Source organism: Camellia sinensis, chromosome 5 (assembly GCF_055761805.1).
Source record: "Camellia sinensis isolate YWXY chromosome 5, ASM5576180v1, whole genome shotgun sequence".
Taxonomy (NCBI): Eukaryota; Viridiplantae; Streptophyta; class Magnoliopsida; order Ericales; family Theaceae; genus Camellia; species Camellia sinensis.
Window position 1 is genome coordinate 193,704,073 of NC_138965.1, and position 72,089 is coordinate 193,776,161.

General features: G+C 38.6%; 2 protein-coding genes and 2 long non-coding RNA genes across 4 annotated transcripts in view; 3 read left to right on the plus strand and 1 right to left on the minus strand.

Moving 5' to 3' along the window:
• The window catches only part of LOC114302707 (phosphoenolpyruvate carboxylase 4), an 18,129-nt gene extending 16,227 nt beyond the window's left edge, over positions 1–1,902 (plus strand). The window contains exon 20 of the mRNA XM_028247776.2: positions 802–1,902. Within this exon, the coding sequence (XP_028103577.2) occupies positions 802–1,626 (825 nt within the window). The 3' untranslated portion in view covers positions 1,627–1,902. The remainder of the gene's footprint in view (positions 1–801) is intronic.
• A 31,870-nt stretch (positions 1,903–33,772) lies between these two features.
• On the plus strand, positions 33,773–34,647 carry LOC114302695 (uncharacterized). Its single transcript, XR_003643496.2, has 2 exons — positions 33,773–34,208; positions 34,521–34,647. It is a non-coding gene; the product is annotated as an uncharacterized LOC114302695 (long non-coding RNA).
• Positions 34,648–57,073: 22,426 nt separating this feature from the next.
• Positions 57,074–58,895, plus strand: LOC114302694 (uncharacterized). Its single transcript, XR_003643495.2, has 2 exons — positions 57,074–57,919; positions 58,675–58,895. It is a non-coding gene; the product is annotated as an uncharacterized LOC114302694 (long non-coding RNA).
• A 9,434-nt stretch (positions 58,896–68,329) lies between these two features.
• LOC145790315 (uncharacterized) lies at positions 68,330–69,633 on the minus strand. The gene is made up of 2 exons (XM_082868066.1): positions 69,265–69,633; positions 68,330–69,094 (listed from the first exon to the last, which is right to left on the minus strand). Exons 1-2 carry the CDS (start codon positions 69,559–69,561, stop codon positions 68,405–68,407), a joined length of 987 nt encoding a protein of 328 aa, XP_082724192.1. The 5' UTR covers positions 69,562–69,633; the 3' UTR covers positions 68,330–68,404.
• Between the last annotated feature and the right edge of the window lie 2,456 nt (positions 69,634–72,089).

Here is a 72,089-nt window from a genome sequence, read left to right on the forward strand (position 1 = left end):
GGACACGACACACCTCAGATACGTATATATTTAAAATAAAAAAAATTATATGTCATATATATGAATAATTTATACAAATTAATGAAAATATGTCACAGAACACTGATTACATTAAAAAATTATATATTTCATAACTTAAATATCAAGATATCATTCATTTTATAGTTACATTCTAAAGAAAGGAAAGCGATTATAGAACATTATAACACACATGATGTATCAATCTTATAAATGTTTGAAGACATTTAGAATTCATAAATTGTGTTATGAAGTATGCATACCAATGTTATTATGAAGGGATTCATCACATAGGATGTGCTCGGAGGATTAAGAAGTGTCGGCAAAGTATCCGATATTTTGAATTTGATTTGTTAATTATAACACTTTGAAAAAGTATCAGACACGTTTTTAGGAGCGTCCGAAGAGTGTCGGTGTTGGACACAGGTGTTGGACAATACTTGCTTCCTCTAGAAGTATCGGGGTTTCTTAGACTTTGTCTATCTTTTTTTAAGTTTAAAGTTGCAGACTTCTAACATGAATAATAAGTAAAAATGTTCCATACAACTTGAATTGATTCTTTGGTGCTGAAGTTATCTTAAAACTTCCATGTGGTTTCAGGGGTAAGTACCAGTCCACAGTAACACAGGTTTGATTAACACTAGAGTTTTTTTTTGTTTTTTGTTTTGCATCCAATACTTAAAACCAAGATATGAAGTGATTGACATTTGTACCAGATTTATATTCACAATGAACTTTGGCCTATGATTTAATATTGGCATTGGTTTTTTGTTTGAATTATAGGGTACGCTTCGCTCAACTGAACAAGGAGAAATGGTGCAAGCCAAGTTTGGGCTACCACAGACTGCTGTTCGACAACTAGAAATCTACACGACAGCTGTGCTTCTTGCCACCCTACGCCCTCCGCTCCCACCTAGAGAGGAAAAATGGCGTAATCTGATGGAAGAGATCTCCAAAATCAGTTGCCAATGTTATCGAAGCACAGTCTACGAAAACCCCGAATTCCTTGCTTACTTTCATGAAGCCACGCCACAAGCTGAGCTTGGTTTCCTCAACATAGGAAGCCGTCCCACGAGAAGAAAGAGCTCTGTAGGAATTGGACATCTTCGTGCAATCCCGTGGGTATTTGCTTGGACCCAAACAAGATTTGTCCTTCCTGCTTGGCTTGGAGTTGGAGCGGGCTTAAAAGGTGTGTGTGAAAAGGGACATACCGAAGACATAAAAGCAATGTACAAAGAATGGCCCTTTTTCCAATGTACCATAGATCTTATAGAGATGGTTTTGGGGAAAGCAGATATTAACATAGCCAAGCATTACGATGAAGTTCTTGTGTCTCAGAGTAGGCGTGAGCTCGGTGCTGACCTGAGGAGAGAGCTTCTGACGACAGAGAAGTATGTTTTGGTGGTTTCAGGGCATGAGAAACTATCAGAGAATAATAAGAGCTTGCAAAGATTGATTGAGAGCAGGCTTCCTTATCTCAACCCCATCAATATGTTGCAAGTGGAGATATTGAGGAGATTAAGACGTGACGATGATAATCATAAACTTAGAGATGCATTGCTTATTACTATTAATGGGATTGCTGCTGGGATGAGGAACACGGGCTGAACATCGCAAGCAATTACCTGAGGGATAAGTATATGACAGAAAGTTACAGTTAAATGAATATAATAGTAATAGTATATAATTGGGATTCTTTGGTTGTTGAGTTTATTTCTGCATTATAGGGTTATACTAAAAGCATTTAAGACAAGTCGAACTCGAAAAATTTTGGTCACTGAAATTGCAGTAGTTGTGTTAAGTCAAATTGGTCCAAAGTCTATATTTGAATTATTGTTTCTGAACAGAGTATTATTTGAACTATATAATGCAAGATTGGCTAATTCTTTGATTACTAAATGACTGTTGTTATAGTGCCTAAACAATTGGAAGTATCTATGAAATGTCCGAAAAATGTCAGTCATACATGCAACTCTGGCAAGTTCTGTTGTTGGGTTAATGATTTGTCCAGGTCTATACCTAAATTTTTCACTATGTAGGTTCAAATTTGACGATCAAATTTTCACAATTGAGCAAAAACGATGCACACAAAAAAGTTTTGGAAGCAAGTAAACAAATATGGGAGAAAAATTAGCTAACATATATTATAACGGAATTGGTATTTGTTGTGAAATTTGCTTCAACATTCTTTTCTTTATGTTTATGTAGACACTTCATTTGTGACCGACCTTAAGACTCAGACGTCACCAGTTGAGCACTCGGTGATATTGCATATTGTGCTCGTTCTGAGGTTTCAGAGTCTCGGCTGCGAGCCTTGCCTCCGGATTTCGGGGCTTTTTTGTGCTTTGTCTCGATTTGCGAATCAGGTCCTGTTTTCTCTGTTTTCTCTTTCCGAAGGGAGGGAGAGGCCCCGTAGACCATCTCCCAGTGGCCGTAGGCTACGTTTTGCGGTCGTAGGCCATTTTTTCCGTCTGGAGCCCTGTTTCCGGTGTTCGGAGCCGTCGGCCGTGTGCCTCGGTTTGGGACCGCTTAATTACTTCCGTTTGCTCCGGTTTTTGGCACACACCTTATTTCCTCTCTTTAGAGGGACACTGTGGCCCGGGAGACCGCCTTCGTGGTCATACGCCACTTCCGGTGCCTAGCAGCCTGTTTTCGGGGCCCCGGACCGCGCGTTTTGGCCCCCGAACCCTCGTTTTGCATCCATCTTGGTCCATTTTTGGTAGGGACCCTATTTTCATTGCTAGGGAGGTGGTAGGATGGTGGGAGGCCACCTTTTCCCCTGAAAAATCAGTTTTCTCTTTTTCTCTCTCCAAAAGTCGATTTTTCTGACAGAAAGCTGGTTTTTCTCACTTTTGAGCCACAATTTCTGGCTTTTCATACCACCATTGTGTTGTGCTCATTTGGAAGGCCACCAATATGGGTAGGCCGACCAGTAATTCATCTTGACCCTTTTGAACATTGCTAAAAAGTTGGTTTTTCTCTCTTTTGGGTCACATTTTCTGGTTTTTCACTATACAGCTGTGTTGCACTCATCTGGGAGGCCACCTTTTTGGGGTGGCCGGCCAAAAATTCTTCTTGAACCTTTTGACCCCTGGTCGGCCGACCAGGGGGAGTGGCCGGCCGGCCACTTGAACTGGCTGGCCTGCTTCTTGCTTTTTGGTCTCTTTGAGTGTAAGCCAGCTGTGCCAGCTGGAAGCCTCAGAAGTGATCCTCCATACACGTGTATGGAGGATCTTTGAGCTTGGTTTGAAGCTTCTTAGAGAAGCTTTGGCCTCTCTTCTCTATAAAGGGAGGCCTCCTCTTCCATTTGCAAGGATTAGAAGCTTTTGGCTGGAAATATACATACAACCCTCTATCTCTATACTTCAAGCCTCAAAACACTCATATTCTTAGCCATTTTTCCCTACACCTCTTAGCCTACCACCTCCATCATTCATTCCAGCACCTTGGAGGTCATTTACAGAGGTTGAAAGCTCACCAACTTGGTCCAGAAGCTGCTGGAGGTCGGCTCTACAAGGATAAGTCTTCATTTCCCCTTTTCTAGCCTTATTTTGCTTCATTACTTAGCCCCATTTGCAAGCATTTCTGGGCCTCGACCTAAACTGTAAAGTATCTTATTTTGAGCTCCTCTTCAACTTTGTTTAAGGGCACTTTGCTGTTTGAGGTCATCTACTTCCCCTTACCCTCTATCTCTCTTTTAGGGCTTTTTTTGCATCATATTTTAGCCTTACTTGTGAACATTTTCAAGATTTTTCATAAATTGAAAAAGATCTTGTTTTAATCTCCTCTTCAAGTTTGGTTAAGGTCTCTTTTCTGTTTGGGGTCATCTTCCCCCTATGCATGCTTCATCTCATCATGATTAGAGCTATGCATTAGAGCACTTGCATTGGCCATGGTTTGGCCTCTTAGCCACTAAAATCCAATGGATTTTCAGTGGCTTAGATGCATTTTTGAGAGCCAAAATCAGAGGGGAGTGACCCCCTCTCTCATTGTCTTGTTTAGTGGTCTTGTTGGCCTTCCAAAGGGACCCCTTTTTGCATGCTTTGAAGTCATGTTCCAGGCCTCATTTTGAGGGTTTTGAGGTCTGCCTTAGCTCTGTCCAAGGCCATTTTGGCCATATTTTATGTCCCTCATGCATGTGTGGAACAACCCTCCTCAAGGCCTTTCAAGAGGACCTTTCATTGTATGCTTTATTGATCAATTTCAGGCCCTTTTTGGTGAGTTTTAGGGCTGTCATATTTGATTTTCAGAGTTGGTTTTGCTATGCTAAGTGTCCATCATATATGTGTTGAGTAACCCCTTGCATGCCCTTTCAAAGGAGCTCATCATTTTCGAACATGTTGGCTGCATTTCAGTGGTTATTTGGGCATATTTTGTCATGTTTTATTTACTGTTTTTGGCTGGTTTGATGAGTTCTCATACGCTTCATATACATGCCATGTAAACCATGCTTGCTAGCCAAATTTGCATACTATTTTAGTCCATCATGTTAGCACTTTTTGGCCATGCTTTAAACTAGAAATGTGCATGTTTTGGGACTGCCTTGGCTCTGTCTTTGTACTTCATGGCCAAATAATGCTTGCTTTACATAGTTATAATTCAATACATGTGCCTAGCTTTGAGTTTTGGGGCTTATTTCATGCATCGGGTGCCATATTTCCATGTTTCAGGACCATTTAGCATCATGTTTCAGTGCTGGATCTTTCATCCCTTGCCATGCTTTGGTAGAGTGGCATTTTATGCCTTAGGTTCAGTCCTCGGTATGCGTGCACATGTGTACGCATTTCGGTTGTCTCTTTTCCATCTCATGGCCACTGATGTAAGTGTGGCTAAGGTCTACTCATGTTGGTGTAAGTTCATCGTGCATTGTGTATGCCATTTCGGTCCATAGCATTGTGTATGCTGAGTTGCATGTTAGAGCATTGTGTATGTCATGTTACATCGAGCATTGTGTATGCCATTTCATAGCATTGCGTATGCTAGGTTGTATGTTAGTCGCATTGTGTATGCCATCTCATTTGCATTGTGTTTGGGATAGGAGTTAGCCCAAGCACGGGAAACGAGGGACGTTTCGTACTCGGAGTGACGGAACGTGTCTCAATTCCCGGTCGCCGACACTCCGGATTACCCATGATGGAGTTTAGGTCTTGTTGTGTTTATATATGCATTCATCTCACATCGAGTCGTGCAATTCGACTCCTCGGCCATCATGCATCGAGATACGTGATTAGTGGCGCGAGGATCGAGGACTACACTCTCTGAAGAGTAGTCATGCATACATACGTGAAAATACTTTGCTGTGCCCCTTTCTTACTCTCTGTTGCAGCAAATCAGAAATCAACAGCCTTCCAGAGCCTGGCATAGCATTCCGGGATTAATTGCAAACAGAGGCGAATCGGGGCATCGCAATGGATTTATGCGCAAAGCAACTTGAGCATGCATCTTTCATCATTCGGAACAGAGCTGAGGCGGTCCATGGATTTGCATGCTAATTTACCTACTTTCCTAGTTAATTTGTTAATTAATTAGGGTTTTGTAATATTTAATTAGCTAGAGCAGTTAATTATTTATTCGGACCCTCCGAGCGAGGGCACAATTATAATAAGTGTGCGTATGTGTGATGTATGTCTTCCAACCCCACGTCTTTCTCCCTTTTATTTACCAGCTTATGATGGTTAGATTAGGACATGTTTGAATTAGCATACTTATGCTTGCATGTTTGCATCATTCATTTGTATTGCATGCACCAGGCTCTGCGCATCATACTAACTGCATTTGTATTTCAATTCCGAGTTGAATACTTGTTAACTGTAGCATTTCATATGCCATCCTTAGAATAGCCGAGCCTATTGTAGTTGTATTTTTGCATGTGTTGCATTAGGCATTTCTGTATAGTTAGGATCATGCATGGATTTCTAACATAGCTTCCGTTTTGGCTTGGAGTACTCGGTAAGTACTTACGCTTTAGCATCCTTGCATGCGTATGAGTGACTGCCATGATAGCATGCTTACCATGAAGCTAATTGATTATATGATATAACTGCCTGAATGCCTGTGGGTGAAGGTTGGGTTATTTGGATTGGGGCAATTTATCAATTGTGAGTTTTAAGCCCACTTGAGAGTGGCAAATCATCATGTGTTTCTAAGCCCACCTGAGGGTGGCAAATCCACGTCTTAGCCTACTTGCGGGTAGCACCATCAAACCATTTTCAAAATAAACAAACATGAGATGTGTTGTTCCAATTCAAGCGATCCAGTCTATACTTATATGCTGTGCGCATCACATAGTAAATCTAGGCTAATAACCGGAATAAGAATACATAATGTTTTCAAAACCCGATATCATGGTTAGTAGAGGCCGATCTTTGATCGGGCGAGCGGGGGTGCTCACGAAGTGACCTTCCCCAATCGTACCCAAGTTCTCGAGCCGAGGCAACTTTGGTGATGACGGACACGTGGCCTTAGGCAACGAGTCAGGGTTTCCTAAATTTTCCAAAATAAAATATTTAGGTGGCGATTCTGTATCTGGCAAAACAGTCCATGTTTGGTACTTCTTTCAAAAAAATCTGTTTTCAAAAACGATTTGCCAGATTTGGACTCTTTGATGATTCATCAGTCTTGCATTGCACTCTGTGAGATTAGATACAGGACCGTGACTTTGAGTCCTGAACTGTAGTGAGCCCAATGAACAAAACGGGAAATTTCCTCCCTGGACATTTGGGGACGTCTACAGTTTCTGGCGACTCTGTTGGGGATTTAGAGAACTTGACTCGAACTCATGATATCTGGTTTTGATTACATTTATGTGTTTCTTTACATTGCATTTGCATTGGTGCGCCTAGGACACCGTGTTTGCCGTATGCTATTCCTGAACGGTTTGTCGGAGGCTCGCTTCGAGAAGCGTGCCATAAGGCTAACCGGTTGCGAGCTTTGCCACGACGGGAACACAAACCCCGATTTTACTGGGGCACCCTTTTTGACCATTCGACCTAGTGCATATTCGGAATCCATAGTGACCATTCCAAACTAGGACAGGTTGCTTACCCGTTTATAGGTTGTTTGAAACCGCTGCGTGCGTAGTGAAACCCTAGCTCCTGACAAAATAGGATAGGGAAACCCTCCCCCAACATAGGGGTGTTTTGGCTCTCACTTGCTTGTTATGTGTTTTTAGAGTGCGTCTCTACAGGAATGCATGTATTAGTTTGCAAGTTTGGGCATCATGCCTGCGGGCACCAGTTCAGTATTTTGGGTATCAGGCCTACGGGCACCAGTTCATTATTTTCGGAATCAGTTATCTGCGGGTATCAGATTCAGCTTCGGGAACAGTGATTTGGGAATATTGATCAGTCTTTGAGAACAGTGTATCAACTGCGTGTTAATTATACCCGACTGTGTGTTGTGTTTATTTACGCCGTTATGCTGTCCGTTTGTCTGCTCGTTTATTTCCTTATTATTGCTTTATTTATCTTTTTACTAGGTAGTTTAGCACAATTGCTTCAAACCAAGCAGATATTCCCCAAGCACTCTGGACAAGAGGTCGCCGACTCCATCGATTTGAGGATCTGGTCGACGGACAACCAGTGTATCATTCCCTACCCCCGGTTATCAGACGGAGGTCGAAAAGACGCAGTGTATCCGAGCAGAGGTTGCCAGAACAGTGGATTACCCCATCAGTGGACAGTTGGACTGAGATCTCAATTGTTGCTATAGAAATAGACCTGCCAGTAGTTTAGACAGATCAGGGCAGTATGGCGGTACCAACAGGAGTTGAAGAAATGATGCGCTAGATGCAGGAGACCATGAGAGCCATGCAACAGGACGCTGTTCGTCGTGATGAGTTTGCCAAACAACAAGCCGAGATCATGGCCCAGCAAGTAGAGTTGACTGCCAGGTTGCAACAACAAACTGGGGCATCTGCTTCCCACCAAGTTCCTTCCCCACCAGGAGTTCCAGCACCGGCAAGGCACCAAATGTGCAGGTAGATACGGACATCCCAACGGGGCCAGCCCCACCCCCAATTCTACCTCAACTATCCAAGGCACCTACGCCTGTCAATCAACCGGATTCTCCCTTTGAGTTTGAGATAGACCAGACAGCGTTGAAATTGAGCAAGCTCGAGAAGTTGTTCAAGAAATCCCAAGGGGTGAAGTCCATCCTAGACATCGAGGACGGATATACCGATGTGGCTGTGATGCTGCCAGATAGGTTCAAAATGCCACAAATCGACCGCTTTGACGGATCCGGGGATCCCATGGTCCATCTTCGGTTGTTCTCAGATATACTGCGACCGATGGGCCTCACCAGACCACATAAGCTTTCACTATTCGGCTGGACCTTGTCAGGTCTGGCCGCTATCTGGTATGCAAAATTAGAAGATGATGTTAAGCGGAACTGGGACGAGATGGCCGAGGCTTTCATTGCGCCGTACTCCTATAACACTTAGATCGAGATTACAACCCGTGATCTTGAGACAACAAGGCAGAAGCCTAAGGAGAGCTTTTCGGATTTTGTGGCCCGTTGGAGGGCGAAAGCCTTAATGATGACCCTAAGGCCTACAGATAAAGATGAAATCCGGATGATTGTGCGCAATCTCCAACCAAAACTGATGCAGAAAATGATTGTGCTCCCCTTCCCTACCTTTTCAGATTTGCACGAGATGGGGGTAAAATAGAGGATGCTATGAATCAAGGTCTGATTGACCAAGATAGAGAGCAACCCCGAAGAACTTTCAACCGCAACAACAACACAGGCACCAACAATGCCACAAATGCTAGAGCTTCAGAAGTAAGCGTGGTCACCACCATCCCCCTCCCAGACCTATGGCAGCTACACCTTTCTCCGGCGCATCCGGAAGTAACACACAAACCACCCCATTCCAACCCAGAGGCCAAAGAACCTTCACCCCACTGTATATGCCCCTGTCCAAGGCTCTAGGGGTATTAATTAGGAAAGGGCACTTGAAGCCCCTGGAGCCGAGGCCATTGCCAAATCCACTTCCCCCCTCCCACAATCCAACCAAATATTGCGCATAGCACCAACAACACGGTCATGACACCGACCAATGTTATAGATTGCGTCACGAGATTCAGGATCTCGTTGACAAGTATGTAATTGTGCCTCCAAAAAAACCCAATGTCACAACAAACCCTCTCCAACCGCATAACCAAGCTCCACCTCCCAAAAGAATCAACTTTATCCAGACCGGGGTCGTGTCTTACGATCCCAGCATATATATTACCCCAACCCACCTACCCAAGCCGGAGGTGTTCCTTCCTGATTGCACTGACTTGTGCATGTTGGACATCTCCAAAGCCCAACCCAAACCATTGGTGATGGCTGTCGAAGACAAAACAGGGGAGATTCCAGGGGAGAATGGGATTGTCGAGCCAGGATCTAAGGAATCTGAGAGTTTTTTATACAGTCCGAGTGACTACATCCGATCAGTGGGCCAAGTTGGGCCGAACTTTGAATTGTCGGCGGGGGCAGAACTTTGCATGATACAAGGGGATGGATCTGGTCAGAGGATAGATGACCTGGCAGCTGTGGAAGAGGACTTTGCCAACCTCTATTTTTTCAATGAACAAGAGCTAGAGGGCATGGTAGTCAACTGGTCAGATTTTGAGGAGTCAGTAGAGGTCACCGGGTGGCTTGATGACCTGCTAGACGTTGTTGACGAAGCTCAGTTGGAACAGGGCCCGGCAGGGGCAAGAATATCAGTGGTGATCGGAAGGGTCGGAAATCAGAATGAGCCACCGGAGAGCGCCGGTGCTAAGAATTCCGCTCGAGACTTGGGCATTATGAATGCGGGAATTGTTGAACAGCCAGCTGTACTGACGCAGTTGGAACAAGAAAGGTTTGAGGATGCTGAGAGAATCCGGAAAGCCAAGGGCCCTGAGGGGACTGAAAGTGCTGTGTGCACGAAGATAAAGAATGCTACGAGCATGTGGACGGAGAGTACTACGGGTGCAATTGAACCGGAGCCAGACATGTGTCTGTTGGCTGTCGACGGAATGTGGTGGAAGGACAACGATTTATGTCTTGCCCACACGGATGAGGATTGGGGGAGCAATCAGCCAGATGATACTTGGTATATCGGCGAAGTCGATCATATGACCAGGAGCGGGCAGTATTTCAAGCCCCGCACCTAGATCAGCCAGAGGCATCTGGGAAAGATAAGGAGGTAGAGAAGCAGAAAGAAAAGCAACTCGAAGAAGAGGCCGTACTGATGCAGTTGAAAAAGATACAGGCAGACATCTCCATCTGGGGACTGCTTATGGCATCGCGAGTGTATCGACAAGCTGTCTTATCGGCCATGGACAAGGCCAAGCTCTCAATAGACACCATGCCCGAATAGCTGGTGGGCTTAGTTTTTCCGGGAGGAGCTACCCCGATGCTGACCTTTTCTGACAAAGAACTGCCACCTGAGGGTGCGAACCATAATAAGCCACTCTACATCTCCGTGGAGTGCAAGAACAAGTGGATACCCGTGGTACTTGTCGACACAGGGTCCGCCATCAATGTGTGTCCAGCAAGGACTGCTTATGTAATCAGTTTGAAGACCGCGGACTTTGTGCCAATAGCCCAGGTGATTCGGGCATACAACAACACAAGCAGAGAAGTCATGGGGACAGTGAAAATTCAGACCAAGGTTGGACCGGGGCAGCATGAAATTGACTTTCACGTCCTAGAGGTTCCCGCCACTTTCAATCTACTCTTAGGGCGGCCGTGGCTGCATCAAGTGAAGGCAGTTTCTTCTACCTTGCATCAAATGGTGAACTACCCCCATGGAAAAGGAGTAGCCATTGTTTTTGGGAATTCATCGATCCATCCACCGCCGGAAGTATCTACGCCAGTTTTGGAAATCGAGCACGATATGGAGGATGTGTTCTTATCCGGTTTTACCCTAGCTGAGGCCTGGGTCGTGCAGAACATCTTAGCTGTTAATGAGGGGGTGTATGTCAGTGTTCAATTAACATACCTCATGAACAAGCTTCAACACATCCCCGGGATGGGATTGGGAAAGAGTGGCCGCAAGGGCGTCGCAGCATTGGCCGAGGTGCCATACAACCCACATACTTTTGGCTTGGGTTATCTGCCCACCAAAGAGGATTGGATAAGGAAGGGTAAGGAGATGGCTGGGAGAGTCAGAGCGAAGAAGGCGGGGAAGCCTTTTGACTTAATGCACCGGCCCATTCAGGATACCCTAAACGGACGCTTCGTCTGGGAGGGGGAGGACTTTCCGTTTTGTGGCTTCCCAGAGCTGTGGCTGAACGCGGAGAGGAAGCGCGTGCCGGGATTTGAGATCTTCTTTGACCTGCAGTTACCCGGGGATAACGTTGCCGAAGAGCAGACATACCCGTTAGCTAAGGTTGAGCAGAGTAAGAAAGTGCAGTTTGAGGACGCTGAAAATGAAATGGGGGTAGCGCTGGCGTGTCTACTTTCAGATCCTCCGATCGAACAGAAGTGCTTGGGGGATAACTTCTCGGTATGCATGATCGGGAATGGAACGGCTGCGGGCCTACCAGCAAACATTTTGGATGCATCTATCGCACCCTCTCTCATCTGGCAGTATGAAGACGGATTTTTGTCAAGCAGCACCGGGTCAAGTAGTGAGCCGGAATCTGATTCCACCGAGTCTTGTGAGTCGGAATCAGGTTCCAGCTGACTGAGTCTGAGTCCGGTATTCCTGGGGGTGATAACCCGGATACCACAGTCCTGTCCAGGTCGTCTTTTTCTTTCTCTTTTGAGTCTGTTATAACCGAAGAATCGGACGATTTGGATGTGCTTAATGAGAATCAAGTAGCTGTGATTTCTGAGTACTTTTCTGTGCCTTTGATTTATTGCATTAACTCAGACTTTCAAAATTTTGATGAAAATGACGAGGAAGAAATTCCTCCGGTTTTGCAACGTTTAATTGAACAAGAGCAGGAAAGATTTGTTAAACCCTTAATGGATGAAATCACTACTGTGAATGTCGGTACTGAGGAAGACCCGTGGTTGGTCCAAATCGGGTCCACGTTGTCTTCGGAGGAATGCGAGCGCTTAGTCGCTTTATTAAAAGATTTCAAAGACGTTTTCGTGTGGTCCTACGAAAACATGCCTGGAATCGATCCTGAGATTGTACAGCACCAGATCCCTCTTGACCCTGAGGCCCGACCCGTTAAACAAAAACTCAGAAGGATCCGCCCGGACTAGGCCCTCAAGATTAATGAAGAAGTCACCAAGCAAATTGACGCAGGTTTCCTACTGGTATCCGAATACCCGACTTGGTTGGCCAACATTGTTCCAGTGCCGAAGAAGGATGGCAGGATCCGGGTATGCGTGGATTTTAGGGATTTAAATAAAGCTAGTCCGAAGGACGACTTCCCCTTGCCGCATATCGATGAGTTGGTGGACTTCACAGCGGGGCATGCTTTGCTTTCGTTCATGGATGGCTTCTCAGGCTATAACCAGATAGTGATGGCACCTGAAGATCGGGAAAAGACTACATTCACCACCCCGTGGGGGACCTACTGCTATAGAGTGATGCCATTTGGGCTAAAGAACGCTGGAGCTACATATCAACGGGCCGCGACCATAATATTGCACGACATGATCCACAAAGAGTTTGAGGTGTATGTGGATGACATGATTGTCAAGTCCAAGGAAAGAGAGGGCCACTACACCACCTTGCAAAAGTTCTTTCAAAGGATTAGAAAATTTCGGTTGCGGCTGAATCCTCAGAAGTGTACGTTCGGTGTCACAGCAGGGAAAATGTTGGGGTTTCTGATTACACAGAGAGGTATTGAAGTCGACTCTTCCAAAATCAAGGCCATCTTAGAAATTCCACCACCAAGGACTAAAAAGGAGGTGCGAGGCTTTCTGAGCAAAGTGCAATTCATAAGACAGTTTATCTCAAAATTAACCTTGACTTGTGAACCACTTTTTGGTCTCCTGAAAAAAGTAAAGAAATTCCAGTGGGACGGTCGGTGCCAAGCTGCTTTTGAAAAGATCAAGGAATATTTACAGAACCTGCCCGTGTTGTCACCACCAGAACCGGGGAGACCGTTGATATTGTACCTTTCAGTAACTGAGACCACAATGGGCTGCATGCTCGCGCAGGAATCAGAAGACAAAGTGGAAAGGGCCATCTACTATCTGAGCAAGAAGATGCTAGAGTATGAGACTCGCTACACACCATTGGAGAAGGCTTGCTTAGCCATGGTATGGGCTACTAAGAAGCTGCGACACTACCTGTTAGCTCACTCCGTAATGTTGGTTTCGCAGTTAGATCCCATCAAATATCTGTTCGAGAAACCGGCACTTACGGGTAGGCTAGCTCGATGGTTGTTGTTGCTTTTCGAATTCGATCTAAAATATGTGACGCGCAAGTCGGTCAAGGGAAGAGCAGTAGTAGAGTTCTTAGCTGATCATCCAGTGGAAGGGGGTGAAGCAGTTGAGTATTTATTCCCAGATGAGGCCATTTTGTATATCGACGACGAGTTTTGGACAATGTACTTTGACGGAGCGTCCAACCAGTACGGGTATGGGATAGGAGTGTTGCTGATAACACCCGACAATTCCCATATCTCTTTAACATTCAAGCTCCGATTCAAAGTCTCGAACAGCGAAGCAGAATATGAGGCATGTATTGCCGGTTTAGAAGCAGCCCTGGAACTAGGGGCAAAACGGTTGGACGTCATCGGGGACTCGAACCTTGTTGTATCTCAAGCAAAAGGAGATTGGAAAGTCAAAGAAGAAAAAATGATGATGTATCACCAGACCTTAGATTTGTTAATTCCTCGGTTTGAAAAGTTAAACTTTGCTCATCTGTTAAGAGAGAATAACAGGTTCGCAGATTCACTAGCAACTCTATCTTCCATGATAGACATCCCATTTGGAGTCCGGATGCGTCCAGTCATCATTGATCAGAAGTTTGCGCCAGCATATGAATCAATCGCTGCTATAGATGAGGTTCAAGATGAGAACCCCTGGTATTACGATATTTGGAATTTCTTGAAGAAAGAGGGATATCCACCAGGGGCAAATGCCAAGGACAAAAGGGCAATCAGAAGGATGGCTGTTCAGTTCATCATCTGTGGAGGTAAATTATATAAGAGAGGTCATCTGGGAATGCATAAGCTGTGCGTTGAAACTGAAGAATCAAAATGCCTGATGGAGGCCATCCATGGAGGGGAATACGGTGCGCATATGAACGGAGTAATGCTGGCACGAAAGATCCTCAGACAGGGTTACTACTGGCCCACCATGGAGGAGGATTGTATCGGCTTTGTTCGGCGATGCCACAAATGTCAGATCCATGCAAATCGCATGAACATCTCGCCGTCGAAGCTGTACAATATGACTTCGCCATGGCCATTTTCAGTTTGGGGAATCGATGTGATCGGGGCTGTCACTCCGAAGGGGTCTAACGGGCATGAGTTCATCCTGGTCACGATAGATTATTTCATAAAGTGGGTTGAGGCCCAATCCTATGCGGTGTTGAAAGCGTCACATGTTGCAAAATTCATCAGAAACAACATCATCTGTCGTTATGGGGTCCCAAACGAGGTCATTTCAGATAATGGTTCCCACTTCAAGAAAGAAGTGATTGACTTGTTGGAGAAATACAACGTGGCTTTTCATAAGTCGTCTACATATCGGCCGCAAACCAATGGAGCGGTCGAGGCCGCCAACAAGAATATCAAACACATATTGCAGAAGATGGTGGAAACCTATCGGGATTGGTCAGACAAGCTGCCGTTTGCTCTGTGGGGTTACCAGACTTCAATTAGAACTTCTATTGGGGCGACTTCGTATTCATTGGTTTATGGGATGGTGGCCGTTCTACCTATTGAAATTGAGGTTCCGTCTCTGCGAGTGCTGGCTGAGTGTCGATAGCCGAAGCAAATTGGCAACAAAGCAGATTTGAAGAACTCATGCTTTTTGATGAGCGCAGATTGAAAGCGCTGTACCATGTTCAAGGTTATCAGCGCAGAATTGCCAGGGCTTTTAACAAGAAAGTTAAGTCCACGAATCTAAAAGAAGGAGATTTGGTGCTCAAGGACAACCGAGCTCCCATCCACGACCCAAGGGGCAAGTTCAGACCCAATTGGAGTGGTTCCTACATCATTAAGTCTATCTGGTCAGGTGGAGCTGTGGTTCTAATAGACCTAGATGGCTTAGAGTTCTCACAACCGATCAACATGGACAAGTTGAAGAAATATTACCCCTGAGAGGCTCGCTAGGCTGAAAACCCGAAAGGGCGACCTAGGCAAAAGCCAGAGCACAAAAAATTTGAAATTATAAAAACTGAGCTCGCAAGGTTGAAAACCCGCAAAGGGCGGCCTTGGAAAAAGTTAGAGCGTAAAAGGAGAGTGAAAACACTCGAGTGAACCTAAGCCTGAACTACGTGAGGCTTGATTCCCATCTTTGGGATACGTAGGCAACTTCATCCTGAAGTTCAGCCATAAACTTTTCCCCGATCAACTTTGTCCATTTGATCATCTCGACTATCTTTGTCTATTCAGCATTCAAGAGTTCGGTTATGACCTCTGGTGCAGTGCTTTTCAGACTAGGGGCAACTTTCCGTTGCTGCACAGTGCTGCGGTACTATTCAGACTAGGGTCAACTTTCCAGTTGCTGGGATCCAGGGTTGTGCATCTTAGTAACAGAATTTAGGCATACCCAGTTCTGATCCATATCGAAAATGGTTTTGAAAGTTTTAATAAAAGTTGACTTTGTTTAAAATTAATCTTTTTACAACTTAGACCATTTGTGGACCAAAACGGAAAATTTTCAGTACCCACAACCTTCAATTTCATTGATTTCAATACAGAGTTCTCCTGCTTTTGCATACAAATTGAAGTTGCTTTTTATTACAATCATAAAGAAAACTTGAAAGTACGAATAAAGCAATAAATCCGGGTCATAGCTAAGTCAGGTGTTTCTGCGCCCCCTCCCAGAGCTGGTCGAAGCCTCTGATGCCAAAGTAGGCCCTTCCTGTGCTTTTTCATTGAGCCAATCCAAGCACTCATCAGACAAAGTGCAATTGAAAGTGGGAGCAGGGGCCAAGAGCTCTTTAGTCCTCCATGCTGTGGCATACCGGGTAAGTTGTGCGCCTCGAACCGATAATGCAGGAGGATACTCTATCCCTTCTGGCAGGCAAGTTTGATCATGTCCGAATTGGCACTGGAACCGGAACAAAAACTAGAAGACGCAGAGTGTCATTCCAATCAATTGAATCCCAGGTTGACGGGTCATTTTGTAACTCATCGCTGGCAGATTGAGCCAAGGGCAGCGTCAAACAATGCGGTTTGCAGACAAATTGCACATCCAGCTATACCACCACCCCTCATCAAGGGCGTCGACCAGGCGTTGTCAGAAAAAGTAGCCGCGAGCTGAGTATGCGAGGCAAGACTCGACAATCTGTAACTTGTCCATCAACCACACCTGGGGAGGGATTGGAAAATGAGAGAATAAAGAATAGAGAGATGTACGATGAGAGAAAAGAAAGAAAAGGGCTTTGCGAGAAAAACCGAGTCTGAGAGCCGAGTGACGTGAGCAGTACATGTGTGAGATTGAGTGGGAAACATTACCTGCAATAGTAGTGGGCTCCCCGTAAGCCTAGCCGTCTCCCGGCGGTGAAAAGCGTCTAAGCCCATCAATGTCTCAGCCAATGTCATAGCGATGCAGCTTTTTCCCTCCTTCAAACCTTGGGCAACCTCGATCAACCGGACACCGGATCCTCCGGAACCTGAGGCAAGTAAGAAATGAGATAGCAAGCATAGGCAAAGCGCGTGTTGCCGATATCCCTGCCAATGATGGTCACCGCTGTCACCAGCATCAGAAAACCGGCAAACCAAGCTCGAGATGTCCAACTCCCCGTCATGAATCAATGATCGAGCATCATGCAAAGTGAGGCCGCACATTTGTCCTAAGGCTTTGACGTGGCTGAATCGGAATTGAGGCAAGATTTCCTCGTTGCGCTCGGACTCCATCAAAACTTGAAAATCCTCAAAAGTAGGACACATCTCTTGCTCGCTAAAGCTAAAGACGTGTGTTACCGGATTCCAAAACCTTGCTGCGGCATAGAGGAAAGGAAGATGCTTCCTTTGTTACAACATTTTACAACAAGGGTACAAGTTTTACAAAAAATAAAACTGCCTAATAATGTGCAATGTGCTACAACTACTAGTAAAAGGCAAATAAAGCAGGAACATCTGTGCACTCAAGCACGAGAAAAAGAGGCCCTCTTCGTCCTCTTCTGCGGAAACGCCCCTGCGTCATCCCCATCAGCACCACTATCTGAATCAGAGCGGTTGTCCTCGGAACCCTCCTTGGCATCACCTCCGCCCTCGAAACCGGACTCAGAGTCATCCTCTCTGCCGGCGGATGTCTCTGACTGAGGATGCACAGACTCCTCCTCGTCCTCGTCCTCGCTGGACTCCTCCTCTATGACATGCGCTCTACGTCCACCTCGTCTGCGAGACGACTCCCCTCTCCCAGATCCTCGAGAAGGCCTAGATGGCTCGGCCTGTGGCTGAGCATATACCGGAGGCATCTGAAAATGAACAGTGCAATTTGAATACATCAGCTCAAATGTGTATATCAGATGCAGATACAAGAAAGCTACATGAAGTGGGTGCATGCAGATACAGTATGTAAATATGGTGTGTGTCAGATGTGCTCTACACAGGCAGCCATTCAATGTAGTGAAATGATCAAGTTCAGCATGTCATTAGAAGTATGATAAAATACAAGAAAACTAAAGAGTACTGAGACACCCATGATGGACAGCAGCACCTCTCTCCGCAAGACCATACCCTCGAGTGAGGCCTCCAATCCGAGCATCCCCTCCATGTACTCTCTGGGTGGCTGCAGATACAAGCTCAAATCATCAATGAATAAATGAGTGTCTAAGTATCTGAGTGATAAATGAAAAGCAGTGGAGCATACCGGTGGTGAGTTAGGATCACTGACATATCGATGGTCAGGCATAGGAGGCTCTATTGGAATCGGGTAGAAAGTCCCGTATCGCCAACCCGTCAACTCAGTCGGAATGTCTGGCCATCCAGCATGATGATAAGTCGAGGGAATCGGGGGGACCAATCTAGTACCACCCCTAGATGTACCAGCCCTACTGGTCGAAGGAATGTCTCTAGCTCGGGTGCGACTCAAGGATGGCATGCCAGTAGACCTCCTCGTGGGAGTACGGACACCTGCCAATGGAGGCATCCAATATGTATGACGATAGGTCGCGTACTCCCTGTCCTCCAAGTGTAGCAATACATCGGTGCCCAACCTGGCGTCAGTGACACCCTGGGGAGTGAGCCTATCAGCGGACCGCATGTCGACCGGAGGTGCTGCAGGGACACTCTGCTCGGGGTAGCCCATAGTCTGGCAAAGGAAGCGTTCCCCTAGGAACCAGGCCCTACCAACCGGCCCCTCAAACAAGATCCTGTACCGAGAGGTGGTCCATTATCCGGCAAGCTGAAATCGGAGGTCCCCACCCAAAGGCACCCAGGGCTGCCAGGTGATTTGCAGATAACCAATGCATAAGCCGATCTGAAATCGTAGATGTGCAAAATAAATCAAAGATGAAAACATGGAGGACGGAGAGTTCTGAATTACCTCTGTCGACCGTACTGTATCGAAGAACTGCCATAGGTAGGGGAGAGTCTCCCGGGCTCGCGGCCGGTACTAGCCCTCGAAAACGAGCGAGTAGGGGGTCATGAGGGGCGCCTCCACCTCGAGCTCTGGGGCTAGCGTCGGAAAGTACGCAAAAACCCATAACTGTGGAAAATAGGGCAAAAGCCATCAGAATACAGAATGCTGAGTGCAGAATCAGAATACAGAATACTGAGTGCAGAATCAGAATATAGAATGCTGAGTGTAGAATCAGAATACAGAATGCTGAGTGCAGAATCCGAATACAGAATGCTGAATGCAGAATGTGAGTGCATGATGTGAAGTGTGCCGTGCGTGCAATGTACAGATAATGAAAAGTAGAAATGTAAATCAAGAGGGCAGAAGGTACCTCCTAGGCTCTCCAGTAGCCGCCGACTATGTTCCCCCGTCCGCGAGAGGTCGTGCTCATATGGCAATAGAGGGTAGCCAAGCTGGCACCACCCCAGTCATACTGACTAACCTGCGAGAGGTCTACTAGAGCACTTAGCAGAAATAGCCCAATGGTGTTCCCCCTGTCGGCAAACAGAGTAGTCCCGAAGAGGAACATCAAAAACCCTCGGGCGTACTGTGCAATCTCCTCAGGAGTCTCAGGCTCAGTATGCCTGAACTGTGTAGAAAACTAGGTGTATCGGACCCGGCCTGAAGATCGGTCGACCGATGGGCGAGCTCCCAACAGATAAACCCAGGCAGCCTCCCACTCACCCATGTCCTCATCGTAGGGGATCGCCCAGCCTCCCACGTAGAGGCCTGTCAATACGGCAAAATCGAATGGGGTCATAGTCATATCCCCGGCAGATGAGAAATGAAAGGAGTTGGTGGTGTCCCACCACCTCTCCACCAGGGCGCCCATCAACGTCCTGCTAGCTGGATAGCGAGATATCCCGGTACAAAAGGGCCCGAACCCTGCTAGATCAACCCAATCGCGGACGGCCTCAGGGAGCTCCGCATACCAATCTCTCGCAACAATGGAGCCATATCCCCGTGTAACGCGGGAGGACATCTGCATTCATAATGAACACATGTATTCAATTTCAGAATGAAATGAATAAGCTGCGTGCAAATGAAAGATATGAGCTGTGTGCAAATCAAATCAAACTCAATCAAATATGAGCTGCGTGTTCAGAAATTTAAAGTTTGGGCTGCGTGTTCAATTTTTAACAAATGTGAGCTGCGTGTTCAGAAATTTAAAGTTTGGGCTACATGTTCAACTTTCAACAAATGTGGGCTGCGTGTTCACAATCAAATATGAGCTGCGTGTTCAGAAATTTAAAGTTTGGGTTGCGTGTTTAACTTTCAACAAATGTGGGCTGCGTGTTCACAATTAAATTTGGGCTGTGTGTTCAGATTTCAGAAATTTAAAGTTTGAGCTGCGTGTTCAACTTTCAACAAATGTGGGCTACGTGTTCACAATATGAGCTGTGTGCAAATTAAATCAAATTCAATCAAATATGAGCTGCGTGTTCAGAAATTTAAAGTTTGGGCTGCGTGTTCAACTTTCAACAAATGTGGGAAGCGTGTTCACAATTAAATTTGGGCTGTGTGTTCAGATTTCAGAAATTTAAAGTTTGGGCTGCGTGTTCAACTTTCAACAAATGTAGGCAGCGTGTTCACAATCAAATATGAGCTGCGTGTTCAGAAATTTAAAGTTTGAGCAGCGTGTTCAACTTTCAACAAATGTGGGTTGCATGTTCACAATTAAATTTGGGCTGTGTGTTCAGATTTCAGAAATTTAAAGGTTTGGCTACGTGTTCAACTTTTAACAAATGTGTGCTGCGTGTTCATAAACAAAGTTTGGGCTGCGTGTTCAACTTTCAACAAATTTGGGCTGTGTGTTCAGATTTCAGAAATAGTGTGTGCTGCATGTTCACTATCAAATATGAGCTGCGAGTTTAGCAATATAAAGTTTGGGCTGCGTGTTCAACTTTCAACAAATGTGGGCTGCGTGCTCACAAACAAATTTGGGCTGTGTGTCCAGATTTCGGAAATAGTGTGGGCTGCGTGTTCAAAAATGAGCAGAAGTATGGCATGCGAATGTGTTCAGAACGAGCAATAAACATACATAGCATGAAACGCACGAAAAATGTAGAATTAAGGCAAGAAATGTAAAAAAAGTGAAGTACGTACCTCTCGTGCCTGATGAGAGAGATGGGACTCCAGCTCCTGCAATAGCAGGTCCACAGGAGCTCGAGGATCGAAGTCGGTAAAGTGATAAAAAATCGCCTGAGGAAGGACGTGTGCCGGAGGGTCATACCTCTCGGCAATGAATGGCCGAATCCTCGGCGGCAGAGACATGATATCTAGATCGCCTTCGGCATCTGGAGAACCTCCGCCATGGGGAAATTGACCCGCAAAAAGGAGCAAAAATGAGCGAAATGAGCCAAAATTAGAAAAAGTCAACAAAAGTCAACTCTCGGGAAATGAAAAAGTCAACAAAAGTCAACTCTCGAGAAAATCTTCCAAATATTGAGACAAACTTACCTCAAGTGGTGAAAACGAGGAAAAAAGCTCCAAAATCAAAATTTAATCGGTTCAAAGTGAAGAGAACTGAAAGTTTTCGCGAAACAACTTGGCATGGGGCGTTGGAAAACGCGTATAGAGCGCAGATCTGAGAAAGAGAATGGTCTAGGAAGGAGGAGGAGGCAATTTTGGATATGAAGTTGTGAGCAAGAAGTGTTTGGCTTTGTATATTTAAAGAAATGAGTGTGAAAAGACCAAACTGCCCCGGATTTGGGCTAGGTGGTCGGCCGACCACCTTTTCTGGTAGGCCGACCACCTCTCTCTCTCAAACCTGGTCGGTGGCCTCCCCCTGGGACCAAACCTGGTCGGTGGTGTTCCCAAGAGGGTCTCCAAGGTCTCTGCAAATTTTGGTAGTCATCGGAGTCCCTGGCACCCGAGAAAGTACAAGAAAAGTGCATTTGTCGTCACGAAATCCCTCCACGGGAACTTCAACTCCAACTATCGATGCGTGTTTCATCGTCACTCGTCAAGAGCAAAATGTATCCTTTTTGAGCACATTGTGACCCTTCCGGGAGGTAAACTGGAGGTCGCGATTGAGTCGCACTCGTCAAAACTTGCATTTCTTTGCTCGTTGTTTCACGTCAAACACGCATTCGAATTTGCACTTATCCTGCATTGTTATGCACGTCACTTGCATTCTCATGCATATCACTTGCAATGTTGTGCACGTTTCATTGGTATTGTCATACCTCCATGCTTAACTTGCGTTGTCATGAGCATGTCTCTCGCATTACGATGCACTTTCCCATCAGCACCCTGTTTGTCTGCATCCGATGTAGCGTTGAACATGTGTTGCTAATTATGTTGTGCTTGTTAAGTTTCTCTCTTTTGCAGGCACGATATTGTATGTATGGTTCATTTGAAGCTGGTGCAACCAGATGAATTGCGCAGGTATTGTATCTTCTCCGTGTGAGACGTGGCGAGAATTGAATAATTCTCCGCATTCTTAAACTGCATGAAATGTAGTTGTTGCTTTGCATTCTTGCTTAAAACTGTTGCGTGTGCGCTTCATTACAGCTTGCTGCTTTGCATGATCATGAGTTACGTCCGGCTTTGTGCATATCATTTTGCATCTTGCCCCCTGCTTGCGGGCACATCTGTGTTATCTTGCCTATTTGTCTAAGTCTTCGGCCTTGTCAAAAATGGGTCGTCTCTGGGCTTTGACATTCATTCCCGTCACGTATGACTTCCGAGTTCTGTCAAAGAGTGGCAACTGTAGACACCCCATTTTTGACCGACCTTAAGACTCAGACGTCACCAGTTGAGTGCTCGGTGATGTTGCATATTGTGCTCGTTCTGAGGTTTCAAAGTCTCGGCTGCGAGCTTTGCCTCCGGATTTCGGGGCTCTTTTATGCTTTGCCTCGGTTTGCGAACCAGGCCCTGTTTTCTCTGTTTTCTCTTCCCAAAGGGAGGGAGAGGCCCCGTAGACCATCTTTCAGTGGCCGTAGGCTACGTTTCGCGATCGTAGGCCATTTTTCCCGCTTGGAGCCCTGTTTTCGATTTTCAGAGCCGTCGGCCATGTGCCATGGTTCGGGACCGCTTAATTACTTCCGTTTTCTCCGGTTTTTGCCACACACCTTATTTCCTCCCTTTAGAGGGACACTGTGGCCCGGGAGACCACCTTCGTGGTCATACGCCACTTCCGGTGCCTAGCAGCCTGTTTTCGGGGCCCCGGACTGCGCGTTTTGGCCACCGAACCCTCGTTTTACATCCGTCTTGGTCCATTTTTGGTAGGGAACCTATTTTCATTGCTAGGGAGGTGGTAGGATGGTGGGAGGCCACATTTTCTCCTGAAAAACCAGTTTTCTCTTTTTCTCTCTCCAAAAGCCGATTTTTCTGACAAAAAGCTAGTTTTTCTCACTTTTGAGCCACAATTTCTGGCTTTTCATACCACCATTGTGTTGTGCTCATCTGGGAGGCCACCAATACAGGTAGGCCGACCAGTAATTCATCTTGACCCTTTTGAACCTTGCTAAAAAGCTAGTTTTTCTCTCTCTTGGGTCACATTTTCTGGTTTTTCACTATACAACTGTGTTGCACTCATCTGGGAGGCCACCTTTTTGGGGTGGCCGGCCAGAAATTCTTCTTGAACCTTTTGACCCCTGGTTGGCCGACCAGGGAGAGTGGCCGGCCGGCCACTTGAACTAGCCGGTCTGCTTCCTACTTTTTGGTCTCTTTGAGTGTAAGCCAGCTGTGCCAGCTGGAAGCTTCAGAAGTGATCCTCTATACACGTGTATGGAGGATCTTTGAGCTTGGTTTGAAGCTTCTTAGAGAAGCTTTGGCCTCTCTTCTCTATAAAGGGAGGCCTCCTCTTCCATTTGCAAGGGTTAGAAGCTTTTGGCTGGAAATATACATACAACCCTCTATCTCTATACTTCAAGCCTCAAAACACTCATATTCTTGGCCATTTTACCCTACACCTCTTAGCCTACCACCTCCCTCATTCATTCCAGCACCTTGGAGGTCATTTACAGAGGTTGAAAGCTCACCAACTTGGTCCAGAAGCTGCTGGAGGTCGGCTCTACAAGGGTAAGTCTTCATTTCCTTTTTTCTAGCCTTATTTTGCTTCATTACTTAGCCCCATTTCCAAGCATTTCTAGGCCTCAACCTAAACTGTAAAATGTCTTATTTTGAGCTCCTCTTCAACTTTGTTTAAGGGTACTTTGCTGTTTGAGATCATCTATTTCCCCTTACCCTCTATCTCTCTTTTAGGGCTTTTTTTGCATCATATTTTAGCCTTACTTGTGAACATTTTCGAGATTTTTCATAAACTGAAAAAGATCTTGTTTTAATCTCCTCTTCAAGTTTGGTTAAGGTCTCTTTTCTGTTTGGGGTCATCTTCCCCCTATGCATGCTTCATCTCTTCATGATTAGGGCTATGCATTAGAGCACTTGCATTGGCCATGGTTTGGCCTTTTAGCCACTGAAATGCAGTGGCTTAGATGCATTTTTGAGAGCCAAAATCAGAGGGGAGTGACCCCCTCTCTCCTTGTCTTGTTTGGTGGTCTTGTTGGCCTTCCAAAGGGACCTCTTTTTGCATACTTTGAAGTCATGTTCTAGGCCTCATTCTGAGGGTTTTGAGGTCTGCCTTAGCTCTGTCCAAGGCCTTTTTGGCCATATTTTATGTCCCTCATGCATGTGTGGAACAACCCTCCTCAAGGCCTTTCAAGAGGACCTTTCATTGTATGCTTTATTGATCAATTTCAGGCCCTTTTTGGTGAGTTTTAGGGCTGTCATATTTGATTTTCAGAGTTGGTTTTGCTATGCTAAGTGTCCATCATATATGTGTTGAGTAACCCCTTGCATGTCCTTTCAAAGGAGCTCATCATTTTTGCACATGTTGGCTGCATTTCAGTAGTTATTTGGGCATATTTTGTCATGTTTTATTTATTGTTTTTGGCTGGTTTGATGAGTTCTCATACACTTCATATACATGCCATGTAAACCATGCTTGCTAGCCAAATCTGCATACTATTTTAGTCCATCATGTTAGCACTTTTTGGCCATGCTTTAAACTAGAAATGTGCATGTTTTGGGACTGCCTTGGCTCTGTCTTTGTACTTCATGGCCAAATAATGCTTGCTTTGCATAGTTATAATTCAATACATGTGCCTAGCTTTGAGTTTCAAGACTTATTTCATGCATCGGGTGTCATATTTCCATGTTTCGGGACCATTTAGAATCATGTTTCAGTGCTGGAAATTACATGTTTGTATGCCATCTTTCATCCCTTGCCATGCTTTGGTAGAGTGGCATTTTATGCCTTAGGTTCGGTCCTCGGTATGCGTGCACGTATGCATGCATTTTGGTTGTCTCTTTTCCATCTCATGGCGACTGATGTGAGTGTGGCTGAGATCCACTAATGTTGGTGTAAGTCCATCGTGCATTGTGTATGCCATTTCGGTCCATAGCATTGTGTATGCTGAGTTGCATGTTAGAGCATTGTGTATGACATGTTACATTGAGCATTGTGTATGCCATTTCATAGCATTGCGTATGCTAGGTTGCATGTTAGTCACATTGTGTATGCCATCTCATTTGCATTGTGTTTGGGATAGAAGTTAGCCTAAGCACGGGAAACGAGGGACGTTTCGTACTCCGAGTGACGGAACGTGTCTCAATTCCCGGTCGCCAACACTCCGGATTACCCATGATGGAGTTTAGGTCTTGTTGTGTTTATATGTGCATTCATCTCACTTTGAGTCGTGCAATTCGACTCCTCGGTCATCATGCATCGAGATGCGTGATTGATGGTGCGAGGATTGAGGACTACACTCCCTGAAGAGTGGTCATGCATACATACGTGAAAATACTTTGCTGTGCCCCTTTCTTGCTCTCTGTTGCAGCAAATCAGAAATCAACAGCCTTCCAGAGCCTGGCATAGCATTCCGGGATTAATTGCAAACAGAGGTGAATCGGGGCATCGCAATGGATTTCCGCGCAAGGCAACTCGAGCATGCATCTTTCATCATTCGAAACAGAGCTGAGGCGGTCCATGGATTTGCATGCTAATTTACCTGCTTTCCTAGTTAATTTGTTAATTAATTAGGGTTTTGTAATATTTAATTAGCTAGAGTAGTTAATTATTTATTCGACTATATTATTTATTCGGACCCTCCGAGCGAGGGCACAATTGTAATAAGTGTGCGTATGTGTGATGTATGTCTTCCAACCCCACGTCTTTCTCCCTTTTATTTACCAGCTTATGATGGTTAGATTAGGGCATGTTTCAATTAGCATACTTATGCTTGCATGTTTGCATCATTTATTTGTATTGCATGCACCGGGCTCGACGCATCATACTAACTGCATTTGTATTTCAATTCCGAGTTGAATACTTGTTAACTGTAGCATTTTACATGCCATCCTTAGAATAGCCGAGCCTATTGTAGTTGCATTTTTGCATGTGTTGCATTAGGCATTTCTGTATAGTTAGGATCATGCATGGATTTCTAACATAGCTTTTGTTTTGGCTTGGAGTACTCGGTAAGTACTTACGCTTTAGCATCCTTGCATGTGTGTGAGTGACTGCCATGATAGCATGTTTATCATGAGGCTAATTGCTTATGTGATATAACTGCCTGAATGCCTGTGGGTGAAGGTTGGGTTATTTAGATTGGGACAATTTATCAATTGTGAGTTTTAAGCCCACTTGAGAGTGGCAAATCATCATGTTTTCTAAGCCCACCTGAGGGTGGCAAATCCAAGTCTTAGCCTACTTGCGGGTAGCACCATCAAACCATTTTCAAAATAAACAAACATGAGATGTGTTGTTCCAATTCAGGTGATCCAGTATATACTTATATGCTGTGCGCATCACATAGTAAATCTAGGCTAATAACCAGAATAAGAATGCATAATGTTTTCAAAACCTGATATCATGGTTAGTAGAGGCTGATCTTTGATCGGGCGAGCGGGGGTGCTCACGAAGTGACCTTCCCCAATCGTATCCAAGTTCCCGAGCCGAGACAACTTTGGTGATAACGGACATGTGGCCTTAGGCAACGAGTCAGGGTTTCCTAAATTTCCCAAAATAAAATATTTAGGTGGCGACTCTGTATCTGGCAAAGCAGTCCATGTTTGGTACTTTTTTCAAAAAAATCTGTTTTCAAAAACGATTTGCCAGATTTGGACTCTTTGATGATTCATCGGTCTTGCATTGCACTCTGCGAGATTAGATACAGGACCGTGACTTTGAGTCCTGAACTGTAGTGAGCCCAATGAACAAAACGAGAGATTTCCTCCCGGGACATTCGGGGACGTCTACAGTTTACGAGGCTCCAAATCATGAGTTAGATGCTTTTATTTTCACTTGTCAACATTTAAATATTTTTTCAGCTCCTTTACTTCATGGCCTTTTGCTAATATATATCATATTGATCATTCGTTTGAACATTCGTTGATCATCCTCACAATGCTATGATGACTTCTTTCATTCCTGCTGCAACTGAATAACAGTTCAACACATTTGTTACATCGATCGTTTGCACATCCCACTTATTGTTTTCAATTTTTGTTTATGCTTATGTTTATGTTTTTTCTTTTATTTTATTTTATCTTGAAAACAGTCTTAAACTTGTCTAATTTCCATTGAAGTTCCTTGAGATCACCTCTGAATTCATTCTTATTCTTCCAAACATAGAGACATAATAATACACATGACGTAGAAGTTGATGTCTAAATCAATGTTCACCTTTCTTTCTTTGTAACTGGATTTTCGTTAGAACGCCAGTAATGGGTAAGGGTAAATTTTTGGGTGAGTTTGTGTGCACTAAACAATTTTACTAACGCCTGTTAAGTAATGGGTAATGGTAAATTTTTGGGTAACTTCGCGTGCACCAAGGTTTCAAAAAGCGGTAATATGTAATGATTTTGGTGGTAGGCGCTACTTGTTATATCCATTTTTGCAGTGTGACCAAAATTTATATGAATAACGGCCATTTCAATATTACATAAAGGCCTGTTACGCACCTTTACCATATTCTACACAGTTTTTTTTTTTTTTCCAAAAAAAAAAAGAACTTCCAAAGAAAGAAAGAACGAACACTAAAGTGATCTAGACCAAAAGAAAAAACTTTGTATGAAATTTTTTTCTTTATAATTTATTTTTTGGGTAAATTACACTGACACCCCCTGAGGTTTATGTTTATTACAATTCCCCGCCTCATCTTTTGGAAATTACATCTCCCCCCCTGAGATTTAAAGTTTCATTACAGATTCCCCCCTCAGCAATTTAATTTTTTTAAATACCAATTTTGCCCTCACTAGGTAAATTACATTGACATCCCTCACATTTTAGAAATTACAATCCCTTTCCTAAGGTTTAAAGTAGGATTACCAATTATCCCCTCGGTTAGTATTAGTTGGGAAAAAAAAATTAATTGAAAAAATTTTTTGTTACTAAAATTTTTTAATTTTTGTTTAAAAACTAACGTAAACTCATTTTTTGAATTTATGTTTTTTCCTCAAATTTACAAACTGAGACAATCATTCATAAACCAAAAAAATTATCAACACAAGTTTTTATGACAGTTTTTAAAATTTTTGTAAATATAAATTAAAAACTGAAAGCGAAATGGTTACCAAACGAGCCTCAGATGGTAAAAATATCGTAAAATTAACAAATAATTAAATAAGTTACCAACGAAAGAAGTGACTTCTAAAAGATTCTTAAGTTATGTATGGTTTGATTTTTAGAATTTTTTTTTTAAATTAAAAATTAATTTGGTTAAGAAATAAAAAATAATTATTATTTAAGGGTAAAAAATAATTATCATTTTAACTTTTAGGCATGTTATATACATACGTGTGGCTGTTTCAATTTAATTTGTAAAAAATTATTTCTAACCACTCGAAAGATAAAAATAATATAAAAATGATAATTATTTGTTATTTCTTATTTCTTAACCAAATTAATTTTTAATTTTTAAGAAAAATTTCTAAAAATCAAACAATACATAGCTTGAGAATCTTTTGATAAGTCATTTTTTACGTTGGTACTTATTTAATTATTTGTTAATTTTATGACATTTTTACCATCTGAAGCCTGTTTGGTTATCATTTCGTTTTCAGTTTTCAATTTATATTTACAAAAATTTAAAAAACTGTCATAAAAACTTGTTTGATAATTTTTTTGGTTTATAAATGGTTGTCTCAATTTGTAAATTTGAGGATAAAACGTAAATTCAAAAAATGTGCTTACGTTGATATTTAAACAAAAATTAAAAATTTTACTAACAAAATTTTTTTTCAATTAATTTTTTTTAATGAATTTTTTTCCAACTAATACTAACCGAGGGGGCAATTGGTAATGCTACTTTAAACCTTAGGGAGGAGATTGTAATTTTTAAAATGTGAGGGGTGTCAATGTAATTTACCCAGTGAGGGCAAAATTAGTATTTAAAAAAATTAAATTGTTGAGGGGGAATCTATAATGAAACTTTAAACCTCAGGGAGGAAGATGTAATTTCTAAAAGGTGAGGAGGGAAACTATAATAAACATAAACCTCAGGGGGTGTCAGTGTAATTTACCCTTATTTTTTAAATTTTTATTTCGTTACGTTAGCATGTAAAATTCCCTTTGTCACAAAATAATGGTCCCTTTTAGAGAATCTAACTTTTTTTGGTAGTACAATTATTGCACTTTAAAAAATTGATTTTTCAAAATTACCCTTTGATAGTACATTTTTTGGGGAATATCAATGTCATAATTGTACTTTTTGTATTGTTAATAAATTTAAAAGAAGGGTAAAATATGAAATTTATATTATTTTTGCACTTAATTTTTGAAAAATGGATTAATATTTTGGGACAATAAAAAATGAAATAAGGGACTAATATTTTGAGAATGAGAGAGTATAAACAATGGTTTATTTTTGAGTGTTGCTATTAGCACCTATCTTTTTTATTTGGACCCTTCATTTTTTTTTAAATTCCAATTTTGTCCAAATATAAAGTTACATTTTTACCCTCATCCTTAACATTCTAACCCTAATTTTTCAAACCCTAACCCTAACCCTAATTTTCCAAACGCTACCCCACCAACCTTTTCACCACCATCTCCTCCTCCTCCTCTACCACTACCCACCAGCACCTTTGCCCCGCCGACGAGCTCTTCTACAAAGGCCAACTCCTCCCCCTCCACCTCTCCCACCGCTTTTCCATGGTCCGCAACCTCTTCTTCTTCTCCTCTAGCACCTCCTCCGACACCAACACCACCGCCTATCTCGACTTCGTCGCCAATACCACGACCGACTGCGACTTCTCCCGACCCAACTCCGTCGCCGAAAACGATGAATTCAAACGCCCCAACACCACCTTCCACCACCACAACCAGATCAAAAAGCCCAAGTACTTCTCTCTTTAGATTCTCCTCTATTTTCCGCAAATCCCGTGACTCCGACGATAACCCATCTGGGTCCTTCATCAAATGTATGAGCGTAACAGCCAAGGACGACGATGGATTGTGCAGACAACACGGGGGCGAAGAATCTGTACATCATATCAGTGAAGTGTATCAAGGGGAGACTGAATCCGTTGCCTTCTGCTTGCATTGGAGACATGGTGATAGCCACCTTGAAGAATGAAAAGCCAGATCTTAAAAAGAAGAACAAGAAAGAGAGAGAGAGAGAGAGAGAGAGAGAGAGAGAGAGAGAGAGTGGATATGAAAAAAAAAAAAAGGAAGAGGAAAGGGGTCGCTGGTTAGGGAGGTCGCCGAAGGGGTGGGACTGCTGGTGATGGTAGGAAAATTGCAGAAAAAAAGTTAGAAGTCAAAAAGATGAGGGGTATAGTTGGTATTAAGGTTGGGGTTTAAACAAAAAAAGAGAGGGGTTTCATTTTGTTGGGTGGGAGTTCAAAGAAATGGGGGGGCCAAAGTAAAGAGGTATGTGCTAATAGCAACCCTCTTATTTTTAAGGCAAATTACATTAATGGTCCATATAGTTTGGGGCTTATGTCATTTTGGTTCTAATTTTTCAATTGTAACACATTTGATTCTGAGTTTTGAATCGTATTCCAAATAAGAACAATTGAAGATATCATTACTTAATTTCAAGGGTAAAATCATTAATTTGATAAAATATAAATTAATTTGACAAAAATAAATGTCAAAAAAATATTTATAAAATTTTAAAAATTATTTCTATCCACTAAAGATAAAATTATATGAAACTGATAAATCTTTTAGACATTTATTTATTTATTTTACTAAATTAATTTTTATTATATGTTTGGATGATGATCATGTAATGGGTGGGTGTTTTTATTTTCATTAAATTAGTTTCTATTTTTTTAAAAATCAAATATAGCGACAATTTTGATATCATTACTAAACCAATCCATTAAATCAAACAATTCAAAACTAAAAGCATTTTATATATTAAATTTATCATTACACATTAAAATCCTAATAATCACCTATTACTTGATCATCATCCAAACACATATTAATAAAAATTAATTTGGTAAAATAAATAAATAAATGCCTAATAAATTTATCAATCTTTCATAATTTTATCTTTGGTGAATAAAAATAATTTTTAAAAATTTAAAAATATTTTTATGACATTTATTTTTGTCAAATTAGTTTATATTTTATCAAATTGATGATTTTGCCTTTCAAATTAAGCAATGGTATATTTAATTATCCTTATTTGGAATAAGATTCAAAATTTAAGGTCAAATATATTACAATTGAAAAGTCAAGGACCAATGTGACACGAGCCGCAAACTATAGGGACTGTTAGTGTAATTCACTCTTATTTTTATAAGGGTAAATTATACTGACACCCCCTGAGGTTTATATTTATTACAATTCCCTCCCTCACCTTTTGGAAATTACATCTTCCCTTGAGGTTTAAAGTTTCATTACAGATTCCCCTCTCAGCAATTTAATTTTTTTAAATACCAATTTTGCCCTCACTGGGTAAATTACATTGACACCCCTCACATTTTAGAAATTACAATCCCCTCCCTATGGTTTAAAGTAGCATTACCAATTACCCCCTCGGTTAGTATTAGTTGAAAAAAACAAAATTCATTGAAAATAAAAATTAATTGAAAAAAAATTTTGTTAGTAAATTTTTTTAACTTTTGTTTAAAAACCAACGTAAACTCATTTTTTGAATTTATGTTTTTTCCTCAAATTTACAAATTGAGACAACCATTTATAAACCAAAAAAATTATCAAACAAGTTTTTATGACAGTTTTTTAAATTTTGTAAATATAAATTGAATACTGAAAACTAATTGGTTACCAAACAGGCCTCAAATGGTAAAAATGTAGTAAAATGAACAAATAATTAAATAAGTTACTAACGTAAGAAGTGACTTATCAAAAGATTCTTAGGTTATGTATGGTTTGCTTTTAAGAATTTTTTTTAAAAATTAAAAAATTAATTTGGTTAAGAAATAAAAAATAAAAAATAATTATCATTTAAGGGTAAAAAATAATTATCATTTTAACTTTTGGGCAAGTTATATACATACGTATGGCTATTTCAACTTAATTTGTAAAAAATTGTTTCTAACCACTCGAAAGATAAAAATAATATAAAAATGATAATTATTTTTTATTTCTTATTTCTTAACCAAATTAATTTTTAATTTTTAAGAAAAATTTCTAAAAATCAAACCATACATAGCCTAAGAATTTTTTGGTAAGTCATTTCTTACGTTGGTAGCTTATTTAATTATTTGTTAATTTTATGACATTTTTACCATCTGAAGCCTGTTTGGTAACTATTTCGTTTTCAGTTTTCAATTTATATTTACAAAAATTTAAAAAGCTGTCATAAAAACTTGTTTGATAATTTTTTTGGTTTATAAATGGTTGTCTTAATTTGTAAATTTGCGAAAAAAACGTAAATTCAAAAAATGTCCTTACATTGGCTTTTAAACACAAATTTAAAAATTTTACTAACAAATTTTCTTTCAATTATTTTTTTTTTCAAATATTTTTTCTTCCAATGAATTTTTTTTTAATGAATTTTTTTTCCGACTAATACTAACCGATGGGGCAACTAGTAATGCTACTTTAAACCTTAGGGAGGGGATTAAAATTTCTAAAATGTGAGGGGTGTCAATGTAATTTACCCAGTGAGGACAAAATTGATATTTAAAAAAATTAAATTGCTGAGGGAGGAATCTGTAATGAAACTTTAAACCTTAGGGGGAAGATGTAATTTCCAAAAGGTGAGGAGAAAAACTGTAATAAACATAAACTTCAGGGGGTGTCAGTGTAATTTATCATTTTTATAATCATTTCATTTAATATTTAATTGTAAATATTTTTTATTTTGTTACTGTAATATTTGTCTAAAAAATATCTTTAAAAAAAATCTGTAACTCAAAAATAATTTTTGCTTATAACACAATTTTTATTTTTATAGTCATTTTATTTAATACTTAATTGTAAATAATTTTAGTTTAAAAAAATGTCTTTTAAAATAAAAAATCATTTGCTCAAAAATAATTTTTATTTTTATAATCATTTCATTTAATAATTATAAATATTTTTATTTAGTTAGTTCATGTATTGGTCAAAAATGATTTTGTAAATATTTAAAATCAATTATTCTTAAAATAATTAATTATTGAAATAAAATATAAAAAATTCTTTTTATGATGATTTAAAAATATGAAATATATTAGATTATACTTAAAAACTAACAAAATTGATTAAGATCTATTTTAAATCCTTATAAATGCGATTCTAAAAAAAAAAATGAGTATAATTAAGTGTTTTCAAATTGTGTGAAAAATTTAAAAATTTATAATTTCAATTACCACAATCGTTATGTTACAACCTTTACATCTCGTAACTACAACCACGCCATTACAACTATTACCACTACCGCAAAAGCTTTTGGAACCTTTACTAGTGTGCACTAAACAATTTTACTAAAAGCTTGTGGGGCTCATGGGTCATTAGGCCTTAGACGTTAGGTAAAAATGCTCGAGCGCACCTAATATCTCTGCTAAATCAAAGTGAAGTATCGAAGAAATGTCCTTAAAATCTAATGTAGTCCTACATATTCTATCCCAAAATTATTTTTCTAAGGAACTATGTGAACATGCTTTAGAATAGGCATCAAAATAGTGTGAACATTATCAGTAAGCAAAGAATCGGATATCGCATCATCTTTTGAAAGGGCTTCCAGTTCATTTTATTCTCTCTCTATATTCCCTCAAGTTGATTATCACCGTCTGTTCATTACCTAGTGGTGGTGTAAATGGCTTTTAGTTCTTTGAAATGATTTGAAAACTAATTAGTGAAAACTATAAATTGATGTGTTTGAATGAGTGGTGAGAGTAGAGGCCAGCAAGTTAGAGAAGCTTCAATCTGTTTGGTGAGAGAGAGAGAAAGAGAGAGAAAGAGAGAAGCAATGGCATCACTCAAGCCTGAGAAACCTGTTGTTACCCAACCCACCGCCCCGGCCAAGAAAGAGCCTTCCAAAGGTTCTTCTAAGAAGGTCGAGCCGAAACCTCAAGAGCCTAAGAAAAAGGTATTACATAGTAAATTACACTTTGCTCTCTACACTTGACACCGAATTTCAAGTTACTCCTTTTTTTGTTTTTTTAATTGTAACAATTAATTCTTTGCACTCATCATCGGGTTGAAAAATGATCCCCTTCAGTTAGTCAGATATTAGATTTGTCAACAGAAATAATCCCCGTCACCCTAACATCATAGAATTTTAGGAAACAAATAATTTTTAATTTTTATTTTTTTTATACAGTATTTACTTCGGCAAATCTTAGCTATTTTTATTTATAACATTTTGTCTGATTAACATTTTTTTTTATTCATTGTTTAGTCATCAGGAACCAAGTTAGCAACAAAGAAGAAATAAGGACGATAAGCACTGGCTTGTGATCTATAGCTATGTAGCCCTTTTTGGGCTTTGGCATAATAATTAAATAAAACATAAATATTTGAAAGGATGATTTTTCATTGTCTCTAATTAATGCATTTGTGACTTAATAAATTTACATGGATGCTTTCTTTGAATGTGTGGATGCTCAATCGGTTTCCAAGAAAATATGGATCGATCACAAAATCAATCCAAATGAAGGATTAGAAGAATTAATCCACAAACAAAGTTAAATTCTTCTTGGTTTGCCCCATTTGAAATATACATGGATGATGTAGTGGCCGCAATTTGGAAGTGTTTTATGAAAATCATTAGGTAAAAGAGAAGCTAGTAATTATCTAATTTCAACAAAATTATGCGATAGTTTCATATTATATTCAAATCTTTCTCCTTGACTAGTGATGGAGTGCAAAAAAATGGAAAGAAATATTTGGCTTTTCTATAAATGAGGTAGATGTCATATATATATATATATATATATATATATAATAGATTCATTATACAATTTAAGAAATGATATAAATAAAGAAACAATACTAAATCAGTAATTGACACAATCACAAATTATATACATAATACTAAAAATAAAAAAATTCTATATATTCTAATTTCTATATTCAACACTTCTTCTCAAGCTGGTGTAAAGGTATTTAACAATCGCAGCTTGCCAATTGATGACTGGAAGAAATTAAAAAAAACTCAACGGCTAGTCCAAATAAATGCTACCGAACAAATCTAGTAGTTCACTAAATAAAAAAAGGTCAAAAAGTGCTTAATACATTAGCACCACACCCTAAAAAAGGAAAAAATCGCCCTAGAAGAAACTGATCGGAATCAATGTCAGGAGAGTTTAAAGAGGTCATGCCGAACCGTTGTAGGAACTAACCGGAATCAATATCGAGACAATTTATGGGGTCATACCGGACTGTTGTAGGAACTAACTGGAATCAATGTCGGGACAGTTTAAGGAGTCATGTCGGACCGTTGTAGAGACTAACCGAAATCAATGTCGGGATAGTTTACGGAGTTATGTTGGACCGTTGTAGAGACTAACTGGATGTTGAACAAGCAAGTGTGACACATACATAACTTATGACGTGGTGCTAAATGATGATGGAAACAGATGATTGAGTGCGCCAATGGATAGTTTATTAGAAAGTGTGCCAGAGGGGTGCAACTTAAGTGATGTGCCAAGGGGGTGACTTGGGTTGTGTGCCAAAAGGGGTGCCTTGGGTTGTGAGCCATATGAGGTAGATTAAGTGGTTCACATGGTATATCACCATGCTCGCCATGATATAGGTATAATATCTCTCTCAAACTCTAACAGGTTTGAAGGTAGAAACCTATTTGAGGTTGAAACAGAGGGAAAGACAGTATAGTAAAAACACAAAAAAAAAAAGGATTTCGAGTAAAAAAAAAATGATAGAGATATTTGGAATATGAATAAACTAGTGGATAGAAGAAGAGATCACCATGATGTGATACTGAAAGAAAATATGGCAGTGAAATGGGTTGAGATTCGGCGAGCGACCAAGGCAAGGTCACCCCCCATCGGTAAAGCAAAATTACTCGGTATTTAACCTAGCTCTGATACTAAAAATAATAGAAAGAATTATTTGGCTTTTTCATAAATGAGGTAGATGCCATATATATATAATAGATTCATGATACAATTTAAGAAACAATATAAATAAGGAAACAATACTAAATCTGTGATTGATACAATCATAAATTATATATATAATACTAAAAATAAAAAAATTTTATGCACTCTAATTTCTATATTCAACACTGATCACCTAGGGATTTAACGGATTATCTCTCGATTATGGTGAACTTCGAAATGGCAAGATCACTTTCATTTCATTAGGCTTGTTTGGTAGAGTTTATAAGCTGTTTATTTCAGTTTTTAGCTTAATTTAAGCTAAAATATTGTGTTTGGTGCAGCTTAAGTTAACTAGCTTATAGCTTAAATCAAACTATTTCTCAACTTATCTCAAAATCTGGTCAGGGGGTGCTTAAATTTTTGACTTAAGCGCACAACTGGTGTAGGGGGCTAAAATTAGTTAAATGCCCTCGTCAATATCCAAATATTAATATTAATTAATATTAATATTAATATTAATTAAAAAAATAAAAAATTGCATATTTCTAAAGAAAAAGAAAAAAATCAATATTAATTGAAAAATAAATATTAATTGGTATTAATTATTAATAAATTCATATTGTATATTTTTATATTAATTAAAAAATAAAAAATTGTATATTTCTGAAGAAAAAGAAAAAGAAAAAGAAAAAGAATCAATATTAATTTAAAAAATCAATATTATTTGGTATTAATTATTAATAAATTAATATTGTATACTTTTGTAATGAATTAATTATTAATTGATACTAATTAATAACAATTGTTGATTATTAATATTAATTGATACTAATAAAAATTAAATATTAATATTAATTTATACTAATTAATAATTTTAGTATTAATTGATACTAATTAAGCAATTAATTGATACTAATTAATTTATAATGAAAAATAATTATGACAATAATACTTTCATTACATTTTTAGCAAATGTATCAATTTTTATATTAATTAATACTAATTATATTAACTTTTATTAATGAAATATATATTTTTTAAATTAAAATTGAAAAAAATGACAAAATAATCATTTTTACATCATATAAGGACAGAAAAGACAATTATATAGTAAAAAGTTATTTTACAGCTTATTAACCAAACACTAGTCTGTTACTTAAATTCATAATCCCACAACTGCACCAAACAGGTTAACAGCTTATATTCACAGCTATAAGCCATGATCTATTAAGTTATAATTTATAATCACTTTTTTACAGGTTTACCAAACGGGACCATTACAAGAAACAAGTGATTTATATATCAAAAGTTTTGTCCTTCAGACCAAACAATTGTTGCTAAAAGTCTTTGGAGATGGAACTATGTTGTTGCTAATACACCGGCCACCATACTTGTGCCTGACACAATTCAAGTTACTTTGGAAAAAAAGTGTCGTTACTAAAAACATCTTTCGTTGGGCAAAGTCCAAAATGACATTTGTTGACGCTAAAAGTAAATTTTGTCATGAAATGAATTAGGTCACTAAACGAGTTCAAATCATTGCTAAAGTGACATATTGATGACAACACATCGTTCCTAAAAGTCACAATTTGAGATAAATATGTTCAATGCAAATAATACTGTAAAGATAAGGTGAATTAGTCATCTACCTAACATTGATACTCAGCTAATATGTTCAATTTTTAGAATTTTCTGTTTAAAATTAGAAAAATTATCAATTTAAAAAAAAAAAAGAATTACAAAATGTTCAATATTTTTAGGAAGGGTAGTGATTCATCCCCCGAAAATGGGGGAGCCCGAATCCCCCTAATTTCCATTTCAGGTAAAAAAAAAAAAAAAAAAAAAGGAAAAAAGAAAGAAAAAAAGAAAACAGTTTCCAAAATTGGAAATTAGGGGGATTAGGGGGCAACTTTTTAGGGCTACAAATCATTTCCCTTTTAGGAAAAGTCCAAAATAACGTCAACATATGGTTTGATCACAAAATGGGTCTAAGTCATCCTTTGCAGTAATGATTTAAAATCATTGCTAAAAGTGACATAATTGACCATTACACATATCATCCCAAAAAACTACATTTTGGGATGAATATCTTCAAGGCTAATACTTGTACAGTATCAATGGTGCCAACGTAAATCACTCTAGCTAGCCATTTTATCTAGCGTTTTTTGACTAGACATCCCACAAATGCAACTGCACAACAGAAAATCCATTAATTTTCTGTTAACCCGTGAAATCCCACGCGCATCAAAAAGTCCATAATACCCATCATTAAATTACGCATCTTTAAATTGCGAGATGCGTCACACAGTGTTAAAAGCCAAAGAACTTTCCACTGATATAACAATTTCTCCAAATCACCCAAGCAAATGTATAGTGCAGTAGGAGATGGGTAGCCGATTCAACCATTTCTAAACAGAAGGGACATTGAAGCATTAAAGCTGTATTTGGTTTAAGAATTTGGAGAAGAATTTAGAAAGAAAAAGAGAAAATGTAGGTGAAATGTGAATAAAATATACCTACTTTCACATACCTTTTCTCTTTATATTTTCAAATCTCCCTCCAAATCCATATACCAAACACGGCCTAAATGGTACATGAAAAATATTCTTAAGTAAAATTATTTCACTTTTAGGCTTATAGGTTCTTATTCTGAATGGCTTTCCAATAGAAAATTTCCATTGGATGCACCCAAATAATAAAAAAAAAGGGCATGGTTTCCCCCATAGTAGATGTTGAAGCTTTCGTGAATGCTCACTTGTATCAAAATCCTTTGCACAAATATCATAAGAAGATTTAACTCAAACGAATCTCCTTTTTTCTATTGCCATTTTTTTTTTTTTGAAACAGCGAAAAAGACTTTATTGATGAGCAACACAATTACAAGAGTTTATATTAATAAAGACATAGGGCACAAAAAGCATCACAGTTACACTAACCAATCCCAATTAGGTTGGCACCGAACTAGCAAATCCAATCATCTATTAGTACCACTCACAGTTGGAGAGGATCCAACCACAAAAAGAACAGCCATGTTAATTAGAATAGTAAAGAGAGAGAAAGTAATATGTGTTGTATTCAACGAATTTAATTCCTATACAATAAAAGGCCTGTATATATAGGTTGAGAAAGAGTATCCTATTAGAAACCTAACTATGATAAAGAGTATCCTATAAGAAACCTAACTATGGCTATTTCGAAATATATCTAGGAAATCAATACCTAATATATATAGAAATACCACATATACATTAACATCCTCCTTCAAACTTAAGGAGGATAAACATCTTGAGTTTGGAGAGAGAAACTAAAATATGAAATAAAATAAAAGGCACATAGATTGCAAAATCCGAATGGTAGTGCAATGGCGCTTGAAATAGATCAGAGGCCGGAACCAATGCCGGAAGACAGTTTATGGCCGTGTCGGACCATTGTAGGAACTGGCCAAAATTAATGTCGAGACAGTTTAAGGTTATGCCTGACTGATATAGAAACTGGCTAGAACTAATGTCGAGATCAGAGGCCGGAGCTAATGTTTGGAGACAGTTTATGGTCATGCCAGACCGTTGTAGGAGCTAACCGGAATCAATGTCGAGACAGTTTAAAGGGGTCATGCCTGATCGATGTAGGAGCTAATCAGAATCAATGTTGAGACAGTTTAAAGGGGTCATGCCGGACTGATATAGAGATCGGATGTTGAACCAGAAAGCGTGACACGCACATAACTTATGATGTGGTGCTGAACGATGATAGCAATAGATAACTGAGTGTGCTAGTGACTGGATGTTGAATCAGGGGTGACTTTGGTGGTGCTCCAAGGGGCGGCTTGGGTTGTGTGCCAGAGATGGCGACTTGGATTGTGCGCTAAAGGGGCGGCTTGGGTTGTACGCCAAAGAGGGCGGCTTGAATTGTGCGCTAGAGTAGGCGGCTTGGGTGGTGCACTAAGGGGTGACTTTGGTGGTGCGCCATAGGGGACGACTTGAGGTGTATGCCATAGAGAACAACTTAGGTGGTTTGCATGGTGTATAACCATATTCACCATGATATAGGTATAATACCCCTCTCAAATGCAAATAGGTTTGAAGATGGAAACCTATTTGAGGTTAAAGTAGAGAGAAAGATAGAGTGGAAAAAAAGAAGAAGAAGGATAGCGAGTAAAAATAAAATAAAAAATATGATAGAGATATTTGGGGTAGGAATAAACTAGTGGACAAAGGAAGAGATCATCACGAAGCGATACTAATGGAAAAATATGACAGCAGAATAGGTTGAGGTCCGATGGGCGGCCAAGGCAAGGCTGCCGCCCCCCGGTGAAGCGAAATTACTAAGTACTTAACCTAGCTCTGATACCATGTTAAAATAGTAGAGAGAGAAGAAATAATATGTATTGTATTCAATGAATTTAATTCCTATACAATAGTATATATAGGTTGAGAAAGAGTATCCTACTAGAAACCTAACTATGAGAAAAAGTATCCTATAAGAAACCTAACTATGACTATTCCCAAATATATCTAGGAAATTAATACCTAATGTATATAGGAATACCAGATATACATTAACAAACTAGAAGCTACAAAATGTCACGCCCTCAAAATAATATAAATAAACCAACTCAAAAGAGATATGAACATAATAGAATTGGTATACTTCCATACATCAGAGTTCGTGTTACAAAAGGTATTACATGCATTATACATTCATAAATATTCATCCTGAATCTATAGCATGTAACACTAGTTAAAAACAACAAAATGGATACCCTACGGGCTTACATTTTTCCAAGATATAACTTGGTTACAACAAGAGAGAGTCATAAGCTCTATACATTTAAAGCCCTTGGCTTAAATAAACAATTAAACACAAGAGTAACAAAAATAGAGCCTCCAGCTCCTAAGTCCTCTCAAGCTACGTCCTTGGAGGAAGCATATCACCTGTACCTGAAAATGGTTCCCTAAGTAAGGTGAGCCAAATCCCAGTAGAAACAGTCTATCACAATATATGAGGTTTAACTAAGATATGAGTGTCAAGTGTATATATGTTCAACACTTATAACCAAAGCACATCTACTTCACATGACTACACGATTCTAACATTCACATCTAGATCCATTCCAATTTATTCATTTCATATTTGTTCATTTCTGTGGAGACATATTTTTTGGATAGCAACACGTGGCCAAGGTGGCACCGAAGTGCCAGGGGAGGTGCCATGTGTCCTTGACTTGACGCCAAGGTAATCTTGGCTAGGTCGAGGTTATCTGCGGAGATATCGGAATCCGAGATGAGCGGATAAGTTATAAGAGTCCTAGAATAAGGGAGGACTTCAGCCTAGATAAAGATAAAGCTCTTAGGGAGTTTATCTTTATCTATTTGAGAGTCCTGGATAGGCATTGAGCCAGAGTCCATTGAAGCTAGGCTTCTACAGGGATCAGGTCAGTGTTGGTTATAAAAGTAAGGCACCCTCGTGGGTCTAAGGAATGCTTTTGGTATTTTGAATAGTGAGTTAAGCACTTTTGCTATCTTTGAGAGATAACTGACTTTTTCGTCGGAGTGCCCCCAGGTGGACGAACCACCGTCGGAGTCTTTTTCTTTCTATGACAGGTCGTTCAGGTGTGATCTATTTTGCCAGTGTTCTCCAGCTGAGTACCAGTTTGGTAGTGTGGTCAAAAAACAACACACACAATTTGGCGTTGTCTGTGGGAACGAAAGAAGAATAGATGGCCAACGACGGACAGAAAGAAAAGGTTGGGGACGACCTCCTTACTAGGAGTGATAAACATATTGACCTTGATGTCGAGGAAGATAATTGCAACGAAGAAACTCGGGATCAGAATCCCGGACAGAAAGACGTCAGCAAGGAAGGCGACGTACCAAAGAAATCAGACTGAAGCGGGTATTATAACAAGGACGACCTCTAGGTATGGAAAGATAGATGCCTGCGGAGAGACGAAGAGGTGAAGAGAATGGTGAACAAATTGGTAGACCTGCAAACGGTCGTCAATTTCATGATGCAGAACAACGTTATGCAGCCACCGTTCCCATTACAAGACACGTCGATTCCAGCGGCCAAGAACAATGCCCAGAAGGGAGGGCAGAAAGCAGTCCCTATAGCGCCCTGGCACAACAGGATTATGGTTCTCGGGAGGTCGGGCATAAAGAATCAACGATGAGAGAATCCCAGAAGACACGTCGAACCAAAGAAGCCTGAACCAAAGAACATCGAGATGTTCAGGCAAAGGAACTTTGTTTTGACGCAACTAATGGAGAGAGGTCCAAAAGGACTGATAATGACACTGGAAGTAGCGCACCGGAGAGGCTGAAATCTGGTGATAGCCGAGCTCCTGGATGGACCAAGGAGGATCTGAGGGATTACCTCCAGAGGAAGCGACACGATGCCGAGGTAACTTCACCGGTCAAGCCGAGAACGCCGTTCTTGGTAGAGTTGGAGAAATTTGAGGCCTCGAAAAGGTTCAGTATGCTAAGATTCAAGATATACGACAGTAAGTCGGACCCCAACTTTCACGTCGGCTTGTACCTGAACTCGATGGCACTATACACCGGGAACGAGCCGTTGTTTGCAAGGTGTTCCCCTCGTCCTTTGAGGAAATTGCATCGGACTGGTTTCACAAGCTGTCGAAAGGAACTGTGAAAACCTGGAAAGGCCTGGCCGAGATGTTCATGGCCACGTTTGTGACAAACAAGCTACAACCATTAAGGGTGGACTCTTTGATGGCTCTGAGAATCAGTGAGGATGAAAGCCTTAGGGCCTATGCTAAGAGGTACTATAAGGTATTCAACCGGATACCAGGATGAAACCAAGAGGTGGCGGTCGTGTCTTTTAAGAATGGCCTGAAAGATGATTATTTGCTTCGAAAATCATTGGCAAAAACATTGCCAAAAAGTATGGAGGAATTAATGGCTAGAATAGAGAAATATGCCATAGCCGAGGAGGATACGCTGGGGACAAAGGCGTCAAAACAAGAGAAGAGAAACGGTTTGCCGAAGCGAGGCCGAGGTAATGGCAGATACAATATGCCAGAGACAGGAATAAGGGCTGCCCAGGCAGTCACAACCGTATTCCGAATTCCAGTTTACAAAGTCTTGGAAAGAATACGGAATCGGCCCTATTATAGAGCACCAGAGAAGCTCCCTGGTGAATTTATGGGAAGAAGCCTTGGCAAGTACTGTGCTTACCATAATGAAGATGGGCATCTGACTCAGGGGTGCAGAGCCTTGAAGGCACATCTAGAAGACCTGGTAAGGCAAGGTCATTTAAGGGACCTTATAGACGAGGCCAAGACAAGGAAAGAGCAAGCAAGACTGCCTTAGGCACCGGCAGCACCGCCTCCTCCAGCACCACAACCGCAAGCAGGCAGACCTCGGGTGATCAACGTGATTCACTCGAAGGTCAATAAGAACGAAATACGTGGGGAGACTTAGAAGGTAAAACATTTGCAGCATGTGTACCAGGTCTGGCAGAAAAGACCTAGGGCAGACGAGTGCCAGGGACCAGTGGTGTCTTTTACTGAAGACGACCTAGAGATGGTGCAGCATCCACACAACAATGCCTTGGTAATGTCTATCTAGATTGGAGAATGCCAAGTGAAGCGCATCTTAATTGACCAGGACAGCTCTTGTGACATCATGTATGTCAGGTATTACAAGGAGCTTGGCCTTCACCAAGATGATCTGGAATAATCCAATGGTTCAATAGTCGAGTTCAATGGAACGCCGATATGGCCCTTGGGAGTAGTTAGTTTGGAGGTGCAGGCTGGCACCAAGAAGATAAAAACTGAGTTCACAGTAATTGACACTCCCTTCCCTTATAATGCTATCTTGGGAAGGCCATGACTGCATGCAATGGGGGCTGTTACGATTCCCAACAGAGCATGGAATTGAGGAGGTCAGAGAGGATCAAGTGCAGGCAAAGAATTACTCCATGGCAGCAATGAAATCCTCCTGCAACATATGAGAAGCAGAAGCCGCAGAGATTGAAGATGAGGACATGGAAGCCCTAGATGACGTCGGCAAAAAGCCAGCCGAGAAGAGTGGGAAAGCCCTGAAGAAAATCCTTGTCCAGCAAGGAGATGAAGAGCGCTTTTCCTTCTCGGCTCGGGCTTGGCCGAAGAAGAGGAAAAGAGCTAGAGGCGTTCTTGAGAGCAAACATTGAGGTGTTTTCCTAGATGTCGTATGAGATGCCTGGCATTGACCCTGAGGTCACTTGCCATAAACTGAATGTGGACAGGTCGGTTAAACCTGTCATCCAGCGAGCAAGAAGGCCGGCGTTGATGCATATCGAGGCAGTAGAAGAGGAAGTGGATAAACTTCTGGAGACCAGGGCCATTCGAGAGGTAAATTACCCGACATGGTTATCAAACACGGTGGTTGTGAAGAAAAAAAATAGAAAGTGGAGGGTTTGTGTGGACTTCACCAGCCTGAACAAGGCTTGTCCCAAAGACAGTTTCTCACTACCCAAGATCGACCAATTGGTGGATGCCAATTCAGGGCATGGAAGGATGAGCTTCCTGGATGCATACAGGGGGTACCATCAGATAGCTATGTACCCCCCAGATAAGGAGAAGACTGCATTTATCACCTCGAAAGGGCTGTATTGCTACAGAGTGATGCCTTTTGGGTTAAAAAATGCAGGAGCAACTTATCAGGGATTGGTGGCCAAGATGTTCAGGCATCTAATAGGCAGAACAGTGGAGGTATACATAGATGACATGGTCGTGAAGACCAAGGAACTTGAGGATCATCTGGAGGACTTAAAGGCAGTTTTTGATATCCTTAGAACATATCGGCTTCGACTCAATGCATCGAAGTGCGCATTTGGAGTTGGGTCTGGTAAGTTCTTAGGATATTTGGTTACCAGAAAGGGCATTGAAGCTAGCCCAGATCAGATCAAGGCCATCTTAGAATTGAAGAGCCCAACGTCGACAAAACAAGTGCACATGTTGACTGGAAGGGCTGCAGCCCTAAACAGATTCATCAACAGAAGTTCTGACAAATGTAAACCTTTTTCAGCTTAATGAAGAAAGCCACAGACTTCTTATGGATAGAAGAGTGTGAAGTCGCCTTGGCCTACTTGAAGAAGTATTTAACCACAGCTTCAGTTCTCTCAAATCCAGTACCTGGAGAGAAGCTGTTCTTATACTTGGCAGTTTTAGAGCATGCAGTGGGTGCAGTGGTAATCAGAGAAGAAAAAGAGAGAGCAAAGGGAAGTTTACTACGTGAGTAAAACCCTAACTGATGTAGAGACCAGATACCTACCCTTGGAGAAGTTAACACTGGCTTTAGTAATGACTTCCAAGAAACTGAATCATTACTTTCAAGCCCACAAAATTGTGGTGTTAACTGAGCATCCCTTGAAGTCCCTGTTGCAGCAGGGAGATCTGACAGGCAGAATAGCTAGATGGGCAGTGTTGTTAGGCCAATATGACCTGGAATTCAGACCTAAAATAGCAATCAAAGGCCAAGTTTTGGCCGACTTCGTGGCCGAGTTCACACCAAGCGCCATCATACATTGGGCTCCGTTGAGTCGAGGTCTAGGAGAACAACAAGAAACCCAGTCGGGCTTAGCCAAACAAAGGAAAATGGAGAAACTCAGGCCCTGCAGTATTTACGTCGGCGACTCCTTCTGCCTGTTTGTCGACGGAAGTTCAAACTGACAAGGAGCGGTGGCAGGAGTAGTGCTAGTATCACCAGATGGACAGATGCTTGAACAATCCATTCATTTGGGGTTTAAGGCCTCAAACAACGAGGTAGAGTATGAAGCCCTGATCTCAGGATTGAAGTTGGCAGCAGCAATGGAAGCCGACGAGGTGATGGTCTTCTGCGACTCCCAGCTTATCGTCAACCAGGCAACAGGCAAATATGCTGCCCGAGATGAAAGGATGGTGGCCTATGTAAAGGAGGTGAGCAGACTGATGACATTGTTCCAAAATTGCCGACTATAGCAAGTCGGCCGAGATGACAACAGCCATGCCGATGCCTTGGCCAACCTGGCTAGTGCAATGAAACCAGGAGAGGCAATGACAATAATGATTGAATACTTGTCAAGTCCAAGTGTAGAACCACTGAACATAGAGTATGAAGCAATGTGTGTGGATATGGGACCAAGCTGGATGGATGCAATAATAGTATTCCTTAAAGAGGGAAAACTGCCAGATGATCATAAAAAAACACACAAGATCAGACTGAAGTCGGCAAGATTCAGCCTGAAAGCAGAAGGGCATCTCTATAGAAGATCTTTTACTGAACTCCTTTTGAGGTGTGTGCATCCTTCACAAATTGAAGACTTCTTGTATAAAATACATAAAGGAGTATGTGGAAGCCACACTGGGGGCAGGTCACTTGCTCATAGGGCCATTACTCAGGGGTACTGGTGGCCCTATATGCAGAAAGATGCTGAAGCCTATGTCAAAAAATGCGAGAAGTATCAGAGGTTTGCACCTTTGATACACCAACCAGCAGCAGATCTGAACCCAGTGTCCAGACCTTGGCCATTTGCCCAATGAGGCATGGACCTTGTTGGACAGCTGCCTCAGGCAACTAGACAAAGAAAGTACCTGCTAGTGGCAACAGATTACTTCACTAAGTGGGTTGAAGCTGAACCCTTTGCAAAGATTCAGGACATTGATGTAAAAAACTTCATATGGAAGAACATCATCACCAGGTTTGGGATCCCAAGAGCAATAATAGCAGATAATGGTACACAGTTTGACAGTAAGCTAATCAAAAGCTTCTGTGTAAAGTACAAGATCAAGAATTATTGCTTTACTCCAAGCTTCCCTCAAAGTAATGGTCAAGCAGAAGCATCCAATAAGGTCATCTTGGATGGGATCAAGAAGAGGCTGGAAGCAGCAAAGGGAAAGTAGGTGGATGAGTTACCTAGTGTACTCTAGGCATATTGGACTACGCTGAGAAGATCAACTGGGGAGTCCCCATTTGCCATGGCTTATGGCACGGAAACAGTTATTCCACTGGAGATCGGCATCCCAGGGATCAAAACCCAGGGAGTAGAAAATGAGACCAATGAGGCATTCTTGGCCCGAGATCTGGATCTGCTAGAAGAAAGAATGGAGAAAGCAACAATTCAGTTGGGGGCATACCAGCAGCAGCTTGCTAGGGCTTATAATAAGAAAGTTAACTTACGAGAGTTCCAAGTTGGGGACCTTGTCCTAAGAAAGGTCGTTGGCAACAAGAAGGATCCTAGAGAGGGTAAGCTTAGCTCAAATTTGGAGGGACCATATAAAATCATCTCGGTCTTGGGCAATGATATATATCGGCTTAAAGACAGTGAAGGCAAAGAGTTGCCAAGACCTTGGAATACTTGCAACCTGAAGTTTTTCTATCATTAAGATTTCCTTTTGTTCTTAAGTTTTTCTAATTCTAGCTGAAGTAATTAATAAAATTTTAGCTCAATGTTTTGATCTCAAACTTGTGTAAAAGGATTGACCAGTCACCTAGCGATGTTTCTGATTGAAACATGACGAATAACTTAGACTTATTATATGGCAGAGTTGATTTATACTTTCATAGAATAGAGTTGAACTAAGTTGGTGATGGTTCTGATTGAAACATGACGAATAACTTAGACTTATTATATGGTAGAGTTTAATTATACTTGCATATAATAGAGTTGAACTAAGTTGGCGATGCTTTTTATTGAAACATGACGAATAACTTAAACTTATTATATGTCAGAGTTGAATTATACTTGCATATAATAGAGTTGAACTAAGTTGGCGATGTTTCTGATTGAAACATGACGAATAACTTAGACTTATTATATGGAAGAATTGAATTATACTTGCATATAATAGAGTTGAACTAAATTGGCGATGTTTCTGATTGAAACATGACGAATGACTTAGACTTATTATATGGTAGAGTTGAATTATACTTGCATATAATAGAGTTGAACTAAATCGACGATATTTCTGATTTAAATATGACAAATAACTTAGACTTATTATATGACATAGTTGAATTATACTTGCATATAATAAAGTTGAACTAAGTTGAATTCACCTAGATTTTTTATATCGACAGAATTAAACCTTTAAATGGCACCAAGTATATATTAGATAGATTAACAGAGACCGAGGTCAATAACCTCGGTCAATTTCTGTTCGAATCAGATCTCGGCGGCAAGATCATAGGTCCATACTTAATGTGAACATAAGTGAAACTTAAGTTCACATTAGGGGGCAGAGAATTGGAGAATAGTGCTTGGAAGTCAGAATTTTTAAACTAAAGTTGGTTTAACACTTGTTGAAATTTTAAGAGCAATTTACAAGTTGAAGTTAAGCCAAGGTTATGTTGGAAAGAAGTATCTACGTACTTGCCGAGATTACTGTGTTGGTAACTGAAAGTGAAGTGGCATGTTTTAGATAAACACCTCTGAAAACTTTCTTTCAAAAATGTTTTCAAGTGTTGAACCAATACCAAGATAAACAAGACAGTGGATAGATCCGAGGTATTTTACCTTGAAGAGATTGCACAATTAAGGTGTACTTTGAAAACATGCAAAATATTCTAAGTATGGAAGCATACAAGATAGACAAGCATTCAAACACTTAGTAAAAGCAAGAGGAAGCTGTACTTGCATGAAAAAAAGAAAAAGGGCACTTCGGCCTGACGAAGAGATTACTTGTTCGAGTTACAAAGGTGGCACATCGGCCAAATTAAGGCTAACATTGTTTCAAAAGTAAGGAAAAAAGTACAAGGTACAAGAAATAAAGAAAAGCATCAAAATGGACTACTCGGTGCCAACAATTGGTTATGTCCCAGCCTCAGAAGACAATTGTGAGCCCTTCTCAGCAGCCTTCTTAGCCGCGAGCTTGGCATCGATCTCTTGAAGAGTGTGGTCGATATTCTTCTCGGCGATAGGCGTGTCGGATGTTGTCTTCTCAAGGGTAGCGTTTTTTGAGACCCCATCATCCTCATCCTGAGTCAAGTCCAAGACTTGCTCATTCAGAGTTGGGGACGTGGCCCCAACAGCTTCTTCATTCTTCTCGGCCTTAGCCTGATCCTCAGACTCAGCTTCGTCTTCAGACTGGCTTGGAGAGGAAGGGAATGGCAGGACGAGGTTGCCAACATTCTTGAGAGGAGAATCCTCGGGGACAACCAACTCTTTTAAAGCAGCTATCCAACCAAGGGTGAAACCCTTGTTGCATGCCTGCTTCACTTGCTTCTTGTAGTCTTCTTTGACGTCGGCCGCCCCCTCGGCATACGCTTTCTCATCCGCCGCTTTGATCTCGGCTTCTTTTGTGGCCAAGGCAGCAATGAGCTCAGCCTGGGCCTCGGCGGTCTTCGTTTCGGCCTTTTTCTTTTCTGCCTCAAGAAACTTAGCGACGGCCTCAGCAGCTCCTGCCTTCTCCTCGACCTCTTCTTGGGCTTGTTTGGCTGCCCTAGCCTGATCTATCAGTGTCTTTATCTTGGCCTTAGCCTTATTGACAGTTTTCAGCAAACTTGCAGCCTCCTTGGTCTTGTTGACCAACTCCTTCTTGATGTCAAAAGCTTGCATCGCGAAGGAGTGGGCGTGCTGGATCGCCTAGAAGAAATGGATAAAACAAAAGTTAGTAATTTTTACTAAGTATGGAAAAATAGAGGATGAAAAGTACCAAGTGTTAGGGGCTTACTTGTACAGAATACTGCAACATCAGAGCGAAGTTTTCATATTTGCTGACCTCGGCATTGCGTTCGAGGTCTTTTGGGAGGAGCAAGACAGTAGAGAGGGAAACACTGACTTCGATGTCAGTCGCGCTATCACCGGCTCTAACTGGCTTGTCCTCGATTGTAATTGGAGGGGCCTAGGAGGCATCCAATTTTAGGGACCCCGAGGTTGTGGCAGACTCCGACCTCGGCCTCTTTGACCTGTTGGATTCAGATGGTTCGGCCTTGGCGGGTCTCTTCTCAGCGGCGGAGGAGGTCTTCTCGCCCTCGGCCGGTTTTGAAATCGGCAAGGTGTCCTCAGTGTCAATCTGAGTTACCGTTGCCTTGGGTTGGGCTTTCTCCAGCCTCTTTGGTTTTGGTTTAGGTTGAGATTGGGAAGATGGAGATTGGACGGCAACAACGTTCGGGATGTCGGCCAGAAGGTCATCAGCAACTGCCTTCTTGCGACCCATTCGTCGGAGGAGATAGCAACAGTTACTCTAGTGCCAAGGCGGATTGCTGGTAAAGCTATTGGTGGGTTGGTTGGATCGTAATAGGACACCTCGGCGCTTTGGCATCTTCGGCTACGGGTCTTGCCTGCTGGTGCAAAAAGTGGCACTCAATATCGGCGTTGACGCTGAGAGGGTGGAATCAATTGAGGCGTTGAAGTAGATAGCTGTTTTGTTGGAGTAGAGGTTGATCCTTGATCTGGCCGAGGTGAAGAGGTTGTTGCAGGAGCTGTAGCAGAAGGAGGGGACTTGCTCTTTTTGGGGACGTCGGACAAAGTCGATCTATAGGTTGGGATGAAATTCAGAAGTAAAGGAGCCTTGCGTTGGTTAACAGGTAAGTCCAGTAGCTTCTTGAAGTCCTTGCTGGGGTAGAAGTTTTTACGAAAGTCCTTCGGGGGCTGAGGAAGAGCTGCAAAGACAAAATGAATGGACGTTAGCACATACAAAAATATCAAAGAAAGACTTGAAAGCAAGAAAAGGTGACACTTGGCTCTTACCAGCTCCCTCCTTGAAAATTGTTCGACTTAGGGGATAGAGGTGAATGTCATCATCTGGTTAAAACTCCCAGTTACCCGAAACGATGAAGCAATCATCTCCAGACCCTTGTTTGAGTCTAGGAGGTCGGCAACGAGTTTGTATTCCATCGACCTCGGCTTAAGGGAGTAGATGTAACATTTTTTTGACTTAAGGCCACACATGGTGTAGCAGTACTGGATGTCGGCGAGGGTAACCCTATCACTCTCTCTTTTGGCTAAGGCAATTATACCATTGATAACTCGGTAAGAGTTAATGGCTAGCTGCATGGGGCTCAGTTTATAGTAATGGAGGACTTCTTGGAAGAGAATATCGAGTGAGAGTCTAAGTCCACACTCAATGAAGGCTACCACTGGGAAAGGCATGGAGTCGTTTGTGGGCATGATGGAGTCCTCCTCCCCAGCCAACCTAAGATGAACGTCGGCAGGGATGGCAAACTCCTACGTTAAGTATTCTAACTTAGTTAGGGTGTTTACTTTCCACCTGAACATACCCATGATGTCAGCTAGAGGGATGATGTGACAGATTGAGTGAAGGAAGTATTTTTTTCTAAGGTTTAAAGGACCTCGGCAAACCTAAACGTATGCTGGGGCAAGGGTTTTTGAAGATCTAAATGGAATTTGTTTCAATTTTTCCTAGAGTTTAGGGTTCTAAAGTAAATCCCAATCCTAGAGTTACTAAAACAGGAGGGTTAAAGGCAAGAATCTGGAAAAAAACAGCAAGAAAACGGAAAATGAGAATCTGATTCAGACTCAAGAAAACGAGCAAGAATTCAAAGAATACTGAGTAAAGTTTGTACGGGTGAACAAGGCCAAGAATAGTGGCAAAATAAACAAGTGTATGAACGATGTATGCACAAAGGTCATGAATCAAAAGCAAATTGAATGAACATAAAATTGCAAATGATGAAGACAAAGACTGAAGAACATGAATGTGTTCGTCATGACAAGTAAGTAGAGGCAACATAGCATTAAAGACTAAAGAGGGGGAAAATAGTAACTCATCGAAGAAAATGGAGCCAGTGTGAGATACGCCGGAGTTGAACGCAGGTGGTACGAGTAGCAAAACGGTGAGTGTTTTGCCGGAGGAGACAAACGGAGTAGTTGCAGAGAGCTTTGAGAAGACGATAATGGCGGTTTGGGAGAAAGAGGCTTAGAGAGAGAAAATTTGTGCAAAATAAGAGATGTAAAGTGAAAAGACGGAAAGAGGGAAAGGATTTTTGTGAAAACACGGAGAAGGCGGCAAAGTGGTATTGAATGTGCCTTGGATGATGTGCCTGTCAGGCGGCGCACGCAAATGTGACGTGACTTGATGGCGCGTGTCAGGTACGGTTTGATAGGGAAGGGATGTGTGGCAAAAACGGTTGAAATACCGTGCGTGACAGCTCATACGCGTGTGAAAACTCTTGGAGTTCTTGGTTTAATGAATCAAAGACCTCAGTTGAGAGGATGATTTTAGCTAAATGAACTTGAAAAAACTTAGTTATTGGTTCTAAAACATTGATGTAAACACACTGAAGTGTTTATCATATGGAAGCCGATGTGTGATAACCTCGGTAATGAAAGATAGAGCAAGTTTAGCCGACGTGCTAAGGGATCAAACAATATATGTTCCATCACCTCAGGATGTCGAGGTAATAGAACCTAGGGGGCAGTTGTGGGGACATATTTTTTGGATAGCAATACGTGGCCAAGGTGGCACCGAAGTGCCAGCCGATGTGCCACGTGTCCTTGACTTGACGCCGAGGTAATCTCGGCTAGACCGAGGTTATCTGCGGAGATACCGGAATCCGAGATGAGCGGATAAGTTATAAGAGCCTTAAAATAAGGGAGGACTTCAGCCTAGATAAAGATAAAACTCTTAGGGAGTTTATCTTTATCTATTTGAGAGTCCTGGATAGGCATTGAGCCAGAGTCCATTGAAGCTAGGCTTCTACAGGGATTAGGTCAGTGTTGGTTATAAAAGTAAGACACCCTCGTGGGTCTAAGGTACGCTTTTGGTATTCTGAATAGTGAGTTAAGCACTTTTGCTATCTTTGAGAGATAACTACCTTGATCGTCGGAGTACCCCCAGGTGGACGAACCACTGCCAGAGTCTTTTTCTTTCTGTGGCAGGTCGTTCGAGCATGATCTATTCTGCCGGTGTTCTCCAGTTGAGTACGGACTTAGCAGTGTGGTCAGAAAACAACACACACAATTTCATTTCAACTCATAGGCCAAATTTACAATTCTCCGAATAACCTAACTGAGATTATAACTCAATAGTTTTCAATCAACACAACAAACATATAAACACTTCAATCTTGCCATTTTACAAAATTTTCGTCCGCGGGATTGGCACCCATGTATACATAAGATTTCGGGACTTTCACTCTGGACACTCCGACCAACTTAATTTTCAATAGAGTCCATCCCCTGTCTCCTTCCAAAACATGGAGTACATCTCCTTTCTCATTTCAAACAACTATACATATACAATCTATCTTAAACATTGTCATATTCAATGACTATCAACAATGCATATTCAATGCCCTATCATGTTGTCATATTCAATGACTCATTTTAAGTGATTAGTTTCAATTCACCTAATTCTCATGCAATTTCTACAACAACTATAGCTATTCTTCACCGATAGCCCAATATAGATATTTCTAAACAGATATACAATATTTACAACAAAATAAATTATCAAGTTCCCATAGGTGAGTGATTTAACAAATCCAACTACACATCCATTCATACATCCTCTCTATTTCATATTTTTTATACCAATTCTATTATTTATACAAAATAATTCTTTAACACAAATTAGGGCAATTTTTCTCATTTTTCCAAGTATCAATCCAAAGGCTAAATTTCACCATTTAATCACAAGAGAACTTCATATTTAAAGCCTTATGTTCATTTTATAACCCAACATGGAAAACCCCTCTTTTAATTTGAACCTAAACCCTAGTTTACCCAAAATCACTCCCAAATCTCATCATGTATACATAACAACAAATACCTCGGTTAAAAATCATATTAAGGTGTAGAATATCCCTACCTCAAGTGTAGAAGCCCAATGAAGAAGAAAAGGAACTTCAAGAATGACAAAATCAAACTTTAATCGGATGAAATGGAAGCTCTTGAGATGTTCTAACTCTTTATCAAAGGAAGTCGAGTAGAGAGATCCTTAGATCTAGGTATATTTGTAGAGAGAAGTCGACTTTTAGAGAGAGAGAGAGAGCCGATTTAGGGTTTTGGGATGAAAAGATACAAATTTTTTGTGTAAAAATGAGCTGCTATGAACTAATATACGCCAAGCTCGCTTGAGCAAAGGAGTTGTCGCTTGAGCGATCAGACACAACAAGTGACCTCGCTTGAGCACAAGAAGCGTCGGTTGAGCGCAAAATACATACATTCAGAAGTTTTACAGACGTACACTCTCGCTCGAGCGTAAGAAGCCTCACTTGAACGAATGACTTCGCCTTCTTAGAAATTCTGCATTTAGGAAAAATACTGAGAACTCTCAAAACTCGCTTGAGTGCAAGAAGCCTAGCTCGAGCGAAGAGGCAAATTTCACAAGGCTCGCTCGAGTGCAAGAAGTCTCGCTCAAGCAAAGAAGCAAATTTCTGGACAACTACCATTTGAATAACTAGCAACCAACCTGTTCCAAACATGCCCAAAAACACTCCAATACTCAAACCCAAAGACACAGGAGGGAAAATAAGACATGGATAACAATATTAAACCACGAAACCTGAGTCCGGAATATAACAAAAGGTCAGGTCATAATCGGGATCGTTATACAAAACAACAAAGTAAAAACTACAGTACAAACACCTTACACCCTTCTACCTATAATGCACCTTCTCACTTGCCTAAGATTAAGCACAAAATCCTGAACTGTGAAATGATGCTCGTCATCTTAATGCATCATTTTGATCCATAAGGAAATGGATCAAAAGTATGACTATTCCCAAATATAAGAAACCTAACTATTCTTATAAAAAATGTAAAAAGTATCATATAAGAAACCTAACTATGACTATTCCCAAATATATCTAGGAAATCAATACCTAACATATATAGGAATACCACATATACATTAACAAACTAGAAGCCACAAAACAACAAAGTAAAAACTACAGTACAAACACCTTACACCGTTCTACCTATAATGCACCTTCTCACTTGCCTAAGATTAAGCACAAAATCATGGATTGTGAAATTATGCTCGTCATCTTAATGCATCATTTTTATCCTTAAGGAAATGGAAAATGTCTAATAATTCTAGCATTCTTACAACCAATTCTTCTTCCCATACAAATAATCTTCTTGTTGCTTAATCTATGACACGAGATCAAGATCTGTTCCAAAATTTGATTTCACATGGTCTGATGTTAATTAGGTTCGAATTTAAAGAAAATCAAATTATGTGATAGTGAGTGATGGAACATATATGGCAAAAAACCCCATTTTGTGTGTGTGAAGTGTCATCTCTAATTTAGCCAGAGTGCACTATCAAAACTCAAAATATGCTCAAATCAGAACAAAAGTGTGTGCCTTGGACAAATTAGGTAAGATTAGATCCTTTCTACATTTTATATTCATGATTATTGCAAGAAAGTAATTTTTTTTCTTATGAAAATGCTATGATTGATTGCTTTTATTTGCGTAATATTCCCCTTTTCCCTAAACATAATGGCTGATTGTTCTTATTCCACCACACACTTAAATGCTTGTACTTCAAGGGTGGCAAGAACTTCAAAATTGGATTGACAAACTAAGATACCACATATCATACATATGTCAGTATTGGACCAATTACGATGGAATGACATATGTTCTAACCAAACTCCTACCGAGGATGTACCTATAATCCATCATCTAATGCTGTGTTTGGTTGAGGGATTTGAGGAGGGATTTGGAAAGGGAAATGGAAAAGGTAGGTGAAATGTGAAAAAAATATACCTACATTTCACATAGTTTCACACACCTTTTCCCTTTCCCTTTCCAAATCCCTCGCCAAATCCCCCAACCAAACACAGCATAAATGTACAAGTTTAAGATAATTCTTTTGTCAAATACAAGCTACAATAGAAGTATCTTTAGTTATTACATCTTTAAATAAATTTGTATATTATGTGGAAAAAAAAATTGGACCTATACTGATGATAATGGGATCAACAAAGAGATGTTGAATTCAACAAATACATAATTTCTAAACGAGTAATTGGCTAGATTGCCCAAGAAAAGACTTGGAATTAGAAAAAAAACACATAAAATAAAAAAATAAAAAATAAAAACAGAGAACAATGAAATTTAGAAAAAAAAAATCTAAAACTCCTACAGGGATTATCCTATTCAAGAACAAAGCATAGACTCATGGAAAACATATATTTAACTTTTCACTTACAAGGTAAAATATATAATGGAAAACATTTGGCGACAAATATGATTTTTCATTTCAAAATCTTGTTCACTTTTTGAACAAAATGAAAAAGTAAAATTCTATTTTTCAAGAATTCTTATATAAAATAGTCTACCAGAATGATGTAGTAATCACATTTTTCTACTTAAAAAGACAGCTATAAAACTATCAGGAACAATCTAGCTAACGAATTCCACGATGCTCAGGCTTTTAGCGGCTCCCACACCACGTGTTAATGTGGGAGCCACCAAACATGTAAGTATTTTGTAATTTGTTCAGAATATCAATATTAAATGATCAAATTTTTGTGGGAGCAATGTTAGGGACTAAAAAAAAAAAATTATTAATTGTTTTTTATAAAATTCACAATTCTACGAGTATTGTGTAGATTTTTTGATAAATTTTTTAAGATCTCTACTATTTCTGTTCTTCTGAAAAGTAAAATGTAGTGGCATATGTAGTTTTTACAAACGAATGAAATCTATGAATATATCAAGATATGCTTCAAGATTAGCTTCCGATGACATGAGATCAGATGGGAAAGCCAATCACAGCAAAGCATCAGATCCTGTATGCTTTTAAGTGCTCTATCTAGATCATGCTATTCCATTCTCTTCATTTACCACCTTCAACTCATATCTCTTTAACTTGTTATTCTAATTCCTTTCTCAGTTGCACCCTGTTTGGATTGAGTGATTTGAAGAGAAAAAAAAAAAAAAAGATTTTTTTAATCTTAATTACTTATTTGGATTACTACAAGGGAAAGAAATTAGGCAAAATGAAAAGAGATCGAGACAAACTAGCTTGTGATTCTCTTCATTCCAAAATTGTAATGGAAGATCTCCATTATATTGTCTAAGGGTTTGTAATGATTCTTTTTAAATTTAAAATATTAATAAATTCTCATGTTTATTTCACAACCCTTAAACGATATATGGACATCTTCCATTACAACCTTAGAATGGAGAAGATCTCAGTCCTTTCTTAAGACCCAACTTCTTGAATCAAAGTGAAGAGATTGAGAGAGAAAAGAAAACAAGATGATCACCAAGTTTTATACTACCAAAATCGTCCATCTAGATACTAAAGAAATAAGGGAAAATTACAAATCAATTTGAACAATTCCGAAATAATATTATTCTCATGTGAGGCACAAGTCCTCCTGGGTGGGGTGCAAGCCTTTTCTTGAGATTGTGTTACTGATTTGTATTTTCTTTAAGAAATAAAAAACATAAAAAAAAATTTAGGTAACTTGTCCAAACAAAATAGGGGAGAAATCACTATTTTCTTTGCGCCTTTTTTTTTCCAGCTCAACCAAACAAGAGAGAGAGAGAGAGAGAGAGCTCACTAGCTATAAATAGCCTATGTTCATGGGCAGATAATACTTAAGACCAGCAAGTTTGATATATATACTTCTTTTACTATATATCTTTGTGTTACGGAGTGTGAAGAACAATGGCATCAATGAAGGCAGACAAACCAGTTGGGACTCAACTCTTTGGGCAGGCCAAGAAGGAGCCTGCAGTCAAGAGCAGTGATGGTGCATCCAAGGGTCCTGCATCAAAGGCAGCCCCGAAGAAGGCTGCCCCAAAGACCACTCCTGAACCTAAGAAGAAGGTTAGCCCACATTTACATACAAATACAATTATATATAGTCAAGTATCATATCTTCAAATCTCTCTATTTTTCCGTCTCAAAACACTTACATCCATTTGATCATGTGAAAATCACAAGGTACAAGAAACTCGAAACATGATTTAATGGCTATAAGTGTTTAAAACAAGGGGACAAAGAGATTAGTGTCCTGTTAGTAGGCTTATTTTCTTCAGTTATTGGACTAACCATTTGTAAAGCGTGACTAAAAACATCTCAAGATTTTGATTTGTCTGCTAATATACTAAAACTAACCCATAAAAATTCATGAAAGTGTCCAGAATATAGTGTAACAACACTGCATTCATCCTGATAGAGTATGGACCCATTCAAAATGAATTTAGTGCTGTCAACAAAACATTTTGAACCCTTTTATGAAAAATTGTTTGGGACTCTATTGTATCCCATATATGAATGTGGTACTAAGGTAACGCTTGGTTTATTAGAACAAAGACGAATCAAATAGTCATTCTAGTAGAATATTTATTTTCGTGTTCCTTTCACTAAAAAAAGATTTTAAAAAAATTGTAAATGGAATAATCAATCATTCACCATTATAAGTAAATGGTCATTCTATATGAAAATTAAGAAATGAACATTTTATTTCATTCTATTTTCATTTCAATAAACCAAACATGCCATAAGATATTCCAATCATTGCTGAAGCTACCTTGTAATATTATTTATTAACCAAGTGTTCAATAATTTTGCTTTTGCAGGCAAAGGGTGGTAAATCAGCAGCGAAGCATTAACATAATGCCCAAAGATAAATTGCATTGTGTTTGCATAAAATTAAGGAGCCATATATGTTAATTAAGTTCTTCATATAGACCTAAATCCTTAATTTTGCTTTCGTTGTTTTTGTTAGTCGTTGTGACCATATGTAAGTTGTCTCGTTTGGCTTGGCCTAAGAAATAAACATATATATATTTGAGAACTATCTCTTGTATCATGTTATACATATCAATATATTTTTTGAGTGTAAGTTTTATTCTCTAGAAATTTCTGCATTTGATCGTACCTTCTCTTTGTTAGAAATGTGTGGCGGGCTCAACACACCTCAAATCACATTGAGAGAGAAGTAAATAGGAAAAAAATACTTCGAAACTTTCATTCCATTAAATCGTACACCGTACACTTCCATTTTCACCTCGCTTTCACTTCTGTACTTCCCTAAGTTCTCTATTTCATACATAGAATACTTAAAATGTGAAGTCAATAGAATACTAACCAATTTGGACTTACTATTCATGCTAAAACACTGTAGCACCGGCTACAAGTACTGCTTCTGGATAAGATAAACAATGCCTCCTTCCCTATCTTAAGTAATCTCCACCCCAATCAAATATCATAATATACAGAGACAAGTATATATAGTAGGTAAACCAGGCCTAAAGACAGAATAGTATTTTTAAATTTTTCTAGAACAAAATATTAACTGCGTAGGGTCTTTTACTAATTTATAGTTCTTACGAACTTATATTTTATTTTTGCAATTCTTTCAGAGACTAAATATGTTTGAATTAAATACTTTAAGAATTTAATATATTCAATTGATAGTTAAAAATTAATTGATTTCACTAGCTGATTTAAAAAAAAAAAAATTGATTTTAATGATTAAATTTGTTTTTACTTCCTTAAGTCAATGAATAAGAAAAATTTAATCGAGCCCACTAACTAGAACAAATTTCACTAATCAAGTCAGTGAAATTTTGCTGAGTTCAACAAAGTTTTATTGATTCAAGTTAGTGAAATTTCACTGTCCTTTTTTTTTTAATTTTTTAATTTTTTTTTTTTATATATTCATCATAGATCTTAAGTAATAGATCACAACGAGGCAGTTTTAAAAATATAAATTTTATGAAAAATGAAATTTTGGATAAAAAGTTATTGAATTTATAAATTTTGAAATCTTTTCAAATTACAAACAATGTGCGCCGTATGTGTTCTCTGATTTCATGTGCTAACAATTAATAAGGGAACTATCATAAAAATAAAATAAAATTAGAGCCTCCTATAATAGGACTTAAACTATGAAAGTTTGTTTTGTATTCTTAGTAAAGAATTCTAATGAGGGAGATAAAAAAAAAAAAAAAAAAATCCACTAAGTACTGAAAATTAAGTATTATTTTAAAAGGTTTTTTTTTTTTTTTTTTTTTTTTTTTTTAAATTTTTTAATCAAACATCAAAATGTGCTGTCATGCCCCTGGTTGTCAATTGGATAAATGCAAGTCATACTATTTGGCATTGCACATCATAATAACACAGCATTTCTCTTTTAAAACTCACCATGACCCATGTAAAATATGAAATAATATTTGATGAAACATTTGTTAATTTGATCTCTAATTTATTGACTTTTTGTCATTAAATGGTCCTTATCTCTATTTCCATCTATAATTAATACTGAAAATAGGGATATTTCGTTAAAGAATAATACTATATGAACCAATTAAGATATCAATTGGTGTACCAATTGATGATGTGACATAATTAAGAAGTCTTTGATATTTGTAATTTGTATAATGAGTGAAATTAATAATAATGTCATAACTATGTTGGTATATTAATTAGTACACTAATTAGTGCATGTAACATCGCTTTTCAAACTATCTATGAAACTAAATTAATTAGAGGCTAAATTCACATAATTAAAATTATATACTTTCGGAATTAACGATGTATTTAACTCGGCCTATTTTGCTTGTTTTGCTAACGTATAAATGTGGATACATTGAATAAATAAATAAATAAATAAATAAATGTGGATACAAAATTATGCCTACTTTCGTTATCATTGGTAGACGAAACAAAAAGTAAAGATTATTCAATGATGCTGATAAATAAATAAAAAAAATAAAAAAACATTCACTGACAAGATTAATAAGACGAAAATTAAATTGATATATTTAAATTTAAAATATCATTGACTAAAATGATGTATGACACATATTTTGGAGATATATATATATTTTTTTTGTGGGGTGTATTTAGCCCCAAAACAAAATTGAGTAATGCTATCATTCTAAAAATTTTATCCCAAATTTTACTCAGAATATTAATCTACGATTTAAATTTATTTCATACTTGAACCCCATACTATATTAATTCAATCCCCACCAAACAATCACATTACCTAGAAAAATTTGGGTAGATTTGTTTGGGACAATAATATATTACACAACAAAATTATACATTGGAAAGAGATTTGAAAATAGTTTGAGAAAATATCATTTTACCTCTCAAATTATCAATCAAAAATTAATTTAATCACTGTTTTTTTTAAATATTAATTTTTTGCATAAACTATTCAATTTTGCATCTATTTTACTCTCACTGTCAATTACCGTCTATAATCAAATAGAAATTGTCGATGTGACATCCAAATTTCATTTGAAATTTTATTTTGATATCACATCAGTAATTTTTGTTTGATTATAAACGATAGCTAACGGTGGAGTAAAATTATTCAATTTTGCATAAACTATTCAATTTTGCTTCAATTTTACTTTCATTGTCAATTACCGTCTATAATCAAATAGAAATTGTTGATGTGATATCCAAATTTCATTTGAAATTTTATTTTGATATCACGTCAATAATTTTCATTTGATTATTTGATTATAAATGATAGCTAATGGTAGAGTAAAATTGATCCAAAATCAAATTATTTAAATGTAAAATTAATATTATTAGAAAAACAAAAATTTAATTAATTTTTAATTGATAAATTTTGAGGAAAATATTCAACTAATAATATTTAGAAGTTGGAAAATGCTTGGTGACCCGAATTTTTGTGGCTCGAATGTGTCAAAACAACGTCATTTTAAGTATTTCAATTCATTCGAACCATAATTTTTCGGGTCACCTATCATTGTTGGTAGCAGTTACCGTACATTTACTTGGAAAGTACTGGACTCTGGGCCTCGGGTGTGCCGGGTGGGGGTTATGCCTGCAAGTTGCAACATACCAAAAGTAATAGAAAACAAATTAATAGTAAGGACAATAACAAACAACAATGGATTTTATGGTTTATTAATTAAAAAATAAGATTAACTATACTTTTTATTTTTAAATTATGAATTTTGTGACATTTTAATTTTTAATATTTAAATTCTGTCAATTTAATCACAATGTATAAAACATAAGATAAATTACAAATACAATATGGAATTTTCTTAAAATATAAATTACCCCTATATTTATCGAAATTATATCCTGTCCCTTCAAATTTTTAATTACATAACAAATAACTCATTTTATTAATAAATTATTAAATTAATTAATAATTTTTATTAATGTCAGAAATATATTTTAATTAATAATTCTAGTAATTTTATTCTTATATATAAGAGTAGTTATAATTTCTAAAATTATAGGAAACAATCCATATTTTAAATAAATCTTAAAGGATGTATTTGTAATTCATCCAAAAAAATATTTTAATTTGGTCCTCAATATTTAAATTTTGCCAATTTAACCATCCAATATATAAAAATTGTTTCAATTCAGTCCTCCAGCCAAATTATTAGATTTGATTTGCAATGTATCAAGTCCCATACTTTCTGATATAAATATATATAGATATTGGTTCACCAACCAAATTCCTTCAATAGACGTCATTAAAATAAGAGGTAAATGTATAAGTTTAAATATCAAAATGACACATATCATATATTTTGAAGACTAAAATTATAGTATTTAAATGAGCTCTCACTTGAATAATACATATCATATATTTTTAGGGAACGGTGTAATTTTCCCTATGAGTTTTTCCATTTATCATTGACTTTATTGGCGCCAATTATTAAAGTTAGATTGAGAAATTAAATTGAAACACTTTTTATATGTTGGGAATTAAATTGACACAATTTAAAAATTAAAAATTAAATTTAAACATTTTGTATTTATTGAAAATCAAATTGACATAATTTAAATGTTAAAAACTAAAATAATACAAATATCATACTTCAGAATCAAAAAAACATAATTAACCCTAAAAAATAAAAAATGCATAGAATCTGAACAAAAAAAAGGGTTAAATTATATTGGTGGTTCCTTTCATTTGAGTAAAGTTTCATTTTGTTATAGTTTCAATTTGAACTACAGAAACTAAAGTGGTACTTCACTTAATAATGTAATTTGCTAAAAAATATAAAAAAATGTATTATGTGGTGATATTTATTTTTAGGATAAATTACAAATATACTTCCTGAGATTTGCTTAAAGTATAGATTGCTTCTTGTGGTTTGGAAAGTTACAAATACCCCATTGTTAGAATTTTTTATTTAACAAAATTAACTAAAAAAATGAAATTCATAATTGCTCTCCTATACAATAATACAATTACCTAAATTATTAATTAAAACATATTTCTAACATCATTAAAAATTATTAATTGACTTGATGATTTATTAGTAAAATGGACGATTTGTTATGAAATTAGAAACTTTAGAGAGTGGAATGTAATTTTCAAAATCGCAGGGAGACAACTTGTATTTTAATCAAACTCTAGGAACTGTATTTGTAATTTACCCTTATTTTTTTATATGTAACCCATATGACATTTAAAATGAATTTCAATCATATTTATGACTCAAATATTCGAAACATAGTTCACATACCAAATACAGATTTGATATTTATGCAGTTTGTAAGTGACAATATTTTCAGAATGAGTTACGATTTTCACAGGTTTATATCTAAATTTAAGAAAATTTGAGGGGGTTGTGGATTTCTTCATGGATCTCGTTTTGATAATTTAAACAATTAATTTTGTAAGGACCCTCCTTGTGTATCATTTAAAAAAAAAAAAGAATTGATTTGATAATTGTAACTTTTTGATTTTATTGTGTTTGTATTTTCTATATTAAACAAAAATAAAACGTTACGATTATTAAATCGATCTAATTTTTTCATATAAGAAAAGCTTTACAAAATGAATAATTCAAATTATCAAAACAGGATTCACAATGAGCCTGAGTACAACTCTTTTAAAATAGAGAAAATTTCATTTGACCCCCAAAATTATACCTCAATAATCAATTTAACCCATGTACTTAGGAATGGCAACGGGGCGGGGTGGGGCGGGGACGGGGATCGCACTCCCCGTCCCCGATCCCAGATGGTAAACATCTCCCCAGCCCCGGCCCCGATCCCCGACGGCGAACCAATCATCATCCCCATCCCCGCTCCCTATTGGGGATCGGGTTTCCCTGACCCCGAAAATTTCCCGGACCAAAAAAAAAAAAAAAACCAAACAGCAGCGGCAGATTCAACATCATCAACATCCGATCCAAAAAATAAAAATAAAAACAAACAAACATCATCTACCAACATTATCTACAAACAGTTTATATAAATAACATCAACAACAATTTATATTAGATCTAAGTAGAGAGATTGAGAGATCGATCTGCTCAGATCTAAGTAGAGAGAGAGAAATTCATCTGCTCAATCGACTTTGGCATCGCGGCACAGAGAGATCGATCCGGTGCTCTGGTCGGTGCTTTGCTCAGATCGGTGCTTTGTCAGATCGGCACTGGTTTGGTGAGAAAGAGAGAGAGATTAGATGTGAGGAAAAGAGAGATTAGAGGTGAGGAAAAGGTGAGGGATCGACACTGGTTCGGTGAGAAGAAGAGATCGGGGACAGCGGTGTGGTGTTGAGAGTGAGAGAGTTGACAGAGAGGAGGAGAGTTGAGAGAGAGTAATGGAGAGAAGGAGAGACAGAGTTGAGAGAGTGAGAGAGAGACGAAGGAAAGAGGTTTGGTTTGGTTTTTTAATACACAAGTAGTACGGGGGAAGCTTCGGGGAAATTTAATACACAGGTTAGGTTAGGTTTGGTTTATTATTATTATTATTATTATTATTATTATGAGGGGTATAAAAGTATTTCGGGAAATTTCGGGGATGGGACCGGGGCTGGGGCTGGGGACGGGGACGGGGCCAGGGATCGGGCCGGGCCGAGGATCAAACACAGACCACCGTCCCCGGCCCGTGACAGATCGGGGATTGATTTTCAAATACCGTCACCTCCCCATCAGGGATATTTTTTGGGAAAAAACCGCTTAAATCGAGGTCGGGATCGGGGATCCCCGTCGGGCCGGTTTCAAATTGCCATCCCTACATGTACTTTTTATAATTTCAATTTTACACTTAAATTATTTGATTTTGGATCAATTTTACCTTTGTCGTTAACTACCATTTATAATTAAACAGAAGTTGCTGACGTGGGACCGAGATTTCGTTTGAAATTTTATTTTATCCTCCAAACTATCTAAAAAATATTAATTAGACCCCCCCCCAACTTTATATTGTTTAGGGGTCTAATTGATATTTTAGAGATAGGTTTGGGGATAAAATGAAATTTCAAATGAAGATAACAGCAAATGCCGTCTAATTATAGACAGGGAAAATGCATGAGACCCCCAGTGGGGGTGCTGGGCGTCCCTTTTGATTGGTCCAAATTCTTTTTTTCTTCCATTGGCAGCCCCCCACGTGGAGGTAGGGGTGCTGGGGGTCACCCCCCCACTGGGGGTCCCCAACATTACTGTATAGACAATAGCTGACGATATGGGTGAAATTGATCTAAAATTGAATAATTTAGGTAAAAAATTAAAATTATAAGAAATAGAAGGGTTTAATTGATCATCAAAATATAATTTAAGGACAAAATGATATTTCCTCTTTAAAATATCGATGGTGCTATATGCACCAATTAGTCGACTAACTAGTGTACCAACACTAGTTATGATATTATTATTAACCCCACTCATTAATCACATTACAAGTACCAAAAATCTCTTAAATTATGTCACATCATCAATTGGTACACTAATTGATGCATATAACATTATTCATCTTAAAATATCCATAATTGATAAGACAAAATATCCATAATTGATAAGATGAGGGGTAGAGAGTAACCTGCACGAGAAACGGTGAAAACTTGTAGTGGTGGAGCGGGAACTTGCAGGCGGTACAAATTCCAAATCAGAAAGATGCAACAAGCGATGAGACAAAATATTGCAGCCGAAGAAGCAGCCTTGTAGTTCACCATTATTCTCCAATAATATATATAAATATATAGACAGATAGATAATATGTGAAATTTATCAATTGAAGGTCTGTTTATTTCTCACATTTCTTGATATAAATACACAAAGCAAAACCCTTTGGATATTTTACATTGAAAGGTTATCTAGTGGTTGTCATTGAAAGTCCATGGTCGTAAGGGTGTGGGTGTGGGTGTGGGTGTGGCATATTCTTATTATTATGCCAAACACGACTTCCCCGCCTGGTTGTATATGCAAAACCAGACTCCTCAATCATATTGAATAATTCTATTTCCACATATTTAATGAACACCAAAAAAGAAATAATAAATTTTTTTCAATATATATCTCTTTATTTCAATAATACTTTCATATTTAATTTTAAAATCTTAGGCCATGTTTGGTTGTGTTCTCCAAATATGTTTTCACCCTCCCATTTGTGCTTCACATTTGAATACAATTTTCAAAATATAATTCCACCGCATAGTTCAAAATGCAACTCCATATCCCGTTTGGCAGGTTTCTCTGTTCGTTTCTCCACTGTGAAAAGCTTCAAAACGTCCATATTCTCTGTCTTCGGTCTTCTCCATTTCTGAAAAGCTTCACGTGCAAAGAAATTTAAAGCTGAAGATCGCAGCTTTACGGGTTGTCTTCCTCTCTTCGAAAGATCACAGCTGAAGATTCTTCATGGGTTGAATTGATCCTCTCTTTGTTGTCACTTTTAGCCCTCCATTGCTACCACAACTGCTATTTCAACTCATCATCTTTCATCTTAGATCTTCACAGTCAATCTCGAAAATGGGTGGTTCACGGCGTGGGCTTGTGGGAGTGTATGGTTTATGGCAGAAGGTGATCACATGCGGGAGAGGAAAGAAGGTATGGCAAAAGAGAGCGCTGTCGTTGGCGTTGGTGATCGACAATGGCTATGGTGTTTGAAGATTAAGATTTGAGTAGAAGAAGATAAGGGTATTATGATATTTTTATTCTAGGATAAAATTGAGTTAATTTTTTTATTTATTTACTAAGTGTATAAACTAAAAGGAATTAGTGTGTGAAAATAGAATTATCTATCATATTTAGGTATGAGACTTGAGTAGTTTTGGACAAGGATAGATCTAAGGGGCCCGGGGGGGGGGGCTTAAGAGGGGGCGGCCCCGTATGATTTCAAAAACCTCTATTATTATAGTAGTATTAATTATAATTATCTCCAAATTATAAAGGTTCACCCCCTCTTAGTATTTTTTTTTTTAATTTTTTTTAAGCAGTCCTCCTCTCTTTTTGTTATTTTTTTTTTTTTAAATTTAAGTAGTTGCTCGTCTATGTCTATAAAACATTGGATCAAAGTATAAAAGTAAAAATTAGACAAAATATAATAAAATTAATAATTTTTTATAATCACCATTGATAACAAATTCTATTTTCAGATAATAAAATAAGGTGTTAGCTAATTATTTAATCATGTTCATTGAGAACAACATTATGCAAGATTTTAAAGTTGATTGATGTTTTTAATGACATGAAAGAGCGTCAAGTTAACTCAAGATACCTCACTTTAGTGCAAAAAATGTTTTTATAATTGTTATATTTTTCAATATAGATAAAATTAAAATGCTTATTTGTATCTGTTTTCATCTTATTTTCGCTTTTTATATGTTGATAGAAAATTGATATGGCAACCTATATTTTTTATTTAAATTTTTAGATATATTTTTGCTCCCCTATGTGGAAATCTTGAGTCCATCCCTAATTTTGGAAGGGTTAAGAGTTTGTCAAGCTCAAATTAAACTATCCTGAGAAAGTTGTCAAAGGTCACACAAGCGTAACTTGCAACCCAAAATTATCTTTGATTTACCAAAATTGTCCGAGTTATTCAATGGTAAATTTTATGGTATATGCCTCTCTAAGAGCATCTCCAATGGTTGTTGCTATATTGGGGTTGCTATTGCTATAATTTGGCAATGAATAGTGTTATTTTGCCAAATTATAGCAATGGTGCTCCAATGGTCATTTGCTATTTTTGGCAAATCTTAACCAACTTTCCCTCCAACTTTGGAGGTGTTGTTTGGATATAGGTTTTTTGTGATTTTATTTTTATTTATTTTTTGTCTTTTGTGACATTTTTTTATCTGTTTGTTAAAAAAATTATATATTTATATTATTTCCAACTAGACAAATATAAAAAATAAAAAAAAATTGAAAAATTGAAAAAAAAAATTTTGGATTGTTAAAACAACATGAAATTTCATTTATTCTTAAAACAACATGAAATTTCATTAAAAATTACATCAAAAAATAAAGACTAACATTTATCCCATAATTACATAAAAAAAGGCTAACAATTACATCAAAAAATAAATGATATTGCAAAAAATAAAGACTAACATTTATCCCGTAATTATTCATCAGGAGGTAGGGGGAAATAAAAATTTGGGCTGCTCACATTTGAGGACCACTTGGCGAAAATCTCATTTTTTCGCATTGTGTAATACGCTTTCATCTGAGGGTCCAAATGAGAAATGTCCGCAGTCATTATTTGGTGTTCTTCCTTTCTCATCTCATGTTCTTGTCTTCTGATCTCAAAGTCATGTTTTTTCATCTCATGTTCTTGTCTTCTGATCTCGAAGTCATGTTTTTTCATCTCAAGTTCTTTCATCTCCTGCATTGCTTGAATCCTTTTTTCTTCTCTTTCATCTTTTTTCTTTTCCTTCTCAGCAAGGTATTGGTTAAATGTGTCCAATTGTGTGCTCATATTTTGAACTTCAGCTTGAACGACTTGATTTTTCCGAAATAATTCTTTTGCAGATTTCCTACCCATCGGCCTTTTACCCCTTGCAGAGACACTACCCTCACCAACAGTTGGATTATTACCAACACTTGGACTGGTGTCATCTTCAAGAGAAATGCAATTATCCATAGGGGAATCGGGGGCTGAATCAGGGGAAAATGGTGTATGTATCCTTGACTTCACCGTATTCGTAGGAGTTACATCTTGCCACCTGATATTGTTTTGCAAGATTGACCAACAATGTTCAAAAGCAAAATGTTTCTTTTCATCTTGATGGTATAAAAGTTTTGCTTGAAGCATCTGTATCAATATTGAATTAAGTAAGTATCAATAAAATAAAATAAAATATGAGATCTTACTAGATAAAATAAAATATGTATCAATATTGAATTAAGTAATTATTTAATTTTTATATGAGATGAAATAAAATAAAATAAAAACTAATGTAATAAATAAAGATGAAATCTTACTAAATCAACTTGAGACATCCCACTTGGGTGTAGATTTTCGACTTGCGCTAAACATCCACGAAATTTGTTAGAACATTTCATGATTGTACCCCATCGAGATTGGATAGAAACTTGTGTTCTTGACTGATCATTCTGAAGGGAGCAATAATTTTCATAAATTCTCCCCCAAAAGTGAGTATAAGATTGTGAATTACCAACAATTGGATCTTCAGAAATGTGACACCAAGCTTTACAAAGTGCCATATCTTCAGCAATGGTGAATGATTTTCCTCTCTTTATTTTTGATGAACCTTCCATACCGATTGTGTAAAGAAAATATAAATAAAAATAAAAATGTAATTTAGAAAATTTGTTGTGAAATGAAATTGAATAAAAAGATAGCACAAAATGTTTATATTTATAGAAAAAAAAAAAGAGCCGTTTTAACAAAAAAAAAAAAAAAAGAGCCGTTTTAACATAAAAAGAGCCGTTTTATTTTTATAGCCGTTTTTATAGCCGGTCTGTGTTCATCTTTTTTTTTTATAGCCGTTGTAGATATATGTTTCAATTATGTTTTTATTTAATTTTTATTTTATTTTAATGAATAAAGTGACCCACTCATGAATAAAGCAAACCCCAAGTTCATTCACTCATGAATAAAGTAAACCCACGTTCATTCAACTTTAGGAAATTTCCAAGATCCACTCTTGAGAGACACAGAGAGCTTCGAAACTTGAGAGAGAGAGAGAGAGAGATTCGGATGAGTGAAGATCAGAGGCAAGAGGGAAGATCAAAGCTTCGGATGGGTGAAGATCGGAGGGAGAGACCTTCGGATGAACTTCGGATCAGCTTTAGATCAATGAAGATGAACTTCCAACCCTTTTCAACCCTTGGATCAGTGAAGATTTTTTTCGGATCAGTGAACTTCAACCCTCGGATCAGGTATTTTTCTTGGATTATTTGAGATTACCTCTCATTAATCTTGCTCCTTCAACCCTCCTTCTACGCTGCTCTTGGATTATTTTCAATCCTTGGACCTATGGCCTTGAACTTCAATCCTGCAAATTATTTTCAATCCTTATATTATCTTTAACTTCAATCCTGCAAATTTGCAGCAATTTTTTTTTTTTTTTGATGAATTTGATGAAATTCGTAGCAAAAAAAATTGATGAATTCATATCAAAAAAATTCATGAATTCGTATAAAAAATTGATGAATTCGTAGCAAAAAAAACATTCCCAGATAGCAAAAAAAATTCGTATACAAATTCGTATATATTTTAATAAATGAAGATGAATTTGATGAAATCTTTTTAAATCTGTTTTTGGTATGAATTTGATGAATTTGATGAATTCTGGAATATTGATGAATTCTTGTTCATTCTTGTTGAATATTGATGAATTTGATGAATATTGATGAATAAAATTAGTGAATATTGATGAATTTGTTCATTCTTGTTCATTCATGAATATTGATGAATCTGGAAAATCCCAACCGAAAGGGAAGGAGGGAATGAAGGAAGAGAGAAAACAGTTAATTTTGGGTGACTTGGCAGATTTGGCAGCTGCCAAAGTAGTTGCCAAGTTTGGCACTTGATTTGGCAGTTGCCAAATTTGGCAGCTGGTATAGCATGCCATTGGAGAAGCCAAGATTGCCCAAGCTGCTATATTATGGCTTTGGCAGCTGATATAGCCATCCATTGGAGATGCTCTAAGAGTGTATACTATATATACTTTATTGTTTTGGGAACAAATACACCATATACACCTTGTTATGTATTTTTGTGATTGTTACGTATTTTTATAATAAATATTACATATTTTTCTGGTAATAATTATGACATAGCACACCGTAACAATAAGCATTGCAAAGCTTTAAATGTTTGGTTAAGTAAGAAATAACATCAGTATCATATCATACTTGCATTCTTATTTAGTTAGCACAACCTAATTTAATTAATGAAAATTGAATATAAAGGTAATAACATTTCTTCTTTCAATAATAAAATATGATTATGGATATGATAAAACTCACACAAATATATCTGATAATTATTAACATGTACTGGGCAGTTATAATAGATGTGCTATCTCCACATCATTAGACCAACCAATACATTTTGGGCATGGCAATTTTGGAAGCTTAGGGGGTCAATCAGATTGAAAAATGCATGGGACCCATTCTCTTACGCTATGTTTGGATGGGGGATTTGAGGAGGGATTTGGAAAGGGAAAATGAAAAGTTAGGTGAAATGTGAATAAAATATACTTACATTTCACTTAATTTCACACACTTTTTCCCTTTCCCTTTCCAAATCCCTCTCCAATTTCCCCAACCAAACACACCGTTAGAGAATTTCCCTCCCAAATTACCAATCTCACATTTGATTGGTTAGATAAGTAGAATTAATAGTCGAAGTGGTGTGATTGGTTATTGTCCCTAAATTTTTTCTTCCAATATTTATTTTATTAAGATGACTTTCAAAATCCCACCCATTTTCTAAGTCTCTCCTCCCGTGCCCTAAGTTGTCACATGACTTTCAAATGAGGTTTGGTGAAGACTATTAAATGTTGAAAATTTTAAAATGATACCATATAATATTGTCACATGACTTTCAAATGGGACTGGATGGAGACTATTAAATGTTGGAAAATTTAAAATGAGGTTAGGTAAAGATTATTTGATCGGTTAACGGATAATTAAAACTTCTGAATGGGAGGCAACATCCATAACTATGTGAATTTGAACATCAAACAGAGTTCTCAAGTTATGTTCTTTAAGCCAAGAGAAGAAGAATTGTGCCCTGTTTGCTTTATGGAAAGACTCTTATAAAAATGAATATGGGA

Bases quoted from the DNA above. Each gene is read 5' to 3' on its own strand.
- LOC145790315 (XM_082868066.1), bottom strand. From the start codon at position 69,561: ATGGAAGGTTCATCAAAAATAAAGAGAGGAAAATCATTCACCATTGCT. The intron at 69,095-69,264 runs GTAAGATTTCAT...ATATTGATACAG, and splicing joins GGATGTCTCAAGTTGATTTA to ATGCTTCAAGCAAAACTTTT.